General features: G+C 41.2%; 1 protein-coding gene across 3 annotated transcripts; it reads left to right on the top strand.

Annotated features, from left to right (window-relative positions):
• The first annotated feature begins 20,617 nt into the window (after positions 1 to 20,617).
• Positions 20,618 to 63,973, top strand: Acsm1 (acyl-CoA synthetase medium chain family member 1). Of its 3 annotated transcripts, XM_063226574.1 has the most exons (15): positions 20,618 to 20,636; positions 21,078 to 21,214; positions 26,263 to 26,500; positions 35,816 to 36,026; positions 38,131 to 38,338; positions 40,515 to 40,655; positions 42,730 to 42,889; positions 47,837 to 47,916; positions 50,410 to 50,533; positions 52,639 to 52,719; positions 53,373 to 53,474; positions 59,410 to 59,537; positions 61,373 to 61,472; positions 62,391 to 62,510; positions 63,646 to 63,973. In XM_063226574.1, the coding sequence occupies exons 3-15, from the start codon at positions 26,309 to 26,311 to the stop codon at positions 63,730 to 63,732; spliced, it is 1,734 nt and encodes a 577-aa protein (XP_063082644.1). In that variant the 5' UTR covers positions 20,618 to 20,636; positions 21,078 to 21,214; positions 26,263 to 26,308; the 3' UTR covers positions 63,733 to 63,973. The 3 variants fall into 3 exon arrangements, 2 of the variants coding, with proteins under 2 accessions (XP_063082644.1, XP_003478219.2); XR_010039859.1 differs by lacking the exon at positions 61,373 to 61,472 and having other exon boundaries at positions 63,646 to 63,725; XM_003478171.4 differs by lacking the exon at positions 20,618 to 20,636 and having other exon boundaries at positions 26,267 to 26,500.
• The last annotated feature ends 8,116 nt before the right edge of the window (positions 63,974 to 72,089 follow it).

Raw genomic sequence — 72,089 nt, 5'->3', positions numbered from 1 at the left:
TCAACATACAAATGATAGCATCCCATTCCCAGACTTGTTGCTATTATCTACTGTATATAAAAGAAGAACTCATACACTAGCACCTTGTCATATCATTATATTATTTCATCATTGGATTTAACCTGTAGAATAACAGAACTGACAGCCATTGTATCACATGATAAGCAGTTTGGACTTCTAAAGTGAAACATCGTTAAAGTACCTTAAAGAGAGCAAAAAGCCGAGTAGGCAGTGTATATTTGAACTATCACTTTGATCACTTGGTGGTGAGAATTGCTCTTTAAAATATCTTTTCTTCTTAGAATTTAATGAATAAATAGAAGTGCAGGGTTAAAGCAAAGAGGCCAGACAGGCCTGAAGAATGACAGCCAGGATTTTACTCTGATAACTCAGGATTATAGCTACCACTCACTCAGGGAAGAGTAGCTTTAGAGGTTGGAACAACCTCTAAAATTTGACTGAGTTTGACTGTAGTTGTGTTCATTTAGATTATCTATGTAAAATCAGGATTAGCATATGTTTAATAATAAGTTGGATACTTGAATTTGGAATCAGAGAGAAGTCAAGTTTATAAATGTAATTAGGGAGTCAAGCATGGTGGTAAACCTCTGTAGCTCCAGCACTTAGGAGGCTGAGGCAGAAGCATTGCCAGAACTTCAAGGCCACCCTAGGCTTCTAGCATTGCCAGAAGTTCAAGGCCTGCTTACATAGTAAGACTTTATCTAAAAATAAATAAATAAATGTAGTTAAGAAGTTATCCACACAGAGAATGCCTGAGGTATACAAAGAAGTACATGTGGAATGAAAGAAACTAGTGGGCAAACAAATCTTTGAAGAACAATAATCTTGTGGAGAAAGAGGAGTCAGAAAAATGCAGATGCAATATCAGGAAGACAGTAGAGGGAAATTCAAGGCTAATTAATTAATGCTGGCAAGAACAGCCATGCGTAAGAACTGCAAATATCCCATGGCATTTAGTAGCTCAACATTCAAGGCTATTTCTCCCCCACCTACCCCTACCCACCACCTACTCAAAAAGTTCAGTTAAATGCCTCAAGGAGAAAATGGATAGCTGTTGGTTTATCAGAAAAAGAATTAGAAATGGTGTAGCTAACACAGTCTGCTATGGATAAACATCAGTGGGGTAGGAAAGTAAAACCCTTCTCCTGCCTGGCTGCCTGTGCCCTTGTCCACCTTGCCCACCCCTGGGTTCTTGGCTCTACGAGGAGGAGCATTGAGCCCGCCACTGGGCCATGAATCATGATTGGCCTAGCTCTATGTTCTTCCTCGTCTTCAATCAAGTTGATTCTTCAGTCAAATCAGTTTTAGTTTGTGTTTCTTGTGTCTTCCTGTGAAAGTATACTTATTACTCAATATTTATGTTCTAAATCCTCTCCTTCATCTCCAAGGGGAGATTACAACTTTCTGTTCCTTGAGGATGACCTTGATCACGTAACTGGAATGTTAAAGAAATGTTAGTGGGCATGATGTGAACATAATTAATATGCCCATCTTCACGAACTTGATCTGTGACATGTCTGTCAGGCTGTGTGTCAGGATATGCCTGGAAGACAACTGGTCTTAGAGTGAAAGCTTCATGGAACAGAGGTAAATCCTGCAGGTCTACGAGAAAGAAATACATGTGCATTAGTGTTATAAGTTCCTGCAGGTGGACAGCTGTTTGTTATGCAACATCACTGTAGCAACATAGCCTATAACCGATAAACCTTTTCTCACTTCACAAAAAGAGAAGATTATGTGAAATACTTGGCAGGTAACTATATCCAGATCTGATTTAACAATGGGAACAATGGATACTTTCACTGTGTTCACTTACACTTTCATCTCCTTGTAGCATATAAAACTTATTTTCAAATTAAGTGTAGAGATGCTAAGTTCCATTTTGATTAATCCAATTTTCCTTTAAAAAATTATTTAGGGAGGCTGGGGATATAGCTCAGTGGCATAAGCACCTGCCTGGCAAGCACATGGTCTCAATTCACCAATCAAAAGAAAAAGATTCGCAGAATGGATCAAGAAATAAGATCCAACAATATATTGCATACAAGAAACACATTTAACCCAAAAACAATTTCATAGACTAAAAGTCAAAGAATAGAAAACAATACTCCACACAACAGGAACCCAGCAAAAAATAGTAGTTATTCTAATTGCAAAGTGCATTTTGACCCAACACTGATCAGAAGTGGCAAAAAAGATCATTGCATACCGATTAAGGGACCAATTTGACAGGAAGAGATAACAATTATAAATATACATGCACCAAATATCAGAGCCCCCAGCTTCATAAAACTAACACTAATGAACATGAAAAATCAGATAAGCACCAATACAGTTGTAATGTAGGACCTCATTATGCCACTGTCACAAACACATCAACACAAAAAAAACAAGAAAAAATATGAATTTAACCAAACCTTTGAACAAATAGACTTAACCAAACCTTTGAACAAATAGACAAACTGTCCCATGAACATTATCAGATCATAGTATAATGAAACAAATGTACTTGATAAATATCTACAGAATATTCCACCCAACAACAACACAAGAGACAGCTTTTTAACAGCACATGAGACGTTCTTTAAAATATACTTAAAACAGAGTATACTTAAAACAAAGAAATCAAAACTATCCCATGAATATTATCAGATCATAGTGTAATGAAACTAGAAATCAATGACAAAAGATACCAATGAAAATTAAACTGTCCCCTGTTGAATATTTTATGAATCACAGAGTCAATTAAAGAAGAAATTAGGCAATTCCTATAATCAAATGATAATGCCAATATGACATAATGGAACCTACAGATTAAATAAATAGGGAAATTTATATTGGTGAATTGCCACATCATAAAAATACAGCAAGCTCAAATAAATAACCTAATGGTGAGCTCCATGGGTTCTAGAAAAACAAGAACAATCCAAATCCAGAGCTAATGTTAAAAAGGCAATTATAAAGAACAGACCAGAAATTAATGCAACCATGACTTTTAAAAGGCAAATGATCAATGAATTGAAGAACTTGTTCAACTTTTATCAAAAACAAACTCTTATACAACTCTTATCAAAAAGGGGAGGAAAGATCCAAATTCATCGAATTTGAAGTAGAAAGGGTAAAATCACAATGGATTCCGCAGCAATCCAGAAGATCATTGGTAACTACTTTGAGAACCTATACACTAAAAAATGGAAAATTCAAAAGAAATGAATAAATTCCCAGATAGTTCTGAATTACCAAAGCTGAATCAAGAGGTATAAAAGTCTTAGAGTGAAAGCTTCATGGGACAGAGGTAAATCCTGCAGGTCAATGAAAACGCAGAAGTAATTAAAAAGAAAAACTCTACCAACTAAGAAAAGCCCAAGTCCCAACCATTTCACTACCAAATTCTACAAGAACTTTAAAGAATATCTAGAGGCAATACTTCTCACATACTTTTATAAAATCAGAATGAAAGCAACATTTCCAAATCATCCCTGGAAGCAAGCATTACTCTGATACCAAAATCAGAAAGGGATCTAACCAAAAAAGTACTACAGGCAAATCTCTTTAACAAACATGGATGCAAAAATCCTCAGTAAGACATTGGCAAACAGAATGCAGCACATCATCAAAGGATCATACACTATGACCAACTAGGATGTATCCCAGGGATGCAGGGATGGTCAAAAGTATATAAATCAATAAATATTTATAAATGTAAATATCAAAAACAAGGACAAAAAACATGTAATCATCTCTATAGACTCAGAAAAAATATTTGAAAACTTCAACATCTGTTCATGATGAAAAAACAAACCCTAAAGAAAATAGGAATAGAATGTCCTTATTTCAATCTGATAAAAGCCATGTATGGCAAACCAACAGCCAACATCATACTAAGTGGACAAAAGCCAAAAGCTTTCACTCTAAAATCATGAGCAACACAAGAGTACCCACTATCACCATCCCTATTCAGTAGAGTTCTCAGAACATTAGCCAGAGCAATTAGACAAGAGAAATATAAAAAATAAGTATAGAAAAGGAAGAAATTAAGTTATCATTATTCCTGATGACATGACCCATTACATAGATCACAAAAACTCTACCAAAGATTCCATCAGTAATTAGATGAAATTAGAGAAATTAGGAAAACAATAGCATCAAGAAAAATGAAACACTTAGGAATTACCCTAATCAAGATTGAGTTAGAATAAAAACTACAGTACTCTTGGGGAGGAGAACAAGAAGCCAAGATTTTCCTGCAAGCTGGTGCATGCTGTACAAGCTGCTGGAGAGAGAACCAGACTCTAGCCCCTTCTGGTGTACAGGCTGGGAGACAAGAAGAGCCAATGACCCCTCCACCCCACTCCACCCTACTCTGTAAGCAACTGGCTGATCCAGAGAAACACAGGCTGTGATGATAGTTATTGAGGTAAAATACAACTTTATGCTGGTAGTATTAATGTTTCGCTGACTTTGCAAGTCTAAAGCCAGTAGCCTGATCATCTATCTATTTAGAGGATAATAGTATGCAGTGTAGCATTTATAAGGGATCTCCTGAAGATATAGCCATTAATTCCCTATTATCTTGTTTCAAAGTCCTGTATCATTTTCATTGTTTTGTTTGGTTGAGTTTTATTCTATTTTGTGTTGTTTGATTTTGTTATATCCAAAGGCATGGGTAGCTATTTCAATAATAACAAGATATATTATGGCAGTCATTTTGGATTATTATCTTGTTTTGAAATCTTCTGTTGTGTTAATTGTTTTGTTTTTATTAGTTCTATCTGTGCTTTTTTAAAACTATGTCTGAAGTTACATGCAGCTATTTTAAAGACAACAAGAGACATTATTGTAACCATTGTTGATTTCCTATTTTCTTATTTTGAAGTCCTGTATCACATTGTTTTGTTTTAATTGGCTTTATTCTGTTTTATTTTGCTTGATTTTATTCTCTTTAAAATAAAAATTACCAAAAACGACAGTACTCTGAAAAAGGAGATCAAAAGGGGTATCAGAAAATGGAAAAATATCCCTTGCTTCCACATAGGCAGAACCAATATAGTGAAAATGGCCATATTCTCAAAATTGTTATCCAGGTGTAGCACAGTCCCAGTCAAAATATCTATATCATTGTTTCTAGAACTAGAGGAAACAATCCTAATATTCATATGGAACCCAAAGAGACCTAGAAAGCAGAAGCCATTCTAGGCAACAAGGGCAAGGCAGTGGGCATCACAATCTTGAACTTCAAGTTATACTGCAAAATATCAGTGCTTTTAAGAACAAATAAACACAACACAATATTCACAAAAAAGCAGACTTGTGAATCAATGGACCACAACAGAAGAAACTACTCCAGCATACTCAGATGCCTTACAAGTTTGACAAAGGGACCAAATATCTTCACTGAAAGAAAGATAGCCTCTTTAATAAATGGTTCTGGGAAAACTTGTTTTACACACCCTAAAGATTGAACCTAAACCTGTATCTCTCACCATCACTAAACCAAAAGTTGAAATGAGGCTGGGGATATAGCTCAAGGCACAGTCCCTGCCTGGCAAGCACGAGGTCATGAGTTTGATTCCCAGTAGCAGAAAAACACAGTTAAAATGGATCAAATATTTAAATATTAAAACAGAAATACTTAATCTGCCAAAAAAATAGGTAAAACTCTGGAAGACATAGGGGTAGGCAGAGATTTTATGAACAAAAGTCTAGTTACACAGAAAATATAAAGAATCGACAAATTGAATCACATCAAATTAGAAAGCTTCTGCACAACAAACAAAACCACTAACAGAATGAAGAAACAACCTACAGAATGGGAAAAAATGATAACTACTTCTCAGGCAGAGAACTAGGATGTAGAATATATAAATAATTTAAAAATTTAGACCCTCTTATTTAAAGACGTAGCCCCAAAATGGGCATCTGTAATGAGTAAGTACTTCTCAGATGAGGAAATATAAACAGCCCATAACTACATGAAAAATACTGAGCATTACTGTCCATTCAAGAACGCAGCTTGAAACAACACTGAGATTCCATCTCACTCTAGATACAATGACTATCATCAAGAAATTGGCCAATAGCAAATGCTGTCAAGGCTGTGGGGAAAAAAAGGAACCCTTCTCCATTACTCATGGGAGTGTAAACTGGTACAACACTATGGAAACCAGTATGGAGAGTACTCAAAAAACTGAGACTAGTAGCTCCATTCTGTCCAGATATTCCCCTTCAAGGTATCTTCCTGAGTTAAAGTCACCAAAACACAGTGATGCATGTATGTTTATAGCAACACAATTTATAGCAGCTAAATCTTGTAAATATTCCAAATGCTCAACAACACATGAAGAGATAAAGAAAATATGGTATTTATATACAATGTAGTACTACTCTGCCATTAAAAAAAGACAAATGAGTTATTCTAAGTTAAACAGATGTACCTCAAGACCATAAACTTCAAAAAAAAAAAAAGACCATAAACTTAAGGGAAATAAGTTAGTCGTACAACTTTAAACATCACGTTGTTTCTCTTGTGTAAGAAGCCCAAAGAGTAAATAAGAACCAAAATTGAAGACAGGTATTGGGAAGTTGGAAGAATTTATTCAAATGGGAAGGGAAATGAGAGATGGAGGAAGGGGAGAAAGAAAGGAAAAGGGTGTAAAAAAAAGAACTGAAAAATAAAAATACAGCTTTTATTTTGAAGAAAACAAGACATTATGGCAGCCAGTGCTGATTTAATATCATCTTGCTTTGAAGTCCTACCATGCTTTTGTCCTTCTGTTTCCATTGGTTCTATCATGTTGTGTCTTGTTGGATTTTAATATGTATGATAGTATAAACAAATTCTCCATAGAAAATAAGAATATAGTAGCCGTTGTTCATTTTCTGTTATCTGGTTCTGAATGCCCTGTAATACTTTCATTCTCCTGAATGGTTTTATACTATTTTTTTATGTTTGATACTATTGTATGTGAAGGTATGCTCAACTATTTCAAAGAAAGAGACATTATGGTAGCTACTGTTGATATCCAGTTGTCTTGTTGGAAGTGTTGTGCTGCTTACATTGTTCTGTTCTGATCTGCTTTGTTCTGTCCTCTTTTGTCTTAACCTCTTTAAAATAAAAAAAATTTAAAAATAAAACAATAAGAATACAGCTCTTGTAAATGGGGAGAAAGTTGAGGGGAGAGGAGACACAGTATACATGCACAATATGAGCATGCTCATTATGAATTGCAAACGTGTACTAGTACAACATGTACTAGATCATTGTCTTTACCTGTAATGCAGGAAGGCCCCACAGAGATGACAAAACACCCTCTTAGGTTATTTGTCTTTTTGATTAAATGATACCCAGAAACAAACTAGGTCCACAAAAAAACCAACTGTTACCCTTTGTCACCCAAATGATCTTCCTCTCTATTGGCAGGAGTTTTGGGTATTAGAGCCAAGGCCAAACAGAACCAAGGCCACGAAGGTGTGGGATTATTTTCAAGTCTGGAGCAGGGATAACAGGTAAAGCCACTCTGTCAAAACAACCCTCCTACATCCTGGGCCCTTCCAGGGTTTCAAAAACTCTTATCTGAGGCATTTTGGGTCTGTGAATGACTGAAAACTTATTGTTGCTATAGGGAGTTAGGGGGCAGGAAGGTGTGATCTGCCATCTTGATAAGGTCACTCCCTAGCTTCCTTTGTTTCTGATAAATTAGTGGTAATTTGAACAACTTTCCTTTTGGATATAATGTATCATTTTCCTCTAACTGCTTTCAAAATTTTCTTTTCATTTTTTACTTAAAGAAATTTTGATTAAGATATGCCTAAGTGGAGAGGGAGATGCAAACATTTTATTGGATAGAATATAAAGTATACACCCAAGGAAAAAAGTATGAGCCCTCAAGAGAAAGCACATTGTAGTCTGATTTGGAAGGGATATTTAATACATTTTAAGGACTGGAAAACAGCAGAATTTGAGAATCTATAAAAAATTTGTGTTTGAATTTGTTTATAGGAAAAGGTAATGACCCCCACAGGTAGAAAGATAATGTCTCATTTTATAGATGAAAGCATGACCCATTTTATGGGGAAAAGGGACAGTTATTTTTTATTAAAATTGGTAATGTAAACTCTTTTGCTTAAAAACATTCTTTGAAGTATTTGAATCTGTTGATCTATCATTTTATGCCCCTTACTTTACCAACTAAACTAATTTATGGATACAATATCATTAGGCAATTTTGGGTATGATGGACCTGGAAGAATAAAAACAAATAAGCCATGAAAAATACACAAGCCTAGAAATCACAGATAAGCAAAACTTTCACCAAGACTCAGAAACATTGTGGCCAGTAATTCTTTCTCCTTTTTAAAGTACATTTTTGCAATACCTATTGAAAACATACTAGTGGAATTTTGTACGTATTCCTATCACATCCTAACCCTTTTAAATTCACCTTCCCCCCTCTCCCTTCCCTCTCCCTAGAAAGTCTACCTCTCTTGTTTCTTATCATCTGCCTTTTATTTGGTTCCTTAAGTTATCTATACTTTGGGTTTCTCACATAAGAGAAATCACACAATCCTGGACTTTCTATATCTGGTTTATCTTAGCATTACATTCCCAAGATACATCCATCTTCCTACAAATCACTCATTTACCTTTCTTTGTGGCCAAGGAGTACTGTACACGTTTATGTACCACTTTTCTTTATCTGTTCATCTGCTCATGGGCATATAGCTTGCTTTCGAGAGTTATTGTGAATTGTGCTGCTATACAGATGGGTGCACATGCATCATTGAAACGTGATGTGTTTAACACTTTTCAGAAGATACCCACAAGAAGCACAACTGGATTGAACAGAATTTCTATTTTCAGTTTTTTGAGGAATTTCCATATTGCGTTTTTCAATTCCTGTCCTCTTGTTTTGAAAGCCTTCATTGTTATTGTTTGGGGTTTGCTGTTGCTATCTCTTTCACTTTTTGTTTTTCTTTTCTGTGATTTTTTTTTTGGTTTAAATAGAATTTTTTAAAAATTCAGAATGAAAAAATTCTTTCTCTGCCAAAAAAATGCATTAATTCATTTTAAACATATTTTCCTTTAGTTCTCAAGCATAAATACTATAGCTATAATGTACTTCTTAAAATGCTTGTCTGCTAACTCCAGCAGCCAGGACATTACTTTTCTCCACTGATGTCCTATTTCACTGGAGAATCGATTATGTTTTCCTGTATCTTCATTTCTGTAACAGTTTTTTTCCTGTGTGTTTGTTTTAATCTTATTTTTGTTTTGTTTTCCCCGGTTCTGGACATCGAACCTAGAGCCTCGCACATATAAGACAAACACTCCACTGTTGAGATACAACTCCAGCTGTAGTAATTTTGAATGACAAACAGAATCCTCTCATTAATGTAAAGATTTTAGACTTAAGTTTGCTGTTCCAAAGAGTTCTTTTATTCTTTTCTTTTAGTAGGCAATTAACTTGAACATCCTCAAACTCCAAACTCTTTACTCCTGGCACTGTGTAACAACTGAAAACTCTACTGTTCTTTAGCCCAAGGCTGCATGGGTTCTGCATATTTTGGGGATCAGCTAACAATCTGAGGAAAATTTATTCATAGAACTTGGTGTCTCCTCTCTGACTCTCTCTTCCTTGGTTTTCTCCATAAAAATCACCCAGTGCCATTCATTCCTTCCACATGTGGACTGTCTCCAATTTCTACCTGCCACCGTTGCTCTCCAGTACATTCTGATAGTGTTTTTAAAGTATTTTTCCTAGAGTTAGTAACTGGCTTCTGTCAGAAGGCTGGCATTATAGGAGATTCTCCTTCACTGATTAAAGTGAAAGTTCTGTAAATTTACAGTGGTGCCTCAGTTAAAGAACTTAACTGACCTCACAATTTGGGGGAAGATGGCTGCATTAGTGTTTTTCAGGGGAAGATGTTCATGGTTGTCACCTGATCACCTTTGCATCATCTGATGCAAAGTTCATGAATGAAAGCAAACTTTTGTCATTTGCTTCTGTTTCAAACCAAATTGTTTGCAAACTGAAATATTACTGTTTCTACTCATGATTTATATGATTAATCTCTGCTATTCAGTCACATTCACTGTGAGCATAGAAATTTTAACTCAGTTAAAAATAACTCATAAAAAAAGCTATTTTATGGCAAGATGTCTTACGCAACTCTGGAAAATGTAAGACAACATTTTGGATTAGAATCAGTAACTTTCAAGCTGTGTTTCACCTCAGGAGAGTTTCACCTGCTGTAACCCAGGAATGCTGATCCTAAAAACAAATACAAAGCATTATTTTCAAAGAACTGTATGTTCTTTCAGTGGGGGGGGGGGGTTGTTCCCAGGATAAACTTGTGCTGGCAATTGAACATAACGACTAACAGGTAAGGAGTCAGAGCCAAGACTCTAGATTCAAGTACACAACCATTTCCTGGCTACCTGAGCTGGGCAAATAGATTGAATTTTTGAAGTCAGCATTCTCATATGTAACAAGCTGACAATAATAGCACCGTCCACGTAAGATTTTGTGTGACTTAAACATCTTAAGTAAAAGATTAGGAGCATAATAAATAGCATGTTTGATTCCGCATTGTTTAGTCATAGAAACTTTCTGAGTCTCAATTTCTGCACCACATAACAAAAAGAAAATGCACTTGTGTGAACCTCAGTTCACATGCACCTTTGTTTGCAAACAGTTTGGTTCACAAACAGAAGCGTTTTGCAAAAAGTTTGTTTTTGCTTGTGAACTATGCACCAGGAGACAAACACAACCACGGTCATCTTTTCCAGAATCATGGAGTGAATCAAGTTTGTGAACTAAGACACCACTGTACATGCACTATAATATCTTTATAAGATGTGAGCTTTATCTAACATGGTGAGTGCAACCGCCAGGGGCCATCCAGTGGATAACACTATAGTGTGACCTCATGCACTTTATTCACCAAATCTGGTATGGTGGCTTTCCCCAAAGTGAAAATTACTATAAAAAATAAACATTTTGAGTCAACTCAGCACATCCAGGCATCACAACAGTATACCTGAAGACATTCCAAAGCCCGGCAGAGTGGTGCAGGCCTGTAATCCCAGCCCTCAGAAGGCTGAGGCAGGAGGCTCACCCTGTCTCAAAAAAAAAAAGAGGAAAAACCAGAAGAAGACTTCTAGAGCTACTCCTGAAAGTGGCAAGAGCAATAGAATTAGTGTACTCAAAATGAAGAGTATTCTGAGGGGGATTCTGTGTGTATGTGTGTGTGTGTGTGTGTGCGCGCGTGCGTGCGTGCGTGCGTGTGTGTGTGTGTGTGTGTGTGTGTGTGTTTATGGCTATGTCCGTAAGTTCCATCTTATAAGAATACTTAAGTAGTCATTCTTTTCTGTTCCCCTCTCTTAATAAGTAATGATATAACTCATTACTCTTCCCAAACTCTCTACTGGTACTGTCCTAAGCAGCCTGTACACATTATATCTTTTAACTATCATATAAATCATATAAAGTAGCTTCTGCTGTTTCACTTGCAGAGGGTGAAACTCATGCAAACTAATGTAATAACTTTGTCAGGATCCCTGTGGCTCAGTACCAGAAAGAACAAGGATCCCACCCCTACTCATCCAACTCTGGAGTCTTTTTAAAAACAATAATGGCTGCCATTTGAGGAGCATTTGCTATGTGCTAAGCATTGTCTCCCAAACATTATTTCAAATAGTACACCCTACAGAGCATAAACTCATGCAGTACTAGATCTAAAATGAAGAAGGAAGCCATTGATGAATTCTTGTTGGTTGGCCATAGCAAAAATGAACTCATAGGGGCCTGCCTGCAACACCTTTCTGGGTTTCTACCATGCTCAGCCAGGTCTGGGAATTTGGGCCTGCCTGCCTGTGCCCTCAACTCTGGAGACTGGGCAGCCTAGGGTGAGTGTCCCTGCACCATCCCAAGGCCCAGGAGGGAGTTTAAGACCATTGCCAAGGAACTTGGTGGCTTCCCACCACACTGGACCTGCTCAGCAGGGTTTGGGCCTGCCTGCCCCACCCCCAGTGACCCTCCCTCAAATCTGGGGAACTGGGCGGCCAGAGTCCCAGAAGCTGAGAGCATAGAAGAGGATTTCCAACAGGCCCAAGGGACGCCTTGGAATAACACTGGAAACACAGAAATATAGGAAAATGACAAAACAAAAGACCAAATCTCAAGCCTCCAGCCCATCCCAAGAAACCTTAGGAGCTATGTACATAAAAGAAAACATATGCCATACACCTGAGATACTTGAAATAACAGCAACTGAAATAAAGAAGCAACTACAGGAAGCTTTTAAGGAATTCAAACTAGAAATAATCTCCCAGGTAAAAGAAGAAATGATAAAAGAAATGAAAGAGATGCTGAACATATTTAAAGAAGACACAGTTAAAAAATTGGAGGAACTATACAAAAAGATAGAATCTCTAGATGAACAATATAAGAAACAAACAACACATGAAGTGGATGCAGAGATATACAAGAAATCAAAAATTCCATTGAAAGTTGTAAAAACTGCCTCAATGAAAGTGAAGATAGAATTTCAGACCTTGAGGACAGGATTGGCAGCTAGTGAACAGGAAAGGAAAGATCTTTCAAAAATAACAAGGAATCAGGAAATAATTCAACAGCTGCAAGATGACACAAAAAAAACAACATAAGATTGATAGGGATTAATGAAAAAGAAGGGGACAACATAAAGAACATCAAGAGGATATTTACAGAAGTAATAGCTGAAAATTTCCCAAACATGAGATCAGAAACCGACATCAGGATCAGTGAAGCATATATAACTCTAAATAGCCATAATCAAAATAAAACTACACCTAGACACATAATAATCACCATCCCAGATATTCAACATAAGAATAGAATATTAAAAGCTGTCAGAGAAAAAAGACAGATCATCTATAAAGGAAAACCTGTCAGAATCACAGCAGACTTCTCAGCACAAACAATAAAGTCAAGAAGAACATGGAGTGAAGTATTGCAGATCCTAAAGGAAAATGATTTCCAACCTACACTGATGTACTCTGTAAAACTGTCTTTCAAAATGGAAGGAGAAATAAGAAATTTCCATGACAAAGAACAGCTGAAGAATTTCATGATCACGACACCAACCCCGCAAAGAATACTGAAAGACAGTTTAGATACACTTAGGAAAAAACCACTAAGCAAAGCAGACAAACAGAATGGAAAGGTAAAAATGCAACAAAAGAAAGATAACATTTCAACAATAAATCAACATATAACAGTTATAACCATTAATGTAAATGGCCTCAATGAACCAGTGAAAAGAAACAGACTGGCAGAATGGATCAAGAAACAACACCCAATCATATGCTATCTACAAGAAACCCATCTAACCCAAAAGGATACTCACAGACTGAAAGTCAAAGGATGGAAAACAATACTTCATGCAACAGGAACCCAGAAAAAAGCAGGGGTAGCTATTATGTTTGCAGACAATGTGAACGTCAAACCAAGAATGATCAGAAGAGATAAAAAAGGTCATAAAATACTGGTTAGGGGAAATTTTCAAGAGGAAGCGATAAAAATCTTAAATATATATGCACCAAATTCCAGAGCACCCAGTTATATAAAACAAGTATTAATGGAAATGAAAAACCAAATTAGCAATAACACAATTACAACAGGAGACCTTAACACACCACTGATACCAAGGGACAGATCAACAAAACAGAAAATCAGCAAAGAAATAACAGAACTGTATCACACCTGTGAACAAATGAACTTGATAGACATATACAGAGTGTTCCATCCAACAACATCAGAATATATATTCTTCTCAGCAGTACATGGGTCATTCTCTAAAATAGACCATATACTAGCCCACAGGACAGATTTAAATAAATGAAAAAGACTTGAAATTATCCCATGCATGTTGCTGGATCATAACGCCATGAAACTAGAAATTAATGATAAAAGATACTGCATAATTCCCACAAACACATGGAAACTGAATAACACACTTTTGAGTAATCAGTGGGTTACAGGGAAAATTAAAGAAGAAATTAAACAATACCTACATGCAAATGCAAATACAAATACAACTTACTGGACTCTGTGGGATGCAATGAAAGCTGTCCTCAGAGGAAAATTTATTGCACTGAGTTCCCACATCAGGAAAACAGAATGACTACAAATAAATAACCTGATGCTACACCTCAAACATCTAGAAAAAGAAGAGCAAGTCAAACCCAAAGTCAAAAGAAGAGAGGAAATTATAAAAATCAGAGCAGAAATTAATGCAATAGAGACTAAGAAAACAATTCAAAGAATCAAGGAATCAAAGAGTTGGTTCTTTGAAGAATAAATAAAATTGATAAGCCCCTAGCCAATATTATTTAAAAAGGGAAGACAAAGCTCAAATTCATGCAATAAGGAATGAAAAAGGTGGAATCACTGCAGATTCTGTAGAAATACAGAAGATCATCAACACCTATTTCGAAAACCTCTACTCTCATAGGTTTGATAATACAGAAGAGATAGACAGATTCCTAGAAACATATGAAGTACCAAAGCTAGATCAAGAAGATGTAAAACTGCTGAATAACCTAATTTCTATTAATGAAATTGAAAATATAATTAAGTCCTTACCTACATAGAAGAGCCCAGGCCCAGACGGATTCACTGCAGAATTCTACAAGAAGTACAAAGACAACTTAATGCTGACACTCCTCAAACTCTTCAATGAAAATTAAAAGGAAGCAACCCTTCCTAAGTCATTCCTGGAAGCAAATATTACTCTAGTACCAAAATCTGAGAAAAATCCAACTAAAAGAGAAAACTACAGGCCAATCTCCCTAATGAACACAGATGCAAAAATCCTCAATAAAATATTGGCAAATAGAATGCAGCAAATCATCAAAATTATACACCATGACCAAGTGGAATTCATCCCAGGTATGCAGGGATGGTTCAACATACGTAAATCAATAAATGTAATCCACCATATCAATAGAGTCAAAAGTAAGAATCACATGATCATTTATATAGATGCAGAAAAAGCTTTTGATAAGGCCCAACATTCATTCATAATAAGAACCTTACAGAAAATTGGAATAGGTGGTCTTCACCTCATTATGATAAAAGCCATCTATGACAAACCAACAGCCAGTATCATACTAAATGGCCAAAAACTGAAGGCCTTTACCTTAAAATCAGGCACAAGACAAGGATGTCTTTTATCACTGCTCCTACTTAATATAGTACTGGAAATACTAGCCAGAGCAATTAGACAAGAGATAGAAATAAAAGGGGTAAAGACAGGAAAAGAAGTTAAGTTATTATTATTTGTGGATAACATGATACTCTACATAGAAGATCTCCAAAACTCCATTGAAAGACTCCTAGATACAATAACTAAATTCAGCAATGTAGCTGGATACAAAATCAATACTCAAAAATCAATAGCATTTCTATACACTAACAACAAAATCACAGAGAAAGAAATGAGAAGCCACACCCTTCACACTAACAACCAAAAAAATGACATATTTAGGAATTATTCTCACGAAAGAAGTGAAAGATCTATACAGGGAAAATTATAATACACTGAAAAAAGAAATTGAAGACAATCTCAGAAAATGGAAAGACATCCCTTGCTCATGGATAGGAAGAATATTGTGAAAATGGCCATTCTCCCAAAACTGTTATACAGATTCAATGCAATTCCAATAAAAATACCATCAACATACCTCATAGAGAAATCACTCCTAAAATTCATCTGGAACCAGAAGACACCTAGAATAGCAAAGACAGTTCTAAGTAGCAAAGGCAATGCAGGAGGCACCACAGTCCTTGACTTGAAGTTATACTACAAAGCAACTGTAGTAAAATCAGCATGGTACTGGAATAAAAACAGAGCCAAAGATCAATGGAATAGATTGGAAGATACAATCACAACTAGAAACACACTCAACCACCTTATCTTTGATAAAGGGGCTGAACATGTTCACTGGAAGAACGACAATCTCTTTAATAAATGGTGTTGGGAAAACTGGCTCTCCTTTTGCTGAAAACTAAAACTAGACCCATGTCTATCACCATGTACTAAATTAAAATCTAAATGGATCAAAGATCTGAATATTAAAACAGAAGTACTAAATCTATTGGAAGACAAATTGAATAAAAACCTTGAAGACATAGGAGTAGGTAGAGAATTCATGGACAGGAATCAAACCGCATGGGAAATCTTCCCAGAATCAACAACTGGGATCATGTCTTATTAAAAAGTTTCTGCGTGTCAAAAGAAATCTCTAGCATAGTGAAAAGAAAACCTCCAAATTGGGAAACAATCTTAGTAAACTGTCCCTCAGACAAAGGACTTCTTTCTAAAATATATAAAGAATTTTTTTAAAAATCAGACCCCCAAAATTCAAGGATCCAATCCAAAAATGGACATCCAAGATGAATACACAGTTCGCAGATGAAGAAATACAAATGGCAAATAAATACATGAAAAAATGTTCATCATCATTACTCATTAAAGAAATGCAAATTAAAACCACACTGAGATTTCATTTCATTCCAGAAATAATGGCCAGGATCAAGAAAACTACCAACAACAAATGCTGGAAAGGCTTTGGGGAAAAAGGAACTCTCCTGCCCTGTTGGTGGGAGTGTAGACTGATGCAACCATTGTGGAGGTCAGTCTGGAGATTTCTCAGAAAGCTGGTATTGGAAGTCCCATTTGACCCAGCTATTCCACCTCTAGGCATATTCCCAGGAGAACTGAAAACATTATACCACAGTGATATATGTGCACCCATGTTTATAGCAGCACAATTTGTAATAGCCAGATCTTGGAAACAACCTAAGTGTCCATCAACTAAGGAATGAATAAAAAAGTTGTGATATTTTTATACAATGGAGTACTACTCAGCTATAAAGAATGATCACATTGAGATACTTTAAATAAATGGACACAGCTTGAGACCATATTCATAAGCGAAATAAGTCAAACTCACATTTATAAATACTAAATACCTAGTGTAAGAAATGGTAAAAATACATAAAAGTATGTGGTAATCATGATTCCTCCTTATATTGCTTTGAAGCCTTATAATGTTTTCATTCATTAATTGGAATGGTTTTATTCTGGGTTGTTTGATTTTATTGTCTGTGATGGTATGAACAGCTATTTTGAAGAAAACAAGACATTATAATAGCTAGTGATGATTTGTTTTGAAGTCCCACCAAGCTTTTGTTCTTCGGTCTCCATCTGTTTTATCATGTTGTATCTTATTGGATTTTATTATATGTGATAATATAAACAAAAACTTTTATAAACAAGAAGGTAATATAGAAACCATTGTTTGTTTTCTGTTAGTTGGTTCTGAATACCCTGTAATACTTTCATTCTCTTGCATGGTTTTACACTGTCTTTTTATGTTTGATGTTATAGTATATGAAGGTATACTCAAATATTTCAAGGAAAGAGACGCTATGGTAGCTACTGTTATGTCAGATTGTCTTGTGGTGAAACCCTATGTTGTTTAAATTGTTCTGTTCTGACCCGTGTTGTTATGTCCTCTTTTATCTTAATCTTTTTTTAAATAAAAAAAAATGAACTCATAAAGGGATTCTATAGTAGTCTCAATTCTAGACACAAGTTTTTCCCCCTGATGCTGACTGCTAAGATTGATCAGGGAATGAAAAGACAATGACAATTCATCCTATCCATTCCCAATTCTTCAGAACAAGAAAGACCTCAGTTGACCAAACCATATCTATACTTTTGGTAAAAGAAACTAGGATTTGAAATAGGAAACTATGGTAAGTAAGACAGGGCTGAATATTGTTAGATACTTGAGCAGAGAAAACTAGGCTAAATAAAACCAGGACTGAAGTCCTGTCTATGCTTCATAGCACTCGGGTGACTTTGGGCATGTTATACAGTCTCTTAGCATCACTTTCTTCATATATAAATCATGACCTACCATACATACCACTGCAGAAGTCAAAAGGCTGAGGTCCATTATTCCCTATCAAAACATGAGCAAATCTTCCTTACAGGAACTCAAAAGTCTGTTATTCTCTATTTGCTTACCCCTCGCCATCTCCAGAGCTGTTTTCCTGTCTGAGCCTCCACTATTACTTTCTGACCCTACTGCAGTAGCCAACTAAGGAACATCCCCACATTTGTTCTTGCCCTTTACAACCCTGGACTTTCTAAAATGCAGCTGGTACTTTTCATAATGCTTTACTTTCCTATATTATTTTAGCTCAATATGAAACAACCAAGGAAATTCATTTCTTATCTCTTTCCTCTTTAATCCTCTCAAAACCTCCCATTGCACTTAGGGTAGAATTCAGTCTCGTTGTTATGGCTGTTAAGGTCCTTCCTGGCATGTCTTCTGCCTGTGTTTTGTTTATTTTATTCATTCATTTGAGAGAAATCTCACTATGTAACTAAGTTGCCCAGGCTGGGCTTTGATCTGAGATCCTCCTGCCTCAACTTCTCAGACAGGTACAATATTGATATGGAAACCTGGGCCCTCTGCTTTCACTCTCCTTCTTAATCCTCTGACAGCCCCGTGTATAGTTCATTCATCCATTTAACAGACACTTAATAACATTTTCTAGGGCTATAGGCTTTGGACACAACAGACAAGATTAACGCCACCAAAGACTTTGCATTCCTAGTATAGAGAAAACAACAGACAATAATCAAAAAGCCTGACTGCTTGCAAGCAGACAGTCGTGGGTTCGATCCCCGGTACCGATAAAAAGGAAAAAGACAAAAAAAAAAAAAAAGCCTGACTGCTTGTCACATGTATCGTTCAGTCATCTGCACACTGGTCGCCCATCTGTTCCTTGAAAAGGCAGCCTCAAGCTTTTGTGCTTTTTGTGACTTCCATTTGCTAGTCATTTCTCAAAGCTGACTTCTTCTCCTCCCCACTGAAAGGGTTGCTGGCCCAGACCGGACACTATAGCCAGAAAAAGCCTCAGCCAGAATTAGGGAGCTCCTGCCTGCCCCGCCCCTAGAGATTTACCTGTAACCCTATACCCCCACCCTTAGAAACCTACCTCTGGCGCCAAACTAAGACCAATGGGCTACCTGTACATCCCTAATGCCCCTTGGGTCCACCCCAGGCCGAGGCTACTTATGTGCCTCACTCCACGTGTTCCAAGGAGAGATCGCAGGCCCAGGGGTGGAGATGCTGCGCCCCGGGGGGTCGGGGGTGTCTCTCCCCGCATTCTCGAAATAAAGGTTACTTATATTTTATACTTCTTATCTTTTCAGCCACCACTGCCGCCAAACCTCCTCTTCTCCCCCCTCTTCAGACCTATCACCCACCTCACCCCTTCCTATTAACATAGTCACACCAACCTGTTACACTTTTCCGCTTTGTTCTTGTCTATCTTCTTATCTGCTTATCCACTATTTCTTTGGCCTCTCTATCAGGGGAATGTAAATACTTTGGGAGCAATAATCTCAGTCAGGTGTTTTCAAAGCCATGTTCACATCTGGAAGATGCCCATTAAGTGTCTAGTAAGTAAATGAATGAACAATAGGTTTGGTATAGGACTAGGAAAGGTAGTGATATGTGTGGTCCAGGTTGCCATGCCTTCCCAGCCCTCTGGGAGGTTGAGGCAGGAGGATAGCAAACTCAAGCCCAGCCTGGGCAACTTATGAACTAGGAGAGACCCTGTCTCAAACAAACAAACGAACAAATAGATCTGGATATGTAGCTCAGTGCGAAGGCCCCACGTTCAATCCCCAGTACTTTCACTCAAAAAAAAAAAAACAGATTTGACTGTATACAATCACTCAGAGAACCATAGGCCACTTCCTATGACTAAAAGTGTCTGCCAATTTGTAATGCCCGTATCTACACACGTGGTTTCCAGTAGCACTAAATCAGAAGAAAAGTGACTAGGGTATTTAATATCTTTCTTTTAAAAGCCCTGTCCCTTGCACTTGGAGTTAGCTGCCCACAACTGGCATCAGTGACCTGGGATGGCTACAGGAGAGTCTGTGCATGACTGTGGAATCTTCAGAGAGTTCTTTTTGTCTCTATTGTCCACCGTTTGCTAAAGATATGGGAACTGAGCTACAGAAGGCTAAGAAACCTGCTCACTGTCTCAGAGCTGGTCACTGGTAAAAGTTAAGCTCATATCCAAGCTGCTTCGCCCAGAGGACTGTCCTTTTTACCATATGCTGGTGTTGTAGTTCTGCTGGGGACACCCACTGAGATGCAAAGTGTGTGTTCTGGGCTCTTCCTTTTCCCTGCATTCTCTTCTCAAAAGTGATCACCTTTCTGCTTCAGTAACAGGCTTTTGTACTTTGATTCTTTGAGAGTTTAATGTGCAGCTTACTGTGCCCACCCTTCTCACCCAATTTTCTCCCTAAGAGTAAAGCCCAGATAAAATGTTTGCCCCAATGAATCAGCCAGGAAGCATGACGCCCACTTTTTGTTTTGTTTTATTTTGTTTTGATCAGGAATAGAACTTAGGACCTTGTGCTTGTCAAGCAGGTGCTGTGCCACTGAGCTATATCCCTGACCCAAGACTCAACTTCTAAGCCAAGCTTACTCCTCAACGCTGCCTGCAATGATCTTGTGGTAACTTTGAGCAGAGGTAATTTTCACCTAGATTCAAAGGAAGTTGGGAGGGTAAATATGCTGTGAAAGCTGGGAGGGGTCCTGGAACTTCCCATTTTCTCACAACTCCCCCCCACACACACACACACACTCACACACACCCAACCCAGCTCCAGCTGGAAAGTATAGTATAGGCCACTTCCTATGGCAAACTAGGGTAACAACACAACATCAATAACAGACCAGGATCCAAGTCGTGAGGCCAGGCCCTCCACAGATTTTGTGACATATAATCCTCTCAATAAACAATGAGTGAAGATTTTCATCAGGTTGTTGTTCTTTCACACCCTAAGTTATACCAGATAACCTGGAGGTGCTTTTAGAAAATTGTCTTTCTGATTTCACTGGAAGCCCTGTGATTGCTTTCTGCCCTATTTCACTGAGCATCTCCTCCCCCTGCTGAATCATCCAATTCCAGACACGTTCTTGCTCAAGGTTCAGCCAGGAGGCACATTCAACTGTGCACACACATACTTTGGAGAAGGACTTAAGCACAGACAACAGAACTACAAAGCCTGCCAGGACGGAGCCCCACTGTATCTTGAACAGTACCAGGTAAGAGACAGGCAAACAGCAGCTTCTTTAGAGTGGGGAAGGGAGGCTCATGCACATACCACAGAAGCCTTAAATTTAAAAGTCCGAAATCAAGGGCTGGGGAATAAGTGGCATAAGTACCTGCCTGACAAGCTCAAGGTTCTGAGCTCAAGTCCTAGTAAAAAAAAATTGTCCAAAGTCAAATTATCAAGTTCTGGCAATTCCACTTACATGGTGACTAAGGACAAGTCGCTTACCATCTCTGACACTTCATTTCCTTAACTGCAAAATAAGGATGGTGACAATACATAAGAGGAGTACAGGGGAATATGTGTGTGCTGTGTGTCTTCCAGGTTCATAGACGTGATTGACTTAATGTAAGGCAACTCACTGTGGGAAGAGAGAGCAGAGCCAGGAGGGAAACGTTGATAGAAAACTTCGCTATGCAGAAGTCGGTTCAGTTTCTGTAAAGTGCATGCCTTTCATAAAGTTTTGAAAACAATCCAATGAGGAGGGAGCTGGCTTCACAACTAAGGGGAACTGAAGGGTGCCTCAGCATTTGCTCCAGGCCTTATGCTGGAGATGTGATTTATGTAGACATCTCACTAAGCCTTGTAAGAAGTTGTAAAGTAAGTTATTAATGTGCCTATAAGACTAAAGGCATGAACAGTGTCCAGAATCACCAAACCAAACTTCAACTCTCACTCTGTCACCTATAACCCACTAACTATGTTGCTTAGAAGTTTCTAAAGCTTGTGATACCAGTTGACTATAGAAAATGTTCAAGATACTACATACCTGAGCTCTATGAGCCACCTTGCCATGTAGACTTCTGAAAGGACTTTAAAGTACTTCAAAAGATTGTTCTTTAAAACCGTATCATACAGCACCCTTAGACCCTATATCCCAAGGGGGTAGGAACTCTTTCAATCTGATTGATCTCTGGTAGTGTTTGTGAATACACTGGTTTTTCTCTCCTTGCTTTACTGAATTATGACAAAAGGGAAGACACTTAACAATTTGAGTGCTTGCTATATATCAAACACTATGAGGAATAAAAAGATACAGACAGTATAGATGTAGTTATTGATATATATATATAAATCAATAGTATTGTAGGTATACAGTGACATATAGATGTACAGTGATGTATAGGTGGAATGTACACATTGATATAATTATGTGTATAGTTATAAAGATAAATGTACATTTAGAGATAGATATATGTCATGTAATCAAAGATATGGTGAATGCTTACCTTTTAAAAAATGTCTTACTGTAAAAAATAACAGTGCCAGTACCCCCTTAAATATTCTCCCATCACCTTGAACACATATATTCTGTCATTCTTGCTACTTTCTTTTTTTTTTATTTAAGGAGAAAAGAAAAAACAGTGAAAGGGTACAAGTTATACAGATTTACAGAAGAAAAAAATGAACAGTAGGAAATCACTAGTTAATGGATTACATATTGCCATCTTAGAAATAATTGTTCAAGTCACAAAATTAAAGCTTGTAGAGTGGACATTCCAACAATGATACTGCAAACAGTTCTGTTCAATGATCCAATAAAACTCTGTGATATCATTTTCTATCTTATACACTTAAATATACATGCAGTTATATAGTTTAGAGCACTTTCTTTTCCTCTCTTTTGTACAATGACTATTACACATTTTGGGTTTCATTGCTCTCACGGTTCTTATTGGTTTTTTGGAAGAGAGTAAAACCAAATGAGACATAACAGAACAGAATTGGTCAAGTCAAAAGGGTGGACATAATAGATAATATAAAAACATAATACAAGGTGATCAACAATGGCTACTTTCATTTACAGAAGTCCTCTTTCACAAGTGTCCTTAGTTGAGCTGTTCTGGCTCCCTTTGTGTTCCTAGTGGATTCAAAAAATTTACTTTTCATGGTCAGTTTGATTTGGGGGAAGATCCAGAAGTTACACAGTGCCAGATCCAGTTAATAAAGTCAGTGAGGAGACTCCTTAGTGCTTTTACAAGCCTGCCTTTCTACTGGACAGCACTCGGCAGCAACGCGCACTGTAATTTGGATCACACCCTGTAAAGACACACAGAAAAGTGAACTTTCAGAAATACTTCTGAAATTGGCAAGAAAAGTGGGATAAGTGTATTTGAATCGAGGGGGAGTATGTTGAAAGAGGTTAGCATTCGCTGTATATTTTGATCAACGCTTCTGTAGGTATCGCTGACTTTTAGTCTTCTGAGCCCTGGAAGACCAAGTTTCTACGTAACTGTGTATGAGTGTACATTGGGACCCTGCAGTGTCTAGTTAAAGGAATCTGTCTCTACTTCCTTTTTAGACTCTAGGCCAAAAATGAAGGAGCCGTTTCTTTTGGCCAAATTTAATTACATGGGGAGAGTTTCACAGAGACTGTTAATAACTAATTCCTAGTGTAACTATCTGTGTTTCACTGGTGCTAAATGTGACACACAGCATGCCACTCTTTCCTCTGTAAATGCTGCGAATTTTTCAGTGTTTTTAGAGAGAGTTTAAGTAAACTGCCTAAACTGATGAGGTGCTGAGGAGCTGGAATCTAAACCTGAACTGTTTGGTCCCAGAGGCTACACTCTCCCCTACCAGGGCCTCTCAAATGAGATTAAACTAGAACTACAAACAGATTTGTAAAATGATGCCTAACTAAAGGATTCTTTATTTGATCAACTCTCAAATATCAAGAACTATTTGTGTTAGTTCACTAGAACAACTGTGGAAAATTATCACAGCCTAAGTGACTTAGCAGAAATGTATTTTCTCAGAGTTCAAAAGGCAGGAGGCCCAAGATCAAGGTGAAAATTTGGAAACCTCTTTTCTCAACTTGTGGATGGCTGTCCCCATATTCCCATGGCATTGTCCCTCTATGTGCATCTGTGTTACTAATCTCTTAGAAGGAAACCAGCCACATCTCTAATGATCTCATGTTTAATGCAATTGCCTTCTCTAAACACAGTCACATTCTGAATTTTAGGGATTGGGACTTCAACAGATACATTTTGGGACACATACTCTAGCCCATAATAAAAGGTCATTGTATCTCTCTCTTTGTTTTGGCATTTAGCCATTTTTTAAGAGTTGTTTGCACTGCCTTTGGGGAAAAGCCAGTTTTAAAACCTCTGTGTAGAAACACAGTAACTAACTCGAGTTCTCACTCTAAATCAGCTCATACCTATGGAAGGAGGCACCGATAAAACTAGTAGACAGGGCAGCCTTGCAACCTTGAGGAAAACCCTGCCCCTCCTCAGGTTCCCACCTATGTCAGCAATTTTAAGCTGTTAGGTCAACAGGGACTGAACAGCTACAGTAAGTAGAAAAGCAAACAGGTGTGAGAAAAACAAGGAGTGGTGGGAAACAGGTAAGCTTGGAGAAAATGCCATTTAAATGAAACAGACAATTCTCAGCTCCAGTCGGTGTTGATTAGAAAGGAAGGAAGGAAGGAAGGAAGGAAGGAAGGAAGGAAGGAAGGAAGGAAGAAAGAAAGAAAGAAAGAAAGAAAGAAAGAAAGAAAGAAAGAAAGAAAGAATCTAGTGTCACTGGCCATTACTAGATTTACTCATCAACTCTATTAATCTGTTGTCAAAAAGTAGCATATTATTGCTGAAACTGAAGAGGGTACCTAATTGTTCATGGTAATAAAGTGCTTGAATTTCAAATATGTTTGACAGGTGGCTCTCTTTTGCCAACATTTTCATGAATAGATCAAAGTAACCCCTTGTACCCGAAAAGTGCAGAAAATTATTACTTGTCAATTAAAAATAAAATGAAGTTGCAAGTGGCAATTAACAAGCAGTGTCTATGAAGGACCTGTGCCTGGGGGCTTACACCCTGCAACATACTCACGTCTACAGTAAAATTAGAGTGCTGTAGATCAGAAGAAGCTGTCAATCTAATTATTGCCATTAGACAGCTCAATCCAGGCTATGAAATCTGAAGTTAACTTCCAAATACTTAATCTTTCAAATACAGGTTTTTCTAATCATTTAAGGCTGGATCAAAAGCAAATATGTGTTTACAGAAGGTAAATATGTTATAGTTAAGTTAATTTCAAAATCCAGACTCAAGGAGGACCTTAATAATGAGAGTTCTGTTCCTTCTTGGATACATTTTTCAGGCTCTGAAAGGGCAAAGAGGTTTGCATTCATTCTTTCTGATGGGTTGGGAATCCCTGCCCAGCACACTGTCCTGGGGAATATCTTGAGATTACATTCCAGGCCAGTAAGGAAGGTACTAGCATGCTAGCAGTGTCAGCCCCAAGGATGGCAGTGTGTGACAATTTATGGAGTCCCAAGTGACAAAAACCCAAACTCAGGCAAAGAAGAAATTGTTGGTTCTCAGAGTCCAGGGAAGAATGTTAATAAGAAAGGAGCAGAGAGGCAGAGGGGTCTCAGAACCAACATAAACCAGTGACTCAAATGTCTTCAGGGTTGTAGCCGCCTTTCTTCTCCACATCTCTAAACACCCGCTTCTTTCTCCACAGAATGGGAATCATAGCCACAGACAGGCTTCCCCCACCCTCAGTGTGCATCGTATGGCCTCCTCTAGAGAGAGACAGACTTACCTTCTCCTCAGCACCGGTTACACACAAGAGCAGTTAGAAGGACTTTTTTTTTTTGGCCAAGCTTAGATTAAAAATTATAGAACTGCTTAACCTTGAGCCTAGTAATTTGAGCCAGAGAATATCAGACAGTCTCTGTGAGAACCTCAAGACTGGATGTGATGGAAAGAGAGGCCTCCAGAGTAAGAGAATCTGGAATATAGAATCTTTCAAAATGGTCAGTTTCTACTACAAAAGATGCTGCACCATGTGGCTCCTATCCTGGGCTTAAAGCTGAGATGACTCCAAGAATGTATACCGATGCAGAATGCTGTGCCTTGTGGTCGATTCCTCAATTGGGAAGCTAAATGTCCACTAAGCTATGTCTTCCAGGCTCTGGCAAACTAAATTCAAGCGATAACTTTGGCAATGACCCAGAAACATGAGTCACTATTTGGAAACACTCCCTGTTGCATCACCATACTATAAGCTGTTTCTCTCCTGGTTAGGTAGAAACCTGAGAATTCTGTCCAGTTGCTGAGGACTCTTCCCACTATGCAGTGGCTTATGAGGCTCCGGGTGCTCCCGTGCATCCACAAATCCTTCCAAACCTTCCATCGTGTCCCTCCCCAGTTGCGCTGCCAGTCTTTCTCGGAGGTCGGCGCTCCAATTTGGAATGACCATGATGTACCAAAGGAATTTAACTTTGCAAGCGACGTGCTGGACTACTGGGCCCAAATGGAGAAGGTGAGAGGGTGCTGTGGTGGGAGGTGGGGACGGGGCGACCTCTGTGGCCTTATCTTGCTCCTATTAGACTAAGAGGCCCAAAATCAAAGGCAACTTCTGCCTCAACACAGCAGTGTCATAGGAGAAGATTCTACAAGACATAATTAAAACATACAACAAATGTCTACTTTGTTAACTTATTACACTAAAAGACACTTTGGCATAAATCCACCTCCTTTGCTTTGAACACACATATCCCATCTTTCCTGGCACTTTCTGTGCTGCTTAGTTTTGGGGTTTACTGTTGTCACTGCTGTTATCATTTTATGGGTTTTTTTGTTTTGGTTTGGTTTGGGGTTTGGGGGTTTTGAGGGAAGGTTGTTTGATTGGTGTTTTGTTTTGTTTTTGAGACAAAGTCTCACTCAACTCGCTACATAGTCCAGGCCTTGTGTTCAAGGAGACTTCCTTGCCTCATCCTCCCAAATGCTGGATTTCAGGCTTGCGCCACCATGCCTGACTCTATGCTCACCGCCTTCTGAAGCCGTTCTGGAGGTCCTCTTTCGTGAGTGTCTTTAGTTGCACTGTCATGGCTACCTCAAAGCCCTGAATGGATTCAAAATGTTGACATTTCTGGATCCTTTTGACTTTGGGAAAAAACCAGAAGTTACATGCTGCCAGAACAGTATGAAAAGTAGATAAAGATCACTGTCATGCTTTTTATTTGACAGAAATTGCCATCAATTGTTGACCAACAGGGATGATCAAAACGTAAGATGAATGTTTAAGTTTTTAAATGTGTTACAATAAAAGACAGACTGTATTAATCTCCATCAAAGTACTCAAAATATTCCCCTTGGCTCCAGACATGTGTATTCCATCATTCTTGGTAAAATGTCTTTCAGTGAAATAACTTTTTTTTCCTTCAATCAGATTTTATTGATACATTTTAGATATACATAACGACCACATTCATCACAGAGAGTTTGTACCTGTAGGTGATATAACTTGATTCTTTCTTTCCCCTTCCCCTAGCTCCCTTCAAGCCCTCCTCCTCTCCTCATTTACAAAAACTTTGTTTCTATTTTTCCTTCTTTTCTCATTTTTTTAACTTTTCCTTTCTTTCTCCCATTTGAACATTTTCTTCCTGTTTCCCAATATCTAATATACATTTTAATGTGTTTATTTTAATTTGAAGAGTCACCGTATTTTTCTATCATCCTTGTACTTGAAGGTTCGTTTCCCAGCCTACTTGCTTCTTCACATCTCTGGGTATCAGTGCTTTCATCTATGAAATGGGGATAAATTCATTTTTTAAAATTATGAAATGGCTGGCCATGGTGGTGCATTCCGGTAATCCCAGAACTAGAGAGGCTGAGGTAAGAGCATTTCTGTGAGTTCAAGGTCAGCCTGGGCTACAATAGTGAACTAAAGTCCAGGTTGAACTGCACAGAGAGATCCTATCTCAAAAATACAAAAAAAAATTACTGAAATGACCAACCTGGTATACAGTCAATGTTCCCTAATTGTGACTGAATGCAAAGTTTTAATCCCAAGGTCAGCAAGACTATGTTACCCTGAATTTTCACCTTCAGTGAAAGGGACAGAGATCTAGCAAGAATTTATCTCATCAAATGTGTACTTACCTTTTGCACCCAGCCAGAGAAGGGCATAAACTACACGCATGTGTGCAGGAGCCGCTGACACATTGGTTACCCAGCTAGCAAACTCATCCAGCAGCTGCCTTTCTATTCAGAGAGGATTCACATGAGGGAGTTGAAGACTTGATACAGTTTTGAACATTTCCATGAACATGCCTCCTAGTCTTCCTACCTGACCCTTTTCTATTTTCTTCTTCTGAATTGTCATAATAACCCCAAGAAAAGCAAAGTGCTCCATTATGGAAGACTATTTTTGTGTGTCTTACCAATCATTTGGCATTTAATCCTTTGGTTAGATGGGTACCTTATTGCCCCCATTTTCCAGTTGAGGAAACTGAGGCAAGAGAGTTTAAGAAACCTGCCAAATTCACCTACCTAGCAAGTGAAGGATCGGGATTCGAATGCAGGATAATAGAGCCACAATTTGTTATTTAACTTGGCCTCACCGTCTGATGAGGCTAAAACATAAAATGTTTGAAACATAAAGCATAAAATGATTCTCCTCGTGGCTCGAATTAGAAATCCTGCCAATAACTTTTGGTGTGAGAGTTGGGGTGGAGAAGAAGGAAGCAGAGACAACATGATTACATTGACTTTTCCCTACTTGTCTCCGTGAAGTTCTGGTTGACTAGGTCAAACACCAACTCCCAGACTTACAGTGAAAAAATATTCCCCGCAGATGCCAGATTTGTTGTCAGTTTTCCAGTATCTCCCAATCTCTCCACTCCCAACACCTGTAATTAACCAGTATTAATTCTGACAACATTTCTGATCTTACCTGTGACCCCCTCCACCACATTGCCCAAACTATTAGCACTTATTTTGACTAACTTCTTTTTTTTTATTTAAGGAGAAAAAGGAAAAAAACAGAAAAAGGGTACAAGTAATACAAAATTTAAAAAATAATGAGGAAGAAATCACTAGTTAATAGATTACATATTCTCACCTTAGAAATAGTTGTTCAAGTTACATTATTGAAGCATATAAAGTGGACTTTCAAACAGTGAGACTGCAAACAGTTTTGTTCAATGATCCAAAAAACACTCAGTAATATGGTTATCTATCTTATACACTTAAACATATATTCAGTTATAAACTTTAGAGCACTTTCTTTTCTTTTGTACAATGACAATTACACATTTTGGGTTTTATTACTCCGACAGTTCTTATTACTTTTTTTAAAGAGAGTAAAACCAAATACGACATATCAGAACAGAGTCAGTCAAATCAAAAAGATGGACATAATAGATAATGTAAAAACAAAATATAAGGTGATCAACAATGGCTACTGCCTCTTGCTATTTTAAGAAGAATTGCCAGTTTTAATAAAATTGAACTAAACAGTAAAGAATAAAACCAAAGCATTGGAGACATTACAGGATTTTAAAAGAAAATAATAGTCAACCAGAATGGGCATCATAATGGTTCTTATTGTCTTCACAGTTATGCCTATACTTTCGAACTTGGTACTATCAAGCAAAGCAGAATAGAGGAAAATCAGTCAGAACAAGATGGTGAGGGCAATACAGAATTTCAAATCAAGTTAATAGGAAATCAAAGTAGGTTACTATAATGTATCCTACTATTTTTTATTTATTTTTCCCTTAATTAAAAAAATAAAAAGAAAAAAGTAAATAATTCAAAAAAAGGGGACTGAGATAAAAGGGCATAACAACAGAACAGCGCAGGTCAAATCATAACCATTTGAGCAAAACAGTGTTTCACCACAAGATATCCTGACATAAAAATAGTTACCATAGTGTCTCTTTCCTTGAAATCTTTGAGTATAACTTTGTATACTGTAGCACCACACATATCAAGACACTATAAAACTATTCAAGAGAATGACATTATTACAAGGTATTTAGGACCAATTAACAGAAAATGAACAATAGTTTCTATATAAACTCCTTGTCTATAAAAGTTTTTGCTTATATTATCATATATAATAAAATCCAATAAGATACAATCTTTTAAGACCTATGGAGACAGAAGAATACAAGTTTGATGGGACTTCAAAACAAGATGATACTAAATCAGCACTAGCTATTATGATGTCTTGTTTTCTCCAAAATAGCTGTTCCTACCTTCTGATCTTCTCATTTCTGTTGAGCTCTTTTTCTGTCCTTTGTTGTCAGTTTGTCTTCTTCATTTTGTTTTCTGCTCCATTCATTGTGGCCTCTCTGTCACTATTTCTGGCATCTTGGTATTTTCCTTTTTTAGACTATCTTGCAGTATTCTCTGTAGAGTTGAATTAGTGGTTGCAAATTCCCCTAGTTCCTCTTTATCCTGGAAGCACCTTGTTTTGCCATCAATTTCTAGGGACAGTTGTGCAGGATATATCAATCTTGGCTGGAGGTTATTATCTTTCAAAGCTTGAATTATTTCTCCCCACGCTCTTCGTGATTTGATGGTTTGTGCCGAGAAGTCTGCTGTAATTCTGATGGGTGTTCCCTTGTAAGTGATCTGTTTCTTGTCTCTGACGGCTTTTAGTATTCTGTTCTTATATTGGGTTTCTGGAATTTTGATTATTATATGCCTGGGTGTAGCTCTGTTTGGGTTGTAGGTGGCTGGAGTCCTGTATGCCTCATATATCTGAGTATCTTTACCGTTCGCTAGATTAGGGAAATTCTCTTGGATTATTTCTGTGAATAGCTTTTTTAGTCCATTTGTTTGTGTCCCCACTTCTTCTCTTATGTTCTTAATTCTTAAGTTATAGATCATCTTATCATCTTCTAGCTTTTGTATTGTTGCTGTTTGTTTTTTTGTTATTTTTAAGAAGTTTTTCATTTCATGCTCCCATATTACAAATCTGCCCTCCAGTTCAGATAATTTATCCTTAGTTTCTTTCAAACTGTTATGCCAGTTTTCAATAGAGTTTTTAGTTTCCTGGTAATCTCTTTGAACCTGCTTCACGTATTCTATGCTTTCTCTATTTTCTCCATCAAACAATTCTCCTCTTTTTTTCTGTTTTTCCATTCCACCATCTGTCTTTTCTTGGGCAGTGCTTAGCATTTCTCTAACTATTATGCTTATGTCTTGCTTCAGGTCATTAATAACTTTATTCCTGAACTCGTCTATGAGGCTCTGGAGATAGCACTTTATGTCTATTGGTGCCGTGTCTGCTATTGCATGTTTCTCAGGATTGGGGGCTGAGGACCCTTTCTTGTTGCTCCCTCTTCCCATATTCTTTGTTCCTTATATATAAGCATATATAGGAGGCCCAGCTTCCTTCCCTGTCAGCCACAGTCTGTTTGAATTGCACTGGCTAAGTGTTCCCACCCACTGCAGTGCACCAGGGACACACAGACCTGGGCAGTCTATGCCAGGCCTGCCCCTCCAGGTCAACCTACCAAAGACTTCACTGCTAGCGTGCACCTCCAGGCGCTAGGACCTGGGTTGGGCTAGCCTACTGGATTTCAGCCTATGGCGTCTTGCAGGCCGGGCACTCCCCACCAATCCCACTTGAGAGAGGGATATGTGACTGAAGTCACTACAGCATCTCATTCCGGGAAGTATGCCCAGTCTGAGTATGTCCTCTGCTGAAGTCTCCTTCTCTATGGAAGGGTCCCGATCTGCTCACTCACCACAGGTCAATGCAGGGTACCCGGCCAGCCCCGCTCCCAACTCCATTCAATGCTTCCCACTCTCCGAGCTTTCAAGGCTTTCTCCCCGCTGTGCCAACCCAGATGCAACAGCGGCTGCAGGAAATTCAGATTGCAGTTTCCAGTGGCGTGAGGGCCAGCTTCCGTGCTTAGACCTTATCTGTTCCTGCTGTATCACCAGGATTGCGTTTCTAGTTGGTTTCTCTTATTTTAGTTCGTTCCTGGGTCGGCAAAGAATATCCCCCCTTGCCTAGGACTTCCTGCCTGGCACGATTCCTGGATTTCAAGTGCAGTTTCTCAGAGAGCCTCCAAGGCTGCTGCTATCTATCCACCATGTTCTTCCGGACCCCCCTTGACTAACTTCTTTAACATATTTAACCTGTACAGTGTAAGGTAGACATTCACATTTATGTGAAATATAATATGTCTTAGTCGTGGCAAAAATTTAATAGAAAACAAATAATAAACAGTCCCTTGTAGGCTGGGCATAGTGGCACACACCTGTAACCCCCAGGACTCAGGAAATTAAGGCAGGAGGATCATTGCAAGTTTGAGACCAGCCTAAACTACACAATGAGGCCTTGTCTTTGGAAAAAAAAAAAGTCACTGTAGGCTGGACAATACAGCCAATCAGTGGAAAATGGTTAGTGATTCAGGCTACCAATTTATAACCCTTGGTTGCTGTTGGGAATTAAACCCTGTAGTGCTGTGGTACAAGTTCCTAGGCTTGCACTCAGCATCAATGGATTCCTGGAACAGCCCCCAGTTTATTTGTGAGAGATCATATGCACATCAGCATTTGTTCATTGTGTCTCTCACAGACTTCGTTCATTCAAATGAAACTTCATGAATATTTGCTCTCTACCCATCGTTGTTGTAAATAATATTTATAGAAAAAAAACAAGACAGACAACTCTCACTTTTCTTTGCCATTTTGTGTTTTCTCCATGTATTGTAGCTTTTTGATCCTCATTTCTTTTCTTACTGCCTTCCTTTGTGTTCAGTTGATTTTGTGCAGTGACATAGTTTGATTTCCTTTAGTGTGTATTCTGCAGATATTTTCTTTGTGTTACTGTGTGGATTATATCTAACATCCTATAGCTATAACAATCTACTTTTGAGTGATCAACATGGTACTGGAATCAAAACAGAGCTGAAGATCAATGGAATAGATTAGAAGATACAACCACAACTACAAACACACTCAATCACCTTATCTTTGATAAAGGAGCCAAGCAGGTTCACTGGAAGAACTACAGTCTCTTTAATGAATGGTGTTGGAAAAGCTGGCTCTCCATTGGCTGAAAACTAAAGCTAGACCCATGCCTATCACCATGTACTACATTAAAATCTAAATGGATCAAAGATTTCAAATTAAAACAGAAACACTAAATCTATTGGAAGACAAATTGGGTAGAAACCTTGAAGACATAGGAGTAGGTAGAGAATTCATGAACAGGACTCAAACCGCATGGGAAATACTTCCCAGAATCAAAAACTGGGACCACCTCTTATTAAAAAGTTTCTACATGTCAAAAGAAATCTCTAGCATAGTGAAAAGAAAGCCCACAAACTGGGAAAAGATCTTAGTGAACTCCCCCTCAGACAAGGGACTTTTGTCTAAAACATATAAAGAATTTTAAAAACTCAGACCCCCAAAATTCAAAGCTCCAATCCAAAAATGGGCATCTGAAATAAATATGCACTTCTCAGATGAAGAAATACAAATGGCAAATAAATACATGAAAAAATGTTCATCATCATTAGTCATTAGAGAAATGCAAGTTAAAACCACACTGAGAGTCCATCTCACTCCTGAAAGAATGGCCAGGATCAAGAAAACCAACAACAACAAATGCTGGAGAGGCTGTGGAAAAAGGAACTCTCTTATACTGTTGGTGGGAGTGTAAACTAGTACAACCTTTGTGGAGGTCAGTCTGGAGATTTCTCAAAAAGCTGGGATTGGAAGTCCCATTTGTTCCAGCTATTCCACTTCTAGGCATATTCCCAGAAGAACTGAAAGCATCATACCACAGTGATATATGTGCACCCATGTTTATAGCAGCACAATTTGTAATCGCCAGATCTTGGAAACAACCCAAGTGTCCATCAACTAAGGAATGGATAAAAAAGTTGTGGTATTTCTATACAATGGAGTATTACTCAGCTATAAAGAAGGATCACATTGAGATATTTATCAATAAATGGGCTTAGCTTGAGACCATACTCATAAGTGAAATAAATCAATCTCACATGTGTGAATACCGAATAGTTTCCCTAATGTAAGTAATGATTCAAATATATAAAAGTATGTGGTAATCATGATTCCCCAGTATGTGGCCTTGAAGCCTTATAAAGTTTTCACTTATTAATTGGAATGGCTTTATTCTGGGCTGCTTAATATGGAAATATTTGAAGCTATAGTATATGAATTTATATTCAAATATTTCAAGGAAAAAGACACTATGGTAACTACTATTAAGTCGGGTTATTTGGTGGTGAAGCACTAGGTTGCTGAAACAGTCATGCTTTTACCTGTATTGTTATGTTGTTATGTCCTCTTTTATCTCAATCTCTCCCTTATTCATTAAAAAAATTATTTAGTTACTTTTTATGATTTTTTAATTAAGGGGAAAAATCGAAAAAATTAGCAGGATATATTATAGTAACTTTTTTGATTTCCTATTAACTTGATTTGAAGTCTTGTAATACTCCCACTATCTTGTTTTGACTGATTAGACTCTGTTCCATTGTGTATGATAGTATCAAGTTTGAGGGTTTAGGCAACTACTTTGAAGGCAATAAGATTCACTATGATGGCCATTCTGGTTTGACTATTATCTTCTTTGGAAGTCCTGTAATGTTTATAAGGTTTAGGTTTTATTGGTCTTGTTCTCTACTGTTTTGTTCAACTTTATAATACCTAATGAGATAGACAATTCTTTTTAAGGAAGCAATAGGCATTACGGTAACCATTGTTGATAACCTTGTACTCTGTTTTTACATCATGTGCTATGTCTATCCTTGGTTTTGACTGACAGATTTGTTTTGCCATATTTGACTTTATTCTCTTCCAAAAAAAAAAGTAATAAGAACTAAGGAGTAATAAAACCCAAAATGTGTAAATTTTGTTGTAAAAAAGAGAGGGAAAAAAGTGCCCTAAAGGATACAACTGCAAGTGTGTTTAAGGGTGTTAAATAGATGACCATATTAATGTTTTTGGTTGGATCACTGAACACAACTGTTTGCAGTCTCACTGTTTGAATGTCCACTTTGTATGCTTTGATACTGTGACTTAAGCAACTATCTCTAAGATGATAATGTGTAATCTATTAACTGGTGATTTCTTACTGTTTTTTTTTTTTTGTAGTTCTGTATTACTTGTACCCTTACACTACTTTGTTTTGTTTTGTTTTTTCTCTTTTTCTTTTTAAATAAAATTTTTTTTAAAATCACTAGTTAATAGGTTACATATTGTCATCTTAGAAACAGTTGTCCAAATTATAAAATTAAAGCATATAAAGTGGACATTCATACAGTGAGATTTTAGACAGTTCCATTCAATGATCCAACAAAAGCTCAGTAATATGGTTTTCCCTCCTACATACTCAAACATACATGCAGTTATATCCCTTAGACCACCTTCCTTTCCTCTCTTTTTTACAATTACAATTAAACTTTTTGGGTTTTAAAGAAGTAATTTTTTTAAATTCCACAACTTTTTTGGCAGTAATTTTGTTCACGTTTTGTAGCTGAGAAAACAGAAAAGAGACTTTCCATCCATATGGCTCTAAGACAGACATATGGAGAAATATAAGTGTAAGTCTACAATAATAGACATGAAGGTCACTCATGGACTTACATGGTTTGAGTTGGACTACAGTAGCTACAGTAGGTGAGAAACTGTCAGAGTTAACACAACCCCTCATCTTCCTTTCCTTCTAGAAGTCTTTAAAATAAGATCTCAGTCCCTAGGTTATAGAATGTGGCTCCGACAGTGGGTTATCCAAAGAAGCAGCTTTTTCCTTTCAAATAGGAAGTAACACGTGATGTGTAACTTTGGTCTTCACTAGGAGGGCAAAAGAGGTCCAGAACCAGCTCTCTGGTGGATAAACACCCAAGGAGACGAGGTGAAGTGGAGCTTCAGAGACTTAAAAGACCTAAGTTGTCGCATGGCCAACGTCTTCACGCAGACCTGTGGCCTGAAGCCGGGGGATCACCTCACCTTGATTTTGCCTCGAGTGCCTGAGTGGTGGCTGGTGGCCCTCAGCTGCATCCGAACAGGTCAGTGACTTGGGTGCCTTGTGAACCTCGGGCTGGCTTGGAGTCAGTCCAGGGACATTAGGTACTGTACATCCAGCCTTGCACAACAGCTTGGAGGATCCAGCTATCTCTTCTGATCGGGGACCACAGAATTAGGTTCCTGGTGAGTAACAGCTCTCTTCTGCTCATTGTTTCTTATTCAAGCCTGTCTCTTTCTCACACTGCTCACAAATACTCCTGTTCTCTTTTCCTCTCTCCCTCACACTCTTCCATTCATACACTCTCTAGTCATATGCCATGCATTCTCTCTCTCTCCTCATCTCTCTATCACACACACCCACAAAACACTTTCTCTTGCTCAAACTTACTCTCACTTTTTAAAAAAAGATTCAATGCCTAACATTTTTCCATAGTTGAGTACACTGTCTCTCTCATCGTCCTCTGCCTCTGTAATTTTCTCTCTCACTGAATCTCAGAAGAATCAGAAGTGGACATTGTGACATCTACAAATACCATATAATTGCCTATAAATACAAACACATGTCTGCTAAAACCCAAGCTATTCTCTCCATATAATCATTCAAAAAGCTAACATTAATATGATATGATTACCTGAAATACATCCCTAGTGACTTCCTCTACTGACCCAATAATATCCTTGAAAGCCAGTTTTTTGCTTTAAACCCAACTGAGAATCACACTTTGTGCATAATATTAACCATTATGTCTCCTCCATTTCCTTTCAGCTAGAATATTCCCTACTCTTTTCTGCATCATAATGACCTGCTGAAGAGTGTCAGCCAATTGCTACATGCACCTCAAATTGTTTAAGTAGGAGGCTTCCTGATTGCGTTTAGGTTCAAGACTTTTGGGAGGAACACTAACAAGGCAAGGTTGTGTATTTCTCACTGTGTGACACTGGCCTGGATATGGACTGAGGCTGTGCCATCCTTGGGGATAATTGTTTCATAGTTTCTGTAAGATGATGGTCACTGGATTTCTCCTTATCAGTAATCTGGATGAGAATGCATGAACTTCCCTCTTCTCCAGCAGCTGGACACCTATGGTTTGAGTATCCGCTGATAAATTTTGACTGCATTTACTATTACTATGATGATTTTACACAGTAATTTTTTATTTGTATAATACTCAACACCAACTAACTAGAATTGCTCTGGCGACATCTCCCTTCCTCTCATAGTCATCTATCTAGCTTTAGCTCTATAATTTAGAATCAGCAAGGAACTCCTGGCTTCTCTTTCTGAATCATCTCTCTCCTCCTACCATGCATACTCACACAGTACTCTGTTACGCTCATCCCCTCTCTTTTATTCTCTAAAAACTTAAAATATTGATTAATTTGACAAGGTCATCTGGAAGAACTAACAGCAATGGCAGAGGAAACATAGAGAAAAAGTCCATACCATGAATAAAGCTAAGAAGAGATAGCCTGTGAGCCCTCTGAAAAAAGCAGGATTAAAAAGGATTAGAAACAAAGGTGTAGTCTATATGAAGGATGGCCATTTTGAAATATAAGATAGAATTGAGAGAGAGAAAAAGAAAGAGTGGGCCACACCTTCAGTGTCAGGATGAGGTGTGTGTCTTCCTGTTGTTGGTGCAGTGAAGAACTGTGGGCAGGGAAAAGTCAATGCTTTATGGAACTCGATGGGGCAGAACAGGCTGCTCGGTTAAGGGATAAGACTCAGCAGAGGTAGCTAAAGGTTTGAACTCACTGTGGTGAAATGAGATGAAGAGAAGAGGCTAGAAGAGAAAGATGGAGGAGCCGGGCTGCCCTTGTCCCGGCTGTCAGGGATCCTGTCCAACTCACAACCCTGTTCTCGGCTCCAATGGAAACGTGTAGAGCAGTTTGCATCTTTTGACTGGAGGAGAAAGAGGCTTTTGAGCTTCCATTTACACAGGAATAACCTAGAAATCGTGTACTAATGCACGTTCTGGTTGAGAGGTTTAGCCCAGGGTGAGAGATTCTATTTCTCAGGTGCTGCTAGGATGAGCCTGTGGACCATACTTTCTGCAGCAGAAGTTAGAACATTTCTCTGCAGACAGGTTAGGCCTGAAGCTTGTGGCTCTGGAAGACACTGAACAGCTGTTCCTTTCTCATCCCCAGGGATTATCTTCATACCTGGGACCACTCAGTTGAAGTCCAAGGACATTTTCTACAGACTAAAAATGTCTAACTCTAAGGCCATCGTAACCACGGATACTCTTGCCCCAGAGGTAGACTCTGTGGCCTCAGAGTGCCCTGCTCTGAAAACCAAGCTCTTGGTCTCCGAGCACAGCCTTAGTGGGTGGCTGGACCTTCGATCGCTGACTAAGTGAGTTTCTGGTCTGATGACTATGGTTTCTCAATAAGGAATGGTGGAAGACCTTTCACTCTCAATTGACAGGAGACACACAGCCAATGGGAGGACACGCACCACATTAGATGCCAGAAATTTTCTCTTCCTAGATGTGTCACTGATTTGCTGCATGACTCTAGGCTTGTTCCTTCCCCTGTCTGAGTCTCTTATTTGTAAAATAAATGCTTCTATCAGTAAAGTGTACTCACCCTGTAGACTGCAAAGAGGGTATATAAAATCAAAGGGCTGTTGTCTTACCAATTTCTTGCAGGTAGGGAATCTAAAATCTTATTTTTATATATGTGTGTGTGTGTGTGTGTGTGTGACTGGACATGGTGTGCATGCCTATAATCCCAGCAACTTGAAAGGCTGAGGCAAGAAGGTCTCAAGTTCAAGCCCAGCCTGGGAAACTTAGCAAGACCATGTCTCCAAATGAAAAATAAAAAGGTCATGGGGCAGATCAGTACAAAGTTCCTGGGTTCAATCTCCACTATGATAAAAACCTTGCCTACATGAAGAAATTTAGTAAAAGATGAAGACAAATATTTTTAAGGTGAAGCTTGAGGTCTCAGAACAAATTGAATTGTGGCTGTGGTTGGCCAACAGCTTCCAGAGCAAGCCTTTGCATGTTCTAAGAACTGGGTATCTTAGAGACACCTTCCAGGCAAGATGAGGGAAGAGCTGGAGGAATGGAAGACCTGATACAGTAAGCATGCAGGCATACCTCCCACCACACACACGAAGGTGCTGGGGCTGTGGCCTTGGGTAAAATCTCAGTTTCTAAAGCTCTTTATCTCAGCCCCAAAAGGCAAACATCACAGCAGAGTGATATCTTGTGCTACAGTCAGAGAACTAAATGAAGACAGCTTACCATCAAGAACACTCTGGGAAAAGCCAACTTCCCAGAATCAGTGTGATACAATTGCTGAGCAGAACCAGTATTTCCTCCAGCACTGAGTTTCTTTGCATTTTGCTTGGATACCATCGAAAGCTTGTGTTTATAGTCAGAAAAGGCCTGGAGCCTCAGTCTGGGAGAAGCTCCTGAGAATCCCAGCAGACTGAGGCAACCTTCCAGCCAGAGCACAATGGAAACACTCCCTCTCTCTCCCTCTCACTTTCTCCTCCTCGCTGTTCAACACTAAGGTCATGGAGTCAAATTCAGTGAGAGCTGCATTTGCATGGTGAGTAGCCAAGATAAGGAACCAGCAAAGGTACCTGGCAATAGATGAATGGCCACAGAAAAGGTTGTATCACAGTAGAATATCATGCATCTATAAAGAAAAACTGAGGGGAATAAACCAGACTCAGAAAGCTCAATAGTGCATGTTTTCTCCATATGTGGACTCTATGGGCTGGGGATTTAGCTCAGTGGCTTAAGCGCCTGCCTGGCAAGCTCGAGGTCATGAGTTCAATCCCCGGCACCAAAAAAAATAAAAAAGTGCAAACTCCATATGCAGACTCTGAAAACAAAACAACAACAAAAATTACAGAAAAAAAGCAACTGGCCGTCAAGTAGAAGGGAGACTACTCTGGATGGGAGGGAGCCAGGGGGACAAAAAAAGGAAGGTAAAGGACAGTAATAGAGGGGTAGAGGTAACCAAAGTATGTGACATTCATGTACAAATACACCAAAATCAAACTCATTTTTCTGTACAACTTATATACATTAATAAAAAGATTGTGATATGAATTTTTAAAATTCCTATAAAGCTAGTTTGTATATCCATGTGGTTAAGAGCTCAGTCACAGCTCAGATTGTCTGGGTTTGATCTTGGCTCTGCCCCACTCTCTAACCATACGCCTCCCAGCAAGTTACCTACCCTCTCTAAGCCTAGGCTTGCTTCTCTGCCTGTGAAATAGGCCTGGTCACTTTGAGAATTGACTGTGTTCTTATCTATCAGGCACTTACAGCACTGCCTGAAACCTACAGATGCTGTTTAAGTGTTTGTTGTGTTTCCCCACTTGTCAACTAAAGACATACCAGTCCATCTGGCCAGCAGAGCCATGCAGTCACTTTGCTGCCTGAGACTGGGGAAGCCATAATCTTGCAAAACCCCCATTTTCTGGCTCCATGCCCCACATTTCTTCCCTTGCTTCTTTCCAGGGAGAGAATGCATGACTTTTTCTTCACGGGTCCTGAATCTCTTTGCAGATCGGCATCCCCAGAGCACACCTGTATTAAATCAAAGACGGAGGATCCAATGACCATCTTCTTCACGAGTGGGACCACAGGTTTCCCGAAGATGGCAAAACACAACCATGGGCTTGCTTTGCGCTCCTACCTCCCTACATGGTAGGAATATACTGGATCCTGGGTCTGGTGCAAGGGTTGTGTACATGTGTGTGGGATGGCAGGTGGGGCAGAGCTCTAAACCAAAGTGCTTTTATCTGGTGCCTCTCTTGTGCTCTCTGGTTTCTGAGAGACTGAATTTCTGAGAGGTGGAGGCTAGAAAGGGAATCTTAAGGAGGTAAAGACTTTGGAGTAACAAAGGAAGCTCTTTTTGGTCCTAGCTGGATAACTTCAGAGGAGGTGTGGAGGAAGCATGTATAGACATAGCAAATGTCTCCAAGCCACACAAAGGACAAACCATTGTGTCTCAGACAGTGGTCCTACAGTTTAGTGGGGAAAGAAAGAATGTTCTGTGGGCAAATCAGACTTGGAGTTTCACAACCAGAAAGTTAGGGAGGAAAATAACTGGCCTGGAGCTACCCCAAGTCACTGCCCGAACTTGACCCAAGAACAAAGGGACAGAAGTTCTAGTTCTGAGTTAATCATTTAATCTATTTCAAACCTCTCCTCCCCCACTGCTCCTTTTCTCCCACTAGTAATATTCATACCAGATCAAATCCTATTTATTTTCTAACTTATAGAACAAGGAGAAGAGACAGCTTCTTGTGGGCAAGAGTTATTAGTGCTAATGAACACTGAGTAGAAAGACTCCTGAAGGCAAGAAAGGAAGAGCTGGCAGTGCTTTTGGAACAATATGCACAAATAGACAAAGACAGAGAAGTAGCGTCCCTGGAACTACAGATATCTGAGAGTGAGGCTCAGAGTGCAGGGAGCAGGAGCAACAGGAAAAGTTGGAAAACTGAGCAAGGCCCAGATCATGTGGCTCTCTTTGGAGAGTTTGGACCTTATTAGGAAGGAAATGGGAAGATGGTGAAAACTTTTTAGTGGTGAAGAAACATGATCAGTTTCCTTTCATGCAAAAGTCACTGTGGCTGCATAATGGAGAAGCAAAGGAGAAAGAATGGAAGTTGAGGAGACTAGGTAGACCCTTTAGAATAGTCCAGGTACAGGATGGAGGTGGCCAGGAGCTGCTAGCTAAATGTGGGAAATAAAGGATGGGGTCAAGACTGACCCCCCTGTTTGGAGCGTGGATAGTGATGATATTCACTGATGTACAGGGAACACTAGAGGAGAGTCAGTTTGAAAGAGGCAAGAGATATTAAAATCTCTGGATTGGGGGTGCCTAAGACACACCTCAGGAGAGACGTTCAGTGATCAGCTGGCTCTACAGCTCAAAACAAAGGATGCTTTGCTAGTGATTTCCTGTAGGTGTGCCAGGGACCCAAGACAGAAAGCATATGAGAGCTTGGAGCTCATCAACACTCCTTCCTGCCAACAGAACAGCTACCCCAAACCGTGGCTGGGTAAGAGGAGTACTGTGCATTTCTAAAGGACATGGGCTCGCAGAGTTCCCTCAGAAACAGGAAGATAAGTAGAGACCTTTCCCACCCTGCTTTCCAGTTTCACCCTTTGACTGTTTCCAGTCTCCTGCCAAGATAGGGCATTAATTAGATCTCTCTCTCTCTCTCTCTCTCTCTCTCTCTCTCTCTCTCTCTCTCTCTCTCTCTCTCTCTCCCTCCCTCACTGCAAATGACAGAAAGCTCTTTTAGACCAAAGACTAAATAAAACAATTTGTTGACTCAGAACCAGAGCAGAATAAACATAGCTTGAGACAACAATGGATACACTCCAAACAAAGTGTTTCGTCTCTCCATCTTCCAGCTCTATTTCTGCCATCCTGATTCTATTCTCAGAAAGTCTTGTCCCTTATTGTGCATAACTGTCACCCAGCAGCATCAGGACTATATCAGCAGAAAAGCAGCAGACATTGCCCTACCATTCCTAGCAAAAGCCTCTGGATCAGCAGCACCAACCTCCTTGAGTCACATGTGATCAGGAGCTATGGCTTGGTGGTAGTCCTTCTGGACGGGCATGGGGGGGAGGGGCGGTGCTCATTTGAGCCCCACACAACTCACATGAGCTGAGCGGGTAACTCCTTTGCTGAAAACCAGATTCCCAGCCCTTGTCCACATCCTCCTGTGACAGCACAGCTGAGGCCACTGCTTTTTGGAGTTAGCAGGAAATTAATGCAGCTGAAGAAGTCTGATGTCTTGTGGTGTGTATCAGACCCAGGCTGGATTCTGGCTGCTGTTGGCGCGCTGTTTGAGCCATGGACAACAGGCTCTACACTCTTCATTCACCACATGCCCCAGTTTGACCCCAAGGTCATTATAAAGGTAAGAAGACCAATATCCAATTCCCAATATCCAAAACTTCCAGAAGAAATGTATGTATCCAAACCAAAATCTCAGCCTGGCTGGGAAATATTTTATTAAGCGAAGAAGCCCATATGCATAAGAGAACCTTGGTTCTGGGATCCTCACAGTGTGTAACATGAATCAGGGTCACTGTACCAGAGTCACATCAAAATGTCACCTGGGAGAAAATGCTTATTTCTAGGCCCTTTCTCTGACCTAAGGATCAAATTTTGTGGCTTTGAGGCCCCGAATATGCATTTTCAGAAATTACAGCAATCACAACAAGTCTGAGTCCCTTGGATAGAGGCTTTCCTCATGCCAGGTAGCTAGAGAACTTGAGTGTGCACGTGCCTGTGTGTATTGGTTCTTCACAATAATAAAGCATGTTTAAAAAAACACTCTTAAAACATGACAGATTTAGCATATTATCCCATTTTTTAAATTTATCCCATTTTTGAAATTTATTGGCAGGTCACTTAAGAGAACCTCAATTTCCTTATCTGTAAAATGGAATACCTACAAGTCCATAAAGTCATTACAAATATTAATGAGATGATGATACAGGGAAAGTGTGTAAAGGGCTTAGCCTCCTGGTCAGCACATAGAAAACATCCAGTAAGGCTTGGCCACTGATGCTCTTTTGTTATGAGCCCATCATGGCATCAAGTAGCATCACTGCGACAATTCCCTCCATTGCTCCTCTCTCCGGTGGAAAATTCTCGTAGCATCTCTGTCACAGGCTTTCTTCCCTCAGGGTCAGACCTGCCACTCCACGTTTTAAACACACCCCTCCCACAACTGCTAAGCACTCTGTTCTCTCCCCTGCCCCTGTCACAGCAGCCTCTGTCTGCACCTCTTTATCTGTTAAACAATTTTTCCCGTGTTTTTGATGTCCTGTATCAGTTTTCACCAGCTCTGCTCCCTCCATCCACAACGTGGTCAGTGACCTCCTCCTTAAATGTCTTTCCCTGATCGCACCACATATTGGATCAAGCTCAACTATCAGCACCTTCCCAGAACGTTCTCCGCTTGCTGCAGTCACCTGGGAGTTGCCCAGCTTACTCAAGAACACCGCAGCACCCCCGCCAACATCCCGCCCTGGCTCTCCTCTCTCTTCTCTCCCCTCCTGTTCCATTTCTTCAGCAAGCACACCAAGGCAAGGGTTCTCCAAACTGCCTGGGGCCTTTCCTTTTCCCTCTAGGCTCATCCCACCCACGTGGCCCTGATAGTCAGGTCTTTGCGACCATCCTCCCGGGACCCTGACTGCACTTCCTAGGTCCACACCCCACCCTCACACCACGCAGCCCGCCTCACCATCATTCCCTCCTGTGCCGCAGCCTGAATGGAGACTTACAGCGCGTGCACCTCTCTGGCCCCACCAGGCCTACTTACTTCTTCCTCTACTACAAGGGTGTCCCCAAGATCTTTGGGTACCACAAGTTTCAGTAATTTAAAAAGTATTAATTTCTATAAATTCACCCTCCAAAATTTGGGAGTTTGTTTTATTTCCACTTATTACTTTTGTGGCTTTTATATCTTTTTTTACTTGCTTTAGATTCTACATATGAAAGAATGTGATACTTGACTTTCTGGGTCTGGCTTATTTCACTGGGCATGATGATGTCCAGTTCCATCCATTTTTCTGCCAATGACAAAATTTAAAGCTTTTTATGGGTGAATCATAGTTTACCTATGCCCCATTTGCTTTGTCCAGTCATCTTTTGATGGGTACCCACTGTTTTTAGTATTGTGAATTATACCACAGTAATCATGGGTATGCAGGTATCTCTACAGTATGCTGACTTCAATTCTATCAGGAATATACCAAGGAGTGGTATTGCTGGATCAACTAATAGTTCTGCTTTTTAGATTTTTAAGGAACGTTTATACTGATTTCCACAGTGGTTGTATTTGTTTGCATTCCCAGTAGTAGTATGAATCCCTATTCTTTATTCTTTTTCTTGATATTCAAGATATCTTGATATTCAAACTGGGATGAGATGGAATCTCAGTGCAATTTAGATTTGCATTTTCCTAATAGCTAAGAATGCTGAACAGTTTTTCCATACTTGTTGGGCATTTGTACTTCTTTTGAGAAATATTTTCTCATTGATTGATTGATTAGGGGTTTTGGTGTTAAATTTTTTTATTTCTATCTTCTGCACATTCATCCTCTGTTAGAACAATCTCTAGCAAAGGGTTTTCTCCCATTCTGTAGGCTTCCTCTTCATTCTGTTGCTTGCTCTTCTGTGCAGCAACTTTTCAATGTGATGTAATCTCATTTCTTAATTCTTGCTATTATTTCCTGTGCTATTAGGAGCATATAGTCCTATGACTATGGCTTCACGTGCTTCCCTTATGGATTCTTCTAGTACTTTCAAAGCTTAAGGTCTTATACCTGAGTCTTTAATTCATTTTGAATTGATTTTTGTAGAGTGAGAAAGATCTTTCAACCTTCTACATATGGATAGCCAATTCTCCCAGCATTATTTATTAAAGAAACTATCTTTTCTCTCAAATATATTTTTGACCCAAGAAGTAGATGTGTGTCTCTGTATTTTGTTTTCTATACCATTGGTCTACATGTCTATTTTTGTGCCATTACCATACATTTTTATTACTAGGGCTTTACAGTATATTTTGATACTGGGTATTTCTGAAGTACTTTGTTTTTGGTTCCTACTGTTAAAGATGGGAAATACTGGCTATAATTTTTAAGTAGCAATTTATTCTTCAAAGTCATGAAACAAAGCACTCTTCATTTCCTCTCTGCCCACCCACTCCACTCAGTTCTTATTGCTGAATCTGTTACAAAAGACTCTTGTTCTCTGCTCCACAATCTGACTAAAAGCTTCAAAACACCAAGATGCGTCCTAAATTATAACTCAAATGATAATAACCAGAGCCTATGTTTGGTAAGCACCTACTAAGCCCCAAGTCATGAAAAATGCACCAACACCAATGATCTCCAGCCCTTAGCTATCGAGCAGTGTTCCCTTGGCTATCAGCAACACAACCCCATCTCAAAGCTGGTTAATGAACAGGAAACACAGATGCTCCTCTACTTATGATGAAATGACACTCTGAAAGCCCACTATAAATTGAGTATCCAAATTTTAAAATGTATTTATTGCATTTAATATTGAGCATTCTGTCTTAGAACACAGTGCACTAGCTGGAAGTCCACTTAGTTTCTCCTAAATATGCACTGCTTTCTTACTATCATATATCTGAAATACTGCTAGTCAAGCATTGTGAGTCAAGGACCATCTGTGTATGGGTCGGAGACACTGAGACATCTCATGATCATGGAAGAAAAGAAAAGTAACTGAGGTTAGCCAGAGTCAGGAGCAACATTCAGGAAGACACCAAGGATCAAAGCACATTCTGAGTCTCCTCTGTCTTTCTTTATGTTTCTGCCCCCTTCTATACTTAGACCTACTTTTGTGTCTTCACCTGCACAAGGCACCCATCACCTCTGAATTAGCATTTCCCTGTCCAATATAACCAGGGCAGAGGAACTAGAGACTGAGTGACCCAGCCTAAAGCAGCTGCCTGTCACCAAACCACCAGTTCACCCTCATATGCCTGGAGCCAAGTACCAGACACGTTGATGCATGTGGACAGGACAAGGACATGGAAAGACTCCCTGTGCAGTGGGAATAGTGAATAGAGCTGACACCCAACTGAAATTTATAAAAAGAATATGAATGTAAGATAATGCAGAGATTCTAAGCTGACTGGGCCCCAGAAAGATGGACAGAAAGTGGGGGCAGATCATCTCCAACATGCTCATCCTGTCACCCTTCATCACGGTTCTGCATGTGAATATTTTCATTTTACAGATAAGAAACCTAAATTACAGAAATTTAGACTGGCGTCAGATAGACCCCCAACCTACCTTGCCTTCTCTTTGCAGTTTCTTTCTCTCTTAGCCCATCTCTACCTTGTCACCTCTGAAACTTTCCATCTCTAATGAGTGATAATGAATACCAGACACTTTGGCCCCTATCTAGATCACACTTTCAATTTAGCTAATTAGAGTGATTGAAATTACCACCACCACCACCACCACCGCAGCCACCATTGCCACACACCCCTCAAAGAACAGAGAAAAAACAGTTTTCTCATGGCACATCAAATCCCTTAAAATCCTATGCAAACATTGTTGTTACCAGCTACTTGCACATACTTGGCATCTTTCTCCTGTAAAATCGCTGGATTTTACAGGACCTAACTAACCTCAGCCTCCTAACCTGGGCCCTCGCTCCTCTCCTCTGTGTGTAAGTAAGTGATATTATCTGGCTGGCTGAAATGTTTCTTCCACTCCTGGGCCTTACTTCCTTTCATCTTCCCCCATTTCTCTGCCTTAAGTACCCTGTCCGCGTGCTAATGGTCCTACCAAATGCCACCTACTTCAAAAGCCCCCAGGCCGCACAACCAGGATTATTTATTTCCCTCTTTTGTACTCTCATAGAACCATCTTCAAACCTCTATTATGACATCTGCCAACTTCTGTCTTATCATTTGAGTCCTATTGTATTTCCTTTGTTAGTATCTGTTCTGTAAGATCTGGAACATTATCTTATTCTGTATTTCCCCTGACGGTATCCAGCATATGCCATAAGTGAAATTCATGCCCAATATATATATATATATATATATATATATATATATAGGAAGAACTAACAAATGGGAAAATGGGCTCTCCTAGAAGGCACATCAGAACTAAAATTCTCATAATTGACTGATTTTTTTTAATTTTAACTATTGTTTTAAAAATTCCTCCTAGGGCCATAGATTTAGCTCAGTGGCATAAGCGCCTGCCTAGCAAACACAAGATCTAGTTCCAAAGTTCAATACCTAGTTCCAAAAAAAGAGAAAGAAAGAAAACAAATAAAAATTCCTCCTTTCTTCACTTTCCAGGTACTATTCAAATACCCCATCACCCATTGCCTAGCTGCACCAGCTGTATTTCGAGCGATTTTACAGGAGAAAGATGCCAAGTATGTGCAAGTAGCTGGTAACAACAATGTTTGCATAGGATTTTAAGGGATTTGATGTGCCATGAGAAAACTGTTTTTTCTCTGGTTCTTTGAGGTGTGTGTGTGTGTGTGTGTGTGTGTGTGTGTGTGTGGCAATGGTGGCGGTGGTGGTGGTGGTAACTTCAATCACTCTAATTAGCTAAATTGAAAGTGTGATCCAGAGAACCAAGAGAAACACTGACTCTTAAAGCATTGTGGGTTTATTTGAACACTTTTTTATGATGAAATAACATTCAGAAAAGTACATCAGTTGGAAATACATAGATAATAAACTATTAAAAATTAAAATTCCACTATAACAATTAACCAAATCACAAAAATGGAAGATAGCCAGCCCCCAGACATGCCTTCTCATCTCTCCTAAAGGAAATCACTCTCAATCGTTACAGTGTTTGCTTCTGTATTCATCAGCTTCCCTGTCACCAAGACACTATCCCCAACAATCTCCAAGGAGAAGTTCAATTTGAGGCCCTGGTTTAAGGGGGTCAGCCCATGGTTGGCTGGCCTAAGCAGAAATATCACAGTACAAGGGTGCGGTGGAGCAAAGCTGTTTTGCTCAAGGGGGCCAGAAAGCCAAGCAGGGGAAGAGTGTCAGAGAGGAGGGGCAAGGGGTCAGATACAGACTCCAAGGCCAGGCGCCCATGACCCACCAAGACACGCCCACACATGCCCTTTGCTAATCCCATGGGCATTTCTTAATCCAGTCAAGTTGATTTATCATGAATGATGGTCATAATTCCCCACTTTTCATTATAGCTTCTAAGGCAGTACCACTGAACATATAGCACCATTTTCTATGCTTACGAATTTCATATATCTAATAATATACTCTTCCATGACATTCGGCTTTTTGAACATTACTTTTCTAAGATGTGCTCATGTTGTTGCATATTCCTAAATTAGTTTATTTTTACTGTTATATAATTTTCCAGTTTGTGAAAATATAGTATTTAGGAGTTCAACCACTGATAAAGATTTGGGCCATTTCCACAAGGGAATCTTATGATTAATGTTTCAGTAAATTCTCATACAGGCTCCCTGATGCATACAAGCATCCATTTTTGAAGAGTTTTACTAGGAGACTTATTAGGCTCCACTGACGCCACACACACCACACAACCACACACAATGTATGCTCCCACTAGTGAGATAGGATGGTGTCCACGATTCTATTTTTACTAGCAGTCATTATTGTCAAAGTTAACTTTTGCAATCTGATGGATGTGTAACATCATTTCATGGCAGTTTTGTTTTGCTTTTCCCTGTGTTTGAGGGTTGTTAGCTAATCTGAAATGTGCTCTTTGACCCTTAGGGTCATTTATGTATTTTTCAGAGACTCTGAAATTGAAATGGTCACTTCACAAAATCAAAGCTAGCTTATCCCATAACTGTGAAGGAGTTTCATGAACACCATTGCCAAGCTAACTGAATTACTCTTTGGTTTTATTTGTGAAGCCTGAGTCTGGCGGAATTGTTTCCATCTGTATTTCCGAGCACTCTGCTAATTTTTACAACATCCCTCAGCTGATGGCCTTTGTCCAAAGCCAGTTACAATTTCAGCGGTGCACATTTAGTGCCTCCCCCAAGACTGCCCACTTTCTGTACAGGAGGGAGAGCTCTGGGAGGAGGAGGAACAGTAAGACCTCCTCAGTGGACCAACCTCTGTCCATCTCCCTTGACTCTGTCCCAGAAAGGATGAAGAGGGAGATAGTGGTACACCAGCTAGATCAGACCTGAGCCATTTCTCCTCATTTGCTTTAGGGAATCCAGTCATTATTTTGCAATGCTTTTTTGTTTCCTTTAAGGAAACTTCATGAGGAAAACGGAGGAGAAACTTTACACCACGTGGTGTCACTAGTAAACATTCGCATCAGACCTCACTGGTCTGTCTGAAATTCTGTTTCCTGTGACTCTTCCTACATTCTGCCCCATCTGCCCTGATGTCCTGAGCAGAAGATGCCCAAACCTCAGCTTCCATTTCCTAGTTAGAAATACAGAAGTCCTTCGGTTAATATAACCCTGCACTCACAAAAGACAGTATAAATCTATTATCACTAGAGTGTGTCCCCTGGGGAGTGTGTCACTAGAGTGTGTCCCCTGGGGTCCTGGCCCTCCCTGCTTTATGGTTTAAGGTTTCTTAGATGCACAGAATGCTTTCCTGAGATGAGTTTTGATGAACACCTGTTCTCCCTCGCATGATGTCAAAGCCAAATTTAATGCAAACTTCTCTGATTTAACCCAATACATCACCACCTACACATCCTCTTCTCTGCCAGAAGACATAACCAGGACTGGCAGTGACAGAGTGGCACCCAATTGGCCTTGACCATCAGGCCAATGACCAATTGGGAACTAGCAAAGTGAGGAGCAGAAGGATAAGTGATTCGGATGACCACGCCATGAGCTCTGCGTGTGCTGCGCAGCCAAGACCTGGTCCCTTTGTCTTCCCCAAAGTCTCAGGTTCCCCACCCTGAAGTACTGCCACACTGGCGGGGAGTCTCTGCTGGCTGAGGAGTTTGACCAGTGGAATAAACGAACGGGCATCCTGCTTCACGAGATCTATGGGCAGTCAGAAACGGTAGGTGCACGGGCCCTTTCTGGGCCATTTGGACATGCTTGGTCACGGTGCTCAGCTGATGGGTGGAGTCTTGCTATGATTCTGTGTCATTGCCCCAAGGTGTGCATAGCATTACTCAAAGCAAGAGAAATCTCCAGGGTTCAAAGTTAATTTGCCACAATTTAATCTGCAGGAAGATAACTCACAGCTCATCGACTCATCAAGAGAACAACATGCTGAAAACTATTGAACAAAGCTTAAAAAGGGATCTAGGAACATTTTGCCACCGTGATCACTAGCTCAGGGGAATCCTGAAGGGGCAGTAGGGTAGGAGGATCTCTCCAGCAACGTGGAGACGACAGCCCTACCGTCCCATTCCAGGACGACAGAATGCAGAGGCAGGCTGGAATTGGCTCAGAAGTTCATCTCCGGGTGTCTAGGAGGATAGCATACCCAGACTTGACTGGGATATTAGCAGAGATGTATAAGGGGCAGACTTTCAGTATATACCACACACACACACACACACACACAGTGAGTTCCCAGGGTGTCACTGAGCCAAGTAAGCTAGCATTTAGAGCATCATGAGTCCCTCAGGGACTTGTCAAATGCCAGTGACAGTATAGAAGGGACCCACTCTTCCAGCACATTCTCAATTCATTTCCAATGCTGGACAGAGCCACTTTCCCACCTTCCCATTATCCTTCTAGCTAACAAAGATGACTGCCATGCCAGGCCTTATGGCAAATTGATTATTTCACTTCTAATTCATGTACTTATCTAACTTTTTTAATCAGGGAGTTGATCTACTTGCAGACCCAAAAAGTGCTAAGACTCTGGGTCTGCCGTTGAATGGCCGATAGTTTATATCTGGAGCAACATGCTCCACTCATGACCCATGACCCAGTTCCTCCACAACAGCTGCTTGCAACAATCGATGGTGGTCTCTTTCTCGAAGCCCTTTCACATCTGTTCCCCGGCCGTACTCATCTCCCACCCACCTGCAGTGTAAGCAGTGCCATGACAGAGGGGAGAGAATTTCCTCTCCCTGGTCCCAGGTTCACATCTCAGCTTTGTTCATTCCAGAATTCAAGACCATAAGTGAGTCCCAACTTTGCCTTCTAAAATGGAAATGCCAATGCCAGTCTTGCCAGTGCCTAGCCCATAGCCCGTGCTCACACTGAAGTTACTATGGTCATTGGTATTTTTGGGTAGGTATTCTATCCAAATCCGAGAGCACAGAAGCTAATGGGACAACCTCTACTCTTGTCATGCTTGTTATTAACTAAGGGAAAAAGACAAGCAAAAAAATTTGAGCATTCTGTGGGCTACAGTGTAAGAACTGTATGTGGAAAAATACCACAGAAGAAAAATGTTCAAGTGACTTATCTTGAGGGCTGGGGAGCAGCTAGCAGGTGTCTCCCTTCATTGGACATTGGGTGTGTGGCTCACAATGGGCAGTTTCCCATCTACTTGCAAGGGCCGTGGAGGTAGGTGTTACATATATCCCCCTCTTATGCAGGAGGAGCTCAAAGGCATAGGCCCAGTTAGCACACAGTGGTCTGTCTAATGTGAAGCATTCAGCTGTTGACATAAAGATAAGGAAAGAATGGTTGAAAAGGGCTCAAGTCCATTGGGAAAATCTAATAGGTGAGAAGTACTTGCAGAGAGAACTGGTACAGAGATCTGAGTAGTCTCAACACAACCTCAAGAAGGAGCTTGGTCAGGATTCCAGTCAAAACTCAACAGCCCCCAGTAAATGTGTGTGAAGTGAACTCAGGGTGCTCCCCTGGCAAGCTGGCCTGTGCCTGACATATGGCAGGCACTCCTGCCACATGCCATATCCAGCCTTGGCCTTGCTCTCGGGCTTACCATTTGCCTCCCTCACTGGGCACTCAGAGCTGCCGCTCCTAGCATAGACTCAGTCCATACTGGGGCAGAGCATGTCTTCTGAGCAAAGTCGCTTCAGTCTCTGAGCCTGAATCCCAGCCTCTGGCTCCCCAATAAGGGCTCTCAGGGTAGCATCAAATGACAGGGGCTGGGACCCAGCGCAGGGAGGGCTCTTGCTACTTTGCCATCAACCTGGATTCTCCAGCCACACCCAATCATGTGTCTTTCATAAACAGGGAATTACTTGCGGTGTCTTCCAGGACATGAAGATCAAGCCGGGCTCCTTGGGGAAGGCCATCTCACCCTTCGACGTCCAGGTCTAGACTCAAGGGTATTGGCAGGGAGATTGAGAGTTCAGCTGAGGTCAGACCCTTTCGGGACACCAGCTGGCAGACCCAGCCATGTTTCCCTGCCCTGGTTGTCTTTTTTTCTCCCCCCACCCCCATGTTTCCTCCAGTTTTTTACAGAGGCTTCAGTTGAGAACTGCATGACGATGAGCACCAGTACAGCTCGCCTGGCAGCCAGAGACTTCACACACAGTGCATGGGAAGGAAAGCATTGGACACAGCACTGGCAGCTGTTTGCATTTCTCTTGGTCCATGCTTTCTAGCTTGAGGGCATATTGGCAATGTCTTCACACCACTGAGACAAGTGGGCCTCTGGCTTGGATTTCACATTTGCTGACTTCAAAAAAGCAAAACAAAAAAGAGGCCAGGGATTTAGTTCAGTGGCATAAGTGCCTTCTTGGCAAGTGTGAGGTCATCAGTTCAATCCCCGGTACCAAAGGAAAAACAAAACCACATTCGCTGATTTTGAAGACTTTTGACAGTCTTATTCCATTTTCTAACATCTTCATTATGGATCCATGTCTTCCCTGTGGGTATCCCAGGAATGAGATAGGCAGTGCTTGGGCATGGTTGAAGGACTGGGGGAGTCCTCTAGGTTGTGTTCAACAGGCTTCTTGCTCCAGATCATCGACGACAAGGGCAACGTCCTGCCACCCAACACTGAAGGGAACATTGGAGTCAGGATCAAGCCCACCAGGCCTGTAGGCCTCTTCATGTGCTATGAGGTAATAGAACCCCGTCTCCCCCATCCCAGCCCGAAAACTCCCAGCAGGAGCTCTGCATCCTGACACTTCCTCAGTTCGTCCTGATTCACCCCTGCTCAATGCAGCCTATTTTAGTTACACTCAATTACACTCCAACTCACAGTACACTGCCCTGCCTATCCTAACTCTGGTGAGACTTAAGAGCTAACTGGTGATTAGAATGTAGATTGGCTTCCAAAACCAGACTTGTGTATCCTGAGGTCATGAATATAGGCCTCACCTGGGTTCAGATAATTCCATCCCCCTTTACCAATAGGGTAAACCAATCTCCTATCCTAACTGAACCTCCAGAGAGCACTGTGAGCGTGAGTGTATAGGCTGGAAGTATCACATGTCTTTACCATGTCAAATAAGAAGTAGGTCTGGGGTCTAACTCCATGCCTTTGGCCCCTCACATCCGAAATGGGAAACCCAGGGGATGCAGAAATCCAGAGTGGGCACCAAGAAACCTGCTGAAACTCTTCATCAGAAACAACCCGACTGCCCCAGGTAGGTGGAGGCCACAAAAGGGAAATCTTGGCTTACAAGATTGATTGGCTATAGAAGGGAGACCAGACCCCGAAACAGATCTCTGACCCCATATTTGTGCTCCAAAGGCTGTCCCCTGGACGCTTTCCTGGTGTCAGACTCTCCACACACAATGGTCTCAAGGGAATGTTGCCCGCATCTTAAATGATTGTACCGTGCAGGCAACTTTGAGAAATGCACACACACACACCCCAGTGGTTCTCAAAGCCACTAACACACTATATAACATAGGTACAGCATAATGTAAGAGAAATAGATACAGAGTCTGCAAAATAGATAGTACATGTCAAGAAGAGGAAAACCTTTGAATATTTTAATACTAAATTTATTGAGACATCATGAGATTAACACATTACCTTTGGCCTTTACAATTACAACAGGTGCTTAAAGCAATGGCCCTTAGCTCCCAGACATTCATTAGTACAACAAACTGCTGAAGTATATATACATTTTAGCCGATATATATGTGTGTATATATATATATATATATATATATAGTGTGTGTGTGTGTATATATATATATGTATGTATATATATATATATTTGTTTGTTTGTTTGTTTTGGTTTTTGAGTTGTTTTGTTTTGTTTTTTGTAAGAATTAAGCTAAGGCCTGCCTTTTGTTTTGGGAAAATGTTTACCACAGAGAAGCAGCTCCCTCTTCAGGCCATAACATGCAAAGATTACGTTAGTCCTGTCCTTTGCTTATTGTTTTTTTACTTTTTTAAAATTTTAAGTAGAGTAAAACCAAACAAAATAAGACAAAACAAAGCAAATCAAAATAAAACAACGAGACCGGTCCAGGACTCTAAAACAAGACAACAGGAGATCAACAATGGTACCATAATGTCTCATGTTATCTTCACAGTAGCTGCCCATACCATGAGACATAATAAAATCAAACAAAACAGAGCAGAATAAAACCAATCAAAACAAAACAATGAAAACCATAGAGGGCTTCAAAACAAGATAACAGGAAATCAACAATGATAATAAGAAATCAACATGTTTTTTATTTTTATTGAGGTGAAATATGATACAAATTTACATTTCCACCATTTTTAAACATAAAATTCAGTGTCATTCATTAATAATTTTGAAACCATCACCATATCCATCTCCAGAAAATCTTTGCCATTCTAAACAGAAATCCTGTATTTGTTAGTTAAATAACACCCTCCTCCTCCTCCTCCACACACCCCCATATCATTAGGTCTAATCTACTTTTTTTCTATATTAATTTGTCCATTTTATATTCTTCATATACATGCAATCATACACTTGTCTTTTTTAATCTGCTTTATTCTTCTTTCTCCAAGTGGGAGATTTTTTCTGTTGTTTCTTTGGATAAACTCTCACTGGCTTGTTCTCCCTCTTTACCATCTGCCCCACCAGTCTCTTAAACTCTACTCCCTTCCCTACAGTTTTTCTGCTCCTCCAGTTTCATTTGTTCAGTCATTGTTTTCCATTCCCTCTTTCCACTGCCTGCTTTAATAGGCTGCGAACCCTCTAGTGAGTTTTTTATTGCAGTTGTTACACCTCAGAATTGGTACGTGGCCCTCCTTTGTAATTTCTACCTTTGCTGATACTCTCCTTGTGTTCATTCCTTTAATTCTTCGTCCACTCCCTCCTTCTCGACTCATTGAGCATATTGAACACAATTAAGTTATTTTTCTTGTAAATGCAGTATTTGGGATTCTCAGACGGTTTCTGTCCATTAGCATTCCGTTCGCCACATTGTCCTTTTTCTTTGTACACCTCTGACTGTGTTTTGATTAATGAAAATTGGGCCTTTTGGCTTTGTGACATGATTCTGAGTAACTCTGAAAATCACATTCTCCTTTTTTCTGCTGCTTTTCCCAACTCTCTAATTCAGTCCAGCACCCTGCATCAGCCCTACAGGTATCCCCAGAGCAATTAGGACATAATAATTTCCAGGTGCTTTGCTTCCTACACTGGGGACAGGAGGACATTGGGAGCCAGGCTGTCCCTTGCTCAAAACCCTGCCTGCCATGTGTGACCAAGGATGGGACAGCCTGAGAGCACCAAGAATTCTCCTGCCATTCAGAAGGTGGATTTTTCTTGATGGGACATTTGCTTGGTTGTTGTAAGACAACACTTTATTCCCAGACAACAACGTCAGTTCAGACTGATTCTTTTTATTTGCTTGTTTGCTTGCTTGTTTTTGATGTTTCTGTAGAGGAGCAAGAAATTGGAACTTCCCAGCCACTGCTTTCGTAGCACTATTTCCCAGTAGCAGACTTCAAAAATAGGCAAGGGTTAGCGGGTTCTTGAAAGCCAAGTGGACTCTGCCCACCTCTGTGTGGTATCCCCTCTTGCTCAGGAATCTCCCTAGGATCGCCTAGTGAGCCCCTCCAAGATATCCAGGTCCCAGGAGGTAAGAATCCCTTCCCAGAATGTGAGGGCCCTTCTTCAGGGCCCAGCCTCAGGCCTTCCCTGAGAAGATTAGCCTCGAGAAAGTTCACGCCCCTGAGAGCAGAGCTGGGCCCAGGGCTGGCAGTGAGGCCAGAGTGAAACACAGCTGCGCTGGACAGCAGTCAGGCTGGAACTTCATCTTCCTCTTTGGTCACTGTTTCCTAAACTCCCAGCATTGGTGTCCTTGTCCACTGTGTTTCCATATCCATGAGGTGTGATCAAACATCATGGTGAATGTTTAAATTTTAAAACTTTATTACAGTAAAAGACATTGCCATGCATCTTAATCAAAATATGCCCCCTCACTTCAAATACACTTGTCCCTCATTCTTGTCAATCTCTGGATCAGCTCTGGAAGTCTTCTTTCCTGAATGTCCTTAGTTGTGCTATCCTTGCTGTTTTAAAATCCAGAATTAATTCAAAGTGCCCAATTCATTTTGACTTTGGGAAAGAGCCGAAAGGTGCATGGTACCAAATCCAGGGAATAAGGCGGATGAGGACACACGACCATACTTTTATGATCCTTCCTTTCATTGGATGGCACTCAGCAGCAGTGGTCACCATGTTTTTTTATCACTTCTTGTGAAAACATTGCTGAAAAACAACTTCCAGGATTGCTTCAAAAAGCGCTAATATTGCAAAAACCCAGTAGCAAACCAAAAGGAAGATGTCTTGCATCATGGAGTTGGAAGGCAAACTATTTATTTCACTTGTGGGCTGAAGGAAATCTGGTTCCAGATCTCCAGCCCTGAGTCAGCATTCAGTTCAGCTGATATGGAATTTTCAAGCAAGAAGTGTGTAAGCTGATGACAGATTATTACATAATTGAATCCATGAATCAAGTCATACGTTGTCAGGCAGACATGCTTTAAGCAAATTTAATTAAAAGGAATTGTTTGTCATAAAGACAATTCTGGGAAGGCGTATTGAGCAGAGAAGGGAAAGTTAAATGTGTCCTTGACTGGGCCAGTCTGTCCTAGGCAGAAAGTTCACAAAACATGCTGGAAAAACAGGATATATTTTTAGGTGATGTAACACATCACCACTGGACATCAGTTGACCTGAGGAGCTATCTGTGAAAAGCAGTTGGATGCAGACAGTCAAGGCTGACTGAGGTTAGCAGTCTGATTATGTGACAGGCAGGATGAGCAAATCTTGGTATAGCAATAGGCTGCTAATTGATTTTTAAATTTCAGCTAAATTTCTGTTACAGTCAGAATGACAGAATAAGTGTGTTCTAGGTATTTTGGATAGAGTTTTTTGGGTGAAATAATGGCCATTTGTATTTTACTGTAATAAATATTTTAATTAAAATGGTCACAATTTTCATCACATCTCATATTAACATCTATAATGATTACTTTTACATAAGTAATGTTTGTTTATACTTCTCTTTAAATTAACTGTTTGAAAATATTTGTTTTTGAAAATCCAATGTAGTATCAGAAATTGAAAACAGTATCATTTGCCAAAATCAGACAGCATTTTTAACCATAATTAGAATTTTAAAAAAGCAAATTTTAAATTTTGACTAAACTCTGTTCCTGCTGAAGTCTCTGATCCCAAAGCTTACTCTTCTACTTAATGCTTTTCAGAGCTTCTAAACACGTCAACACTAAGCGAATAATCTCCTTGGTGTAATCAATCATTGAAATTAATTCAAAACAAGACATAATCTACATTTTTATTGTGTTTTCAGGTACCTCTTACAATCACTTCTTGTCATACAAGAGGGCTTAGATGTCAAATGAATAGACTACGAAGCCAGAATTAAATTCAAATGACAAGACCAGTTTACTGATTCTCTGAACATCAGTTTCTTCTACAAAATAGGCTTTAGAAATGCCAGGCTCACGTGAATTCACTTTCATATGAATACACAAGTGACCACAGAACCTTTATTCACAACATCTAGAAACTGGAGACCATCCAGACATCCTTCAGCGGCTGAATGAATAAACAAAACTGAAGCACAGTCACAACACAGAATTCTGCTTAGTAGTAGAAAGGGTCAAACTATTTACAAATACAGCAACTTGAATGATTGTCCACAGAATGACACTGAAGAGAGAAAAAGCAGCCCATCCTGGAAGGCTCTATACTGTACAGTTCTATCTGTATAACATCCTTGAAGAAGTATGAAAGAAATTAGAGAGCATTACATAGCTGAAACAATCCACAGACAGAAAAATACCACATGCTAACCTTGTACCATATACAGAATCCGAAAAAGTTGGTCTCACAGAAGGAGAGAGTAGGCTGTGTGTGGTGACTCAGGGCTTCCCAGCACATTGAGGGGCCGAGGCGTGAAGATCGCACTGAAGCTCATTTAGTGATTTATCAAGATCCTGTCTCAAATTTAAAAAGAAAAAAGAAGCCTGGGGATGTAGCTCAGTGTGAAAGCCTTCGATTCAAGCTAGAGTACTACAGAAAAAAAGTACATAAGATTTGTCTGTATTAATTTTTTAAACTATATGCAAACCTACAATTATCTAAAAATGGAAAGTTTATTTTAAAAAAATTCTTCACGACTTTCTGTGAGGATCCAGCGGAGTAGCACTAAGTGAAGGAAATGCATTCAGCCCCTGCACACTGGCCCCTCTCATCTGTCCAGGTCCACAACAAACTTACAGCGGGAAATAAAATAAGCAGGGTGCACACTAGTTGTGGAGATGCTGTCCCAGCAGGCAGAGTGCCACACAGAGATGAGTCCTTCACTATAAAAACTGTCCTTGCAATGGGCTCTGTAACATCCCCTAGCTGAGCAGCAGCCTACACTGCGTTCCTCCATGTAATGAAATTACACTCTGAGGAGCCACCAAACCTCCCCAGGTAGAGTCACAGTTTGAACACAAGGCCACGTCTGAACCCGGGCTGAGAGCTCACTGTCTCTGAACTCTCTGCCTTCCACAAAAGGGCTGTGTTCTCTTTGCAGAATAACCCAGAGAAGACAGCAGAGGTAGAATGTGGGGACTTCTACAACACAGGGGACAAAGCCAGTATTGATTCGGAGGGCTACTTCTGGTTCCTGGGGAGGAATGATGATGTCATCAACGCCTCTGGGTAGGTGTGGCTGGCCCAGCGCTGGCCCCTGGGATCTTGCCGTGGCGCTGGGACCCTCAGTCTAATGCTGACAGAGCCTCACCCTGACTCCTGTGCACCTGCCCCACACCTGCAGCCAACATTCAATCAAAACGACACTCAGGAAGGTGAATCAGACATCCCCTTCCTGAATGTTTAAAGGGAAGGGGGCCAGATGGGGACGGGAGACTATGCCTTGGTCCCTTGGGCTCGCTTATTTAATGTTCATGCTGGTGTCCTGTGGCACAGAAGGTCACAGAACAAACCTAACAGCAACAGCAGCTAAGCGTTACAGAGCGCTCACTATGTGGAGATGCTCTCCTAGCACCGTAGGTAACCAGCTGCTTCAAGCTAGCAGGAAGATGAAGTGCTACCCCCCTCACACTGAGGAAACTTGTCACTAGCCGGTGAAGATGTGGCCTGAAGTCTCAAAGGCAATTCAGGCAGGAGTCTAGACTGGAAGCCAGGAGGCCTGGCTCTGACCCTAGACCCCTACAAGATTTTTTCTTAAAGCATTTTTCTTGAATATTTCAGAAAAATTGAGATTGCCTTAATTCATTTTTAATTTGTATGTAATGATTTATACATATTTATGGGATACACTGATACATCTGTACGTAACGTAATGAACAAGTTAGGGTCATGTGCACATTCATGGCCTCCAACATTTATCATTGCTTTGGATTGAGAACACTCAAAAACCTCTCTTCCAGCTATTTTGGAGTATGTAATACATTATTATGATTTATAATCACTCTGCTATGAAATAGAACAACAGAACTTATTCCTTCTAGCTACTTGTAAATTTCTAAAATCTCTCTCTCTCTCTGATCATGCATATGGTGAATATTTAAATTTTATAATATATTGCAGTGAAAGACACACTGCCAGTAACCTCCTCACTCCAAACTCATATCCCAGTGTCCTGGCCACTTTCTGAAGCACTTACGGAAGCCTTTTATCATATGTCTTTACAAGACATGATTTAAAAAAAAAATACAATGAATGCTGCTTCCAAGTACCATCCAACTAAAGGCAGGCTTACAGAAACGTGCCAGCACGTCCTTGTCCAGATCTGGTGCTGTGCAATTTCTGGCCCTTCCCCAAAGCAACATGACCATGAAAAATCAGGAATATCGATAGATTCAGGATATGGAGGCAGCCTCAACAGTGCAGCGGAAGACAGAAGAGAGAACTTCCAGAGCCAGTTCAGAAGGCGGCAAGAACAATGGGACAAGAGCATTAAAGCCCAGGAGGGGGGACTCAGGGCAATGTGCTTTGACTATAATTGTTTTTAATTTAAACATTCACCATATTTCTCTATCACACCCCATAGGTACTGAAAATTTGCTGATAGCAGATTCAAAATGTTCACCACACTGACAAGCGCTTTTTATAGCCCCTCAGTGCTATCTACATGGGGCCAGGGTTCTTTCATTTGTTAGACTGTGATCATCATTTCACCATCTCTATGTATGTACTAAGAGACAAAGCAAAGCATGGGGCATCGTGGGGGATAGGATGCTGTTTGTCTGAGGGCTCTCCAGAGCTCTAGATCTGGTGCAAGGAGCTGCCTGGATCAAGGACCCGAGCTCTGGGGGACACATACCTGTCCCCTCCCTCAGCAGGGACAGTCCAAAGAGAAGTCCAGGAGCAACCAAGCTGGGGACTGGGCAACCTGAAAGTCCAAGCCTTCACTTTTGGGGCCCAAAGTACAAGCAAGTCACAGGTCACTGGCCGTTCAGGACAGTACAGGCTTGGGGCTCTGCCCATCATCCTTGGCTCTTGGCCCAGAGTAAGCTGGGTTGATCCTGCAGGTACCGCATTGGGCCTATGGAGGTGGAGAACGCCTTGGCAGAGCATCCGGCCGTGGCCGAGTCGGCTGTGGTGAGCAGCCCGGATCCGACGCGAGGGGAGGTGAGGACGAGGGCCTCGTGGAGTTTGGCTGTGCGGGGGCTCAGAAAAGCCCACACGGGACACTTCCAGCTCAACACAGCCTTGGACCTAAAAGGGAGGAAGGACGGGCATGCACTTACAGGTGGTTACCACCAGGTGGCACTGTGGCGCCACCTGAGTTCTGGAAAGGCGATGGTGAAGCCTCGTATATGGTGAGCACTTAGTACGCGCCAAACCACCCAAGCCTCACAAAACTCAATAACCTAAGGGTTCCTATTATACTCAGTAAGTAAAGAAAGAGGCGTTCAGCCACAGCTACGCGGTGGACCCAGAACAGAACTGTAAACAATGTGGCCCCAGAGCACACATTCACTGCTACAAGTGCTAATCATACACCTTCTGTGTACAAAGACTTGTGTGACTGAGGTTACAAAATAAAGTAAAAATAATTATGAGCAATTGTTTAAGCCTTCTGGATGCCAGATACAGAACTGCATACACAATAAATGTGACCACGATGCGAATAGTAATGATGGTGGGTTTGAGAGCCGTTTAAACGGGCCGGAGGCTTTATGTGCACCATCTCATGGAATCTGCAGAAAGCCTTTGAGGAGTGCACCCCGCTTCGCAGAGAAGAAGTTTAAGGTGAAGTTTCTGGACACAGTGACGCTTGCCTGTATTGTCAGCACTCGGGGAGGCTGAGGCAGAAATATGAAAGTTCCAGGCAGTCTAGCCAACTCAGTGACTGAGCAAGACGTGACTCTGATGAAAATGGACCAGGGATGCAGCTCAGTGTGAGGGATCTGGGTTCGATCCCAAGTGTGGGATCGAGTCATTTTCCAACGCATGGTATGGACTAGGGAGGACAGATGCAAACCTCGGCTTCTGCTTTCCCAGAGTTTCTATACAGTAGAGTTTGTGTTTGTTTCTGTCCTGCAGGTGGTGAAAGCGTTTATTGTTCTGAACCCACCGTTCCAGTCCCATGACCAAGACCAGCTCATCAAGGAGCTACAGCAGCACGTGAAGTCAGTGACAGCACCATACAAGTACCCGCGGAAGGTGAGCATGGGCGGGTGACTGCGTGCTGCCTCCTCTGAGCACTTCCTGGTGCTCAGTGGTGCCTTCCTTGCCTGGGACTGTGGAGGGGACACTTAGTCGACCAATCATTTTTTCCTTTTCGAAAGAAGCTGTCTGCCAGGTGTGGTGGCACATACCTGTAATCTCAGCACTCGGGAGGCTGAGGCAGGAGGATCCCAAGTTTGAGTCCGGTCTGGGTAATTTAGTGAGTTAGCAAAAGTGTTCTAAAATAAAATGGGAGAGGCTGCAGTTGTAGCTCAGTGTGAAGGTCCTAATTTCAATAGCCATTGAAGAGAGACAGAGAGAAAAGAAGAGGGGAGACAGAGAGGTTTAAAATAAGTCAGTATTTTCTTTTGTCAAAAAGACAATTTTGTCAGTATTTTCTTTTGCAATCTGAACATTCACAACCAATGCGGACATATTATGAGACTGCCTGACTGACATTTACTGAGAACTTACTATGTGCACCAGGCCCTGAATTCAGTTCTCCATGTGCACTGATACTTTCTTTAGTACTGCAACGTAAAGCTGTATAGCTGCCCAATTTTACAAAGACAAGCCCGAGGTTCAGACTCCAGGTCAACTGCCTGAGGCTGCCTGGGTCAGAGACTGAGCTGGAACTCAGGGCCAGGTGTGTCCCACAGCAGAGTCTGTGTTCTGACACTAGGCGAGGCAGCCTCCCCAGTGGAACACACCATGCTGGGAGCATCAGATGTGACAGTGGGGAGCACATCGCTCCAAGCACTGCGGGTCTGTCCTGAGGGAGGATTCTTCCTTGCCCATGCTGTACGCCACCATGGCTCTTTGGGGGCCTTTGTTCCACATCCCCTCATCCTGGGACTGGGATGTAAGAACACCACTACAGAAACACCTTCCAGGTGCTATAAGGGCTGAAGCAGAGGGTGGCCAGTCCCAGGGGCTCTAAACACTCCTGCCTAGAGGGACGTGCTTCATTGCCATTCATATTTCTTCGATCAAAGCAAATCACATGGCCACATCTGACTCCAGGGGTCAGGACGAGGACCCCAGAAAGGTCACCAGTGGAGTCAGCCTGAATGGGAGGGGGCCCGGGAATAGCAGGCCTATGTCAGGATGGACTTGCTGTCTCCTCAACCAGGTGGAATTTGTCCCAGAGCTGCCCAAAACCATCACTGGCAAGATCAAACGGCAAGAACTTCGGAGAAGGGAGTTTGGCCAGCAGTAATCAGCAATCAAACCAGGACCGTCCACCCCTGACTATGGGCAAATTCCTGGCACCCTCCATTTCCTCGATATGCAGGAGACATGAAGAGATTGACTTGGAAGGGGCCTCGGGAGAGCTGTGGTCCAACATGCTCCCCTATTTAAGTTTAGTACTGCCTTCTCTGAAGTCCTGTTCTTTTAGAGGGCTCAGGCAAGCTCTTAGATTGGGGTTTCAGGTAATAAAGTCCTAATGGCCTCAGTCACCATGGCCTGGTGTTGTGCATCTGCTGTGTGAACAAGATTGTGCTAACTGCCTTCCCTCTGTAATAATCCCTAACCCCCAGTCAGAGAGACCTGGGTCCAGATTCCTTTTGGGGCACCAGCATCCGAGGGAATCCAAGCATTGTTTCTGTATCCGGGACATAGAGGTCTGAAAAGGGTTCTCTGTGTGACTCCAGGTTCCTCCTGGCCCCTGAGGCAGTGATGACGAACATCTGGCAGATGTGCTATTTTGTTTTTCTTTTAAGAAAAAAAGCCATCAATGTATAAGTTTTTGTTTTGTTTTGCTTTTCTTTTTCCCTAACTAAAATCCCAGTATTTGGGTTGAATTGCAGTGTTGGCACTTTAGATAGCTAAGTGGGTTTGGGGCTGCAGCCTGGGCACTCCGTCTCTAAAAGGTTCTCCGTTGCTGTCCCACAGGCTCATCCTACAGGAGGGTGAAGCCACAGGGGTTGTACAAGGAGGCCATCTCTGGCCTGGTGACTATACTTTCCTGCAAAACCACCTCCTCCCTCCACTCTTCAATGGGTCCTCCACTTTTTCGTTGCAAAATATGCTACTGCTGTGCTCAAGTCCAGTCTCAGTCTCTGGGGACTAAGGAGCCCTACAAAGATCTCTCCCCCTTCCTAGGGATGTAGGAACGCCAAACCCAGACTTTCCACAGACACCTACAAATGCATTCCTTCCCAGGAACCCAGAAGCTCTGCCAGCCAACTCTTCCCGGAGGATCTTACTCATTCTTCTAGGACCCAGCACTGCCCGGGCCAGGCCTCTCTCCAGACAAGCACCCTTTCTCACCTTAACTCTTTCCAGGGACCCAGAGCCCCCCGGTCCTGGCCTGAGGTTGATCACCACTCCATGTCTTTGGGACCTGAAATCTGACTGCCAGGGAGACTGGGGGCTGAGAGAGGCAGGGACAGGAGGATCCTTGCCTGGTGTGGGAGAAGAACATTTTGTCCCCTTCTCACCTACCACTGAAGAAATCACATGAGCATCTGCCTGATTCTGGTGTGCAGAAATACAGTCATCTCAACCACAGAGACAACCAGGTACAGACAGGACTGCCCCAGCCTCCCCTGGAAATCAGGTGCCCAAGTGTCTGGACAAGGTGAACACACAACATAGATCCACCACACACACACATACAACCCAGGAACACCGAGACAGTCCTAAGCAAATTAACACATACATACACACACACACACACACACACACACACACACACACATATACACACACAGAAGCACAGACTGACAGACAGAAACAGAGAAAGGAACGTGAACACACAGGCACACAAATGCAATTAGAACACCAGAAGGCCCCCAAATACACACGACTAACACACACCAAGATACTATACACAGACACTCCCCCAGAGACACACACTCTCATTACACTGACACACACAAGTTTGCCCTATCTGCACACTTATTCGAGAACATCTGCCCAGATACTTGCAAAGACACTCAGAAATCCCCCCGAGATGGCTGCACCTAGATGCACCACACCTCCACACTGCATTCACAGATCCAAAAACTCAGCCACAGAAGCGTGCAAGGACAGATTTGCAAACCAAATACACACACACACACACAAGACCTGCTTTTCTTCACGTTCATCGAAGAGTACCCTTTACTTCTAGATTCCTAACCAAGCAACGGGCATCTACCACTTGCCTGATATTCTGAGGGTTATTCTTAGGCCTGGCCAGGGTTGGGTGGCCCTTGTGGCAGGGAGCTCTCAGAGTAGGAGGTGTTGCCTTGGGCTTAGCTGATACAGGGACCAAGGAGAGTGTTGTGCCTCCCAGGGCTCTGCCTAGACAATGCGGTCAGGAATATTTGGTGCTACTATTGTCATCACCATGGCAATGAGCAATGTCAGGAGGAGGAAGGGACTGGGAGTTCGGTCACCTGGCTCAGCCTAGTCTCTGAGCAGCAAGCACCCACAGAGCTGGGCTGGAACCAGGGCCTCCCCAGCTCCATTCCTGCCACAGGTTCCCTGGCAGTCCCAAATCCCTCTGACACTTTCTCTGCTGGGGTACATCTCCTTTCCGGGCACCCTGAACCTGCTTCCCCATGTATGTGAGGAACATGGGTTGGTGCCTCGTGGACCCAGATAGTGCTACCCACAGAGTGAAATGCTTGGCACAGGCAAGGACAGGAAGGACCAGTGTTATCACTGCTGCTGCCTGAAATGTCTGTGGACATTCCAAGGTGTCAGTCTAGAAGAAAGACAGACCCCGGATGCAGTGATGTCCACAAACCACCAGAATACTGCTTTCTTGGATTCCCATGACAGCCCTGACACAACAGAGGACACTCTCAGGTGGGCAAGAAAACCACCCTGTCTCACACAACCAGAAAGCAGCAGTGCTGGTCTCTAAGCTAACATGCCCAGACCTGCCAAGGGCTCTGGGTGGGACCTCCAGAGGGCCATCAAGAGCTCCCTCAGCAGGAGGGTGACACTGCCTTCAAAGAACTTCTAAGTTGCAGGAAGATCTCTCCTGCCTGAGGCCCCAAACTCTGTTCACTTTTCTTCCTCTCTGGCTGCATGCCAAACTGCAGCCCAACAAAGCCATCCACCATTGTGGCTAGACGGTGCTTTCTGAGACCAACAGTCTCTGGACAAGGCCAGGCGGGGAGCGGAGTACAACACACGACTGTCCCTACTGCCTCTTCTTGCTTTTGATCCTGCTCTTGCTGTTTAATCAGTGCCCTATAAACCAGTAGCCTGGCACAGGGCATTGGAAACTTGCACGGTGCTTCAGAAGACAAGTGGTCTACTGCTTTGTAGTGAGCCCTCACCAACTCAGCCACCCCTAAGCTGCACGCGTCCCTGCCATTCTTTGGTCTGTCCCCCTTCCTCGCCATTCAGAGGGAGATATGCTTATGTGTCTCAGGGAAATTCACCAAACAGCCCCAGAGGATGGGAGTCAGGGACAGATACTGTCCTACCTGTCCTAGCCAAGTTAGTGAGGCATTAGGGTCAAAGAAAATTCTCCAGCCCAGATGTGTGAGCTGAACTTTCCAGAGCAGAAGGGAAATGGTGAAAAAAAGGGGGAGCCCACTAGGCAGCAGAACCCCTCAAGACAAAGGCCAGGATGCATAAGAAAAGCTGGCAGGACTGAGGATACTTGATTACTAGGAGGGAAGCTGGAGAGCTGGCAGGGTTGGCCCAGACTGCCATCTTGTGGGCAGTCATGGCATAAAGATCCAAACTAGAAAAAAAAATGTTCTCTTCAGTTTCAGCCAGATGGAATATTCTCTGACAATGAAGACTGGTGCTTAAATGAGAGAGAATTTGGAGAATGACTATTGCTTCAGAAAACACAAAATAGGGGGAGGAAGCAGCTGGTCCTGTCCCCTCATGCACTCTAGCATCCACCAGAAGACACTGCCCACAAGTAACCAGCTTGATGGTAGGGAGGCAGCCGCCAGCCCTGCCCCTGTGTGCACTCCACCAGCCCTCTGTACGCTTCCGTACCACGTACCCTGCGTGGCTGGGAAAAAGAGCAGCCGGCCCAGCACCAGTGCACCCAGTGGCCACCACTGATACCCATAGCCAGCACTGGCCAGGAGACCCCAACAGCCACACTCTGGAGAAACTAGCCAGTGCAGGAAGTGCATGGAAACCCACAGCCCACTTGTTTGGAAGAACCCAAGAAAATGTCAGGAAGAAGAAGCAGAAGACAGTCGCTGGACTCCAACCCAAGCAGAGCAAAGCCAGGAGATGAAAACATGGAAGACATGGGGGGTCGCACATCTGAAGTTTCTGAAGTGATGGCAACAGAAGTAAAGAACCAATTTAATGAGGCTATAAAAGAAATTAGAACAAAAATATTATCTCAGGTAAAAGAAGAAATGAAAACAGTAAAAGAATTGCTAAGCATCTCTAAAGAAGACATAGATTTAAAAAATGGAGGAGCATAGGAAAATGAGGGAAACCTTGAATGAACATTATAAGAGAGATTTAGAATGAATGAAACAGATTCAAAGAGATATCCTGGACATTAGAAACTCCACTGAAAGTTGGCAAAACTGCTTGAAAGAAACTGGAGATAGGCTTTCAGAACTTGAAGACAGATGGGAAGCTTGTGATCGTGTAAAGAAAGTTCTCTTAAAAATAACAAGGAGCCAGGAAATAACAATTCAACAACTGCAAGATGATGCAAAGCAAAATAACTTCAGGATAATAGGTGTGAGTGAAAAATCAAGGATCAATACAACTGATATTAAAATCCCACTTACAGAAGTAATAGCAGAAATCTTCATAAACATGGGAATAGGATGTGATATACATATAGATGAGGCATATAGAACTCCAGCTGGCCATAAGCAAAATAAATCTGTACCCAGATATATAATAATCAAGATCCCAGAAATTCAACATAAGAACAGAATATTAAAAGCTGTTAGGGGAAAAAAATAGATCATATATAAAGTAAAACCCATCGGAATCATGGCAGACATCTCAACACAAACCATCAAGTCAAGAAAAGCTTGGAGTGAAGTATTTCAAGTTCTGAAAGAAAACAACTTTCAATCAGGATTGATGTGTCCTGAAAAACTACCTTTCAAAACTGACGGAGAAACAAAACACTTCCATGACAAAGAACAACTCAAGGAATTCACGACCACCAAACCAACCCTACAAAGAATACTGAAATACATTCTAGAAAAAGATTTTTTAAAAAAGCCCACAATTCCAGGAAGAGCGGCAGAGTAGAATCACCAAGCAGGGCAGACAACTGAACAGGCAGCCAATGGCAGGAAAATAGCATGGCAGAGCACGTTGGCCATAACAATTAATGTAGAGGGCTTAATTTCACCAATAAAAAGAAACACAAGCAGCGTGGATCAGGGGACATGATCCATCAATATGGATCTTGATATTCAACTCAAAAGGAAATTCAGACACTAAAAGTCAAAGGAGAGAAAATGTTCTATGTGGCAGGGAGCCAGAAAAAAGGTAAGCGTAGCTTGCACATCAACTGCAGAACGGATAAGAAAGATACGGCATTTCTATACAATCGAAAGCTACTCAGCTATAACAAAAGATAACCTTGAGGCTCTCGTAGGTAAATGCATACAAGTTGAGATCATGATCATGGGTAAAATGTTTCAGAGTCATGTTGGTGAACATTGTGTTGTCTCCCTCGTGTAAAACACTGAAGGAGATAGTGGAATCCAACAGGCACAATAGACGCTGTGAAGTTGAAAGGGGAGGAGGTGTCTAGAGGGGGAAGGTAGTGGCCGTTGTTAAACTATATTCTATATTGTGTTTTGAAACCCTGTATTGTTTTCATTGTTTTATTCTTTTTTGTTTTGTTTTGTTCAATTTTATTCTGCCTGATGGTGTCAGAAGCTATTGTGAAGACAGCAAGAGGCATCATGGTAGCCATGGTTGGCTTCCTTTTATCTTGTTTTGAAATCTTGTATCACGTTCATTGTTTTGGTTTGATTGTCTTTTCTGTTTTATTTCTTCCAGTTTTATTGTCTTCAAATTAAAAATGACCAAAAAAATCCCACAAAATATGGAGAACAGTACAAAATTTTTTCTCAAGTTACATGTGGTGGAGAACACATGTACTCCCAGCTGCTAGGAGGCCAAGACAGAAGGAGTACAAGTTACAGAGCAGCCTGGGCAACCAAGTGACTTAGACAGACCCTGTGCAAAGTCAAAAGGGCTGGGATGTAGCCCAGGGTTGGAGAGCTCCTGGGGCATTAGAACTACTGAGGCTACACCAACAGTTTCCTGAGTCAAAGGTCGCTTACTACGGCTTCCTCAAAACCTCGGAGAGTAGACTGGAGAGGGGTTCAGACTGGAATCTGTTTCCTATGCAGACCTCCACGTTCCCGAGAAGCCTTTGGCTTCACATGTGTGTGAGCTGAGCCTCCCAATTATAAAATGCATTATTGGGGAACAAAGCAAACAGTGGAGCTCACATAAGAAACTTTGCTCCAAACAGCAAAGGTAGATAGTTGGCAACAGTGAGAGAGACCTTTTACAAATAAAAAGAAACTTAATGGACCCCACAAGACAAAGAATAGGAGGTGCAAGAGAGGCTGGCAGGCCTGGGGCTGCTGGTTGTTCACAAGTGTGGGAGGCTGCAGAGGTGGCCCAAGCCGCCACCTTGTGGGCAGTCATGGCATAAAGATCAAACCAGAGAGCAGATGTGCTCTTCAGTTTCAGTCAGATGGAAGAGAACAGTCTCTGATGATAAAGATTATGAAACCATAGATAGGAGAGAAAGAGAAAGATGGGGGATAAAATGAGAGTGAATCTGCCTGTGGTAGCACACACCTGTATTCCGAGCCCTGGGGAGGCAGAGGCAGGAGGATTGCTGTGAGTTGGGCCAGCCTGGGCTACACAGTAAGACTCTGTCTCAAAAAGCCAGAAAGAAAGACAGAACTAATTTGGAGAATGACTACTAGTAGAAAAAAAACACAAAATAACAGAAACAACAAAAAAGTCTTTCTGATGAAGTTACATTTAGTGGTACACATCTATACTCCCAGCCACCCAGGAGGCCAAGGCAGAAAGATTGCATATTACAGGACTTTCTTGGGAAATCTAGCCAAACCCTGTCTCAAAAGAAAAAGAGCTAGGAATGTAGTGCAGTGGTACAGTGCAAGCCCCAGTACACAGCAGAGAAAAACTTTCATGTTGACAGAGTAACTTGTATGCATTATCACCCACAATATTTGCTGACCCTCGGCGACAGGATTCTTCTCCTGTCATACAGGCTGGCAGTTGGGTCTTGCTTTGAAATATGGAGTAGGGTAGAGGTCTATGTCACTTTTTCGTGTAAACGTTCACAGCTGCCAATGGTTGTGCCATCTTTCACTCTGCCACAGGACTGCTGATGTCCCCAGTGCAGGCAAAGCCATTAGCCAGCATTCCTGGGTGACAGGAGGGGAGATCCAGGCCCAGGCGTGGTGGCTTACTCTTGTGATCCCAAGAGTCAGGAGGCTGAGGTAGGAGGATAGCTGTGAGTTCGAGACAGAGCTGGGCTCTGTCTATTGGTCTGTCTGTCTGTCATGGTATCTCCATCTTTCCTACCTAATTAGCTCTTCTTCTCTCTCAAGCTCTGTCTCCAGAGCTGTAGCCACTGGGCTACAAAGTGAGTTCAAGGCCAGCCTGAACTGCATAGCAAGACTCTGCCTCAAAAAGATTTAAAAAAAAGAGAGACCCAGATGTTTGTGCCCTGATTGTCCTGAATATAATTCAGTTTCTGGTTTGTGTCACAGCGATGCTCAATGCCATAGGTAAAAATGCAACACCCAGAGCAGTAAGGGCAATGCTCCAGGTCCCCTTTGTACAGAGCAGAGAAGTCCCTCTCCAAGAAGTCACCCCCTTCAGTGACACATCCACACCTTGGACCCACAAGGGACTGGTATTTTGCAATGCAGTGAGCCTGCCCTAGGTTCTGAGGCCCCTCTGCTTCCACAGCCCCAGCAGCAGGGCCCTTCACAGAGATGCCCCGCCCCTGGCCCATCGTCACCCAGCTTCCAGCCCTTACCTCTCACCTTCCCTCCTGTTTCTCCTCCCTCCCCACTTCTCTGTCCTCTCCTCTGTTCTCCGTCCTCTGCCTCCTCCTTGCCTTCTTCTCTCTTTCTTTCTCTCTCCTTTGACTTTCTCTGAACCTCTTACCGCCCCTCCCTTCAACTTCCAGTTTCTCTTTGTCTCTCCCTGTTTTGCTTAATCCCATCCATTCATCTGTCTATTGGTCTATCTGTCTGTCTGTCATGGTATCTCCATCTGCCTAATTAGCTCTTCTTCTCTTGCGAGCTCTGTCTCCATCAGCTCTTTCCACAGCTCTCCCTATCTCCCTCCACCTCTTGCTGTGCACTTTTTCTGTCTTCCTGTCTCTCCTTTCTCCTCTCTCTCTCTCTCTCTCTCTCTCTCTCTCTCTCTCTCTCTCTCTCTCTTCTCTCTCTCTCTCTCTCTCTCTCTCTCTCTCTCTCTCTCTCTCTCTCTCTCCTTACATTTCTTTTTTCTCCCTCACTCCCACATCTATCTGCCCCTCTCCTCATTCCGGACCAAAGCCTTTCATTTTGTAGCTGGAACTTAACCAAGGATCACCTAGGAAGGAGACCC

The sequence above is a fragment of the Cavia porcellus genome, unplaced genomic scaffold (assembly GCF_034190915.1).
Source record: "Cavia porcellus strain 051 isolate PalLab524CR breed Dunkin Hartley unplaced genomic scaffold, mCavPor4.1 scaffold_16, whole genome shotgun sequence".
NCBI classification, from domain to species: Eukaryota; Metazoa; Chordata; class Mammalia; order Rodentia; family Caviidae; genus Cavia; species Cavia porcellus.
Note: the sequence above shows the minus strand (reverse complement) of the source record. Positions and strands in the feature narration are given on the sequence as shown.

Bases quoted from the DNA above. Each gene is read 5' to 3' on its own strand.
- Acsm1 (XM_063226574.1), top strand. From the start codon at position 26,309: ATGCAGTGGCTTATGAGGCTCCGGGTGCTCCCGTGCATCCACAAATCC. The intron at 38,339-40,514 runs GTGAGTTTCTGG...ATCTCTTTGCAG, and splicing joins GACCTTCGATCGCTGACTAA to ATCGGCATCCCCAGAGCACA. The intron at 53,475-59,409 runs GTAATAGAACCC...TTCTCTTTGCAG, and splicing joins GCCTCTTCATGTGCTATGAG to AATAACCCAGAGAAGACAGC.